This window comes from Rhinopithecus roxellana, unplaced genomic scaffold (assembly GCF_007565055.1).
Source record: "Rhinopithecus roxellana isolate Shanxi Qingling unplaced genomic scaffold, ASM756505v1 contig423, whole genome shotgun sequence".
NCBI lineage: Eukaryota > Metazoa > Chordata > Mammalia > Primates > Cercopithecidae > Rhinopithecus > Rhinopithecus roxellana.
The window spans coordinates 2,624-71,767 of NW_022143100.1; the positions used below are offsets into that span (position 1 = coordinate 2,624).

The following is a 69,144-nucleotide window of genomic DNA, read 5'->3' on the forward strand; positions in this document are numbered from 1 at the left end:
GGGACTACAGCACCCACCACCATGTCCGGCAAATTTTTGTATTTTTAGTAGAGGCGGGGTTTCACCATGTTGGCCAGGCTGGTCTCAAACTCCTGACCTCAGGCAATCTACCCGCCTTAGCCTCCTAAAGAGCTGGGATTACAGGAGTGAGCCAATGCGCCCAGCCTCCTACTTTGTGAAATTCTGCCACCATGCCCAGTGAGAGATTGATTAGATGTAAAAAATCTCCATTTTCTTAGGATGAGTCATTAGAGAATTACCTCCCTCTTGTAATCCTCCCAAGATGATCTGATATAGGATGTTATTCTTTCCTAAGACAATCTGTTCCTTAAGAAATCTGTGTGTGAATGAGAGTCTACAAAATTCTTTGGTCAAACACTGTTCATCAGGTCATCACAGGAGATTCCATAGAAAGACCACAGGTCGCTCTTTTCCTCTGAGAACGCCGAGCCAACATCGTCATGAAAATAAATAAGGAGCAATAGAGCCATGAATGAGCACTAGGCCAGTCATGGAATTATCATCTTCACAGGGACCCTGTTGATTCCGGAAGGCGTTTCGAGTGGTCCCCGTGAGGACTGCTCACCGTGCCCTGCACTCGGCATTCATCACTGCAGACGTGCTCTCCCCGCCTGGGGGAGGCTCCCCGGGACCCGAGCCGTGAGAGCTTGCAGCCTCCTTGGCCACGCTCACCACCACGCATGGTTGGCACTTCCCGCCCTGCAGGGCCTGGCACACAGGTGCTTAGCAGAAGTTTATTGTTTGATTAACAAAATGCTCTTTTCCAGTCCAGTGTGGAGCACCTGATGGAGAAAATGAAGACCACCATCCAGAGGGGCCTTGTGCTCAGGTGAGTCAGAGATCAGGGCTGATCTTACGGTCACCATCACACTGCGGTTCTTAGATTCTGGTCTGTGCCTTTGGGCTGGATGAGTGGTAATTTCTTTGCCGCTGGAGTCACTACACGCTGAGCAGATGCAGAAGAGAGTCATGGTGCATTGCTCTAAAGACTTGCCCGCATTTAGGCAACTAAAATTTTTGCTTTATAGTCTTACTCTTTTAGATATCTCACAGTAATTTCTCTAATTAGCATCTGATGTTTATGAAGGAAGAAGGAAATACAGTCATTCCTCTTAGCCCCAGGGAATGTGTCCGAAGACTCCAGTGGGTGCCTGAAACTGGGTATAGTAACCGCCCCCTGGGAGACTTTTTTTTTTTTTTGAGACAGAGTCTTGCTGTGTTGCCGAGGCTGGAGTGCAGTGGTGCAATCTTGGCTCACTGCAACCCCCACCTCTTCCAGGTTCAAGAGATTCTCCTGCCTCAGTCTTCTGAGTAGATGGGAGTACAGGCACCCACCACCATGCCCAACTAATTTTTGTATTTTCAATAGAGATGGAGTTTCACTGCGTTGGCCAGGCTGGACTCAAACTCCTGACCTCAGGTGATTTGCCCACCTTAGCCTCCCAAAGTGGTGGGATTACAGGCATGATCCCCACCGTGCCCAGCCAAAACATCTAAACTTTTAAGTCATGTCAGACATCACCAGCTTTAGGATTCTTTTGTTGGTGAGGTTTAAGTAATGGGGATTTTTAGGGAACTGTCAGCTTTCATGAAAACACTGACAACCCCATTACTTGGAAATGCTTATTCAAATTAAACACTTCATCAAGTTAAAAACTGGAGCTTCCTAAGATTTAAAATGGATTATCAGACATGTAATATAGTTGACACTCACCCCCAAATCAGAATGACCCAGAATGAGCTGCATGCAGGCATATGCGTGTTGTGAGCTGAGCTTGGGACACAGCGTTCCAGCATTCCTAACTCACACACACTGCTTCCTCACCACCTCCTATTCTTTATACTTTTAAACCAGAGCCCATGAATTTATTGCAGACAGCTGATGAATCCCCTGAAATGATGATGAAATAGTAGGCATATGTGTGATTTTGTTAAAGAATAATCCACAACAGTTATCAGATTCTTAAAGCTGCAACCCATCCCCACCCCAGATGAGTTTATGAAATCCTGATTGAAGATTTTAAAATATTGGAGACTGTCAGTTGACTCGTTCCATTTGTTAAAATCCTCCTCTTACTGGGGAGGGGGAACACTTGACACTTTTGCCTAACAGGCTGAGTTCAGGCTACAGGAATCATAGATTTTTTGTTCTGTTCCAGCTATCCATAAAGACCTGGAAATAAAAATATGAATTCTGTGAAATAGAAATCATCATTTCTATTGAACAGCAAAGTGTTACTGTATAACTGATATTTCATATGACTCTAACCACCAACAGGGTGGGGCACCCTCTCCATTTGATAGAAACTTTGGAACCAAAATCTCTGCCAGAGCCATGGAGTGGATTACTGCAAAACTCAAGGAGGCCCAGTGTAGAGATAAGGGGTCCGGGGAGGGAGGCCATCTGCCTTGGTGAAAATACTGTCCTATCGGGGAGAAGTAGGGTGATGGTTCCTTCAGTTCAGTAGTGAGCTGCGTGTGATGTTCTGACTCCTGCTGGTCTCTGAGCATTGCTATTTAACCAAACTTGAATTCCTGCGATAAGGTCAACTTGGGCGTGGGTGACATGCTCTCTTTTATCACTGCTATATTCAACCTGCAGTTCTTTTGTGCAGGCTTTTTGCTCTGGAGATCCTGAGCGTCAGCCCGCAGTTTCCCTCACAGTTTAAGTGGGGCCTTCTATTTTTTGGATGTTTGTTACGACAAACTCCTTGTGACTCCACCTATCAGAACTTCCAGTTTTGAGGAAGATTTGGCTGCTGAATGAATTGTCCATGTTTGTAGAACTATGCCTGTTTTACCTTAAATCAGTTTGGTAAGTTACATATTCTAACAAATCTTTAGATAAACTGAAAAGTTTTAAAAAACATGACATTTTGTATAATACTCTTGTTAATGGTTCCAACGTGGCTGGTCCTCATTCCTGAGTGGCTATTTGTGCCAGCATCTTTCTTGCCCCCATCCCCCCCAGCTTTCTTCGGTCATACCAGTTGTGTGCTTTTATTAGGGCAAACCATTATCACTGCCAATGTCCGACTTAGAAGAATGACGGTCTGCAAAAAACAGTGATGTGAATAGTTTCAATCGGTTTGTCTTTTTGAAGAACTGACTGATTCTCTCTACATCGATTTTCTTTTGCTAATTTAGCTATGGATGTTTCTCACCCCTCAGTGTGTGTATTCGTTGAGCATCAATTTCTTAAGGTAATTTCCCTATTCCACTATTTAGTGAAAAATTCTCTCCACTGAGAGGAAAAACAAAAGCTGCTTTCCAGGAAGCCATCAGGGCAATCCTACAAGAGCAGAGCTGCACAAGCCCAGGCTGGGCGCTGGCCACACTGCGTGGTTGTTCTCGGCTGTTCTCGGCCTCCCCCGGGCTTCCAGGCCAGGTTCAGCATGGTTCCCAGGAATCTCACTTCTCATCTTGCCCCATGATTCTGCTCTCCCACCTGCCCATGTGACAGGGTGTTAATATTTTTTAAATCTTTTATAGGAAAAAAATTGACCACTGATGATTCCATTTGTGTGTTGGGAATAAGCAAAAGAAACTTTATTTTTCAACCTGTGGCAGAGCTGAAGAAGCAAACGGATTTTGAGTAAATTGCAGTCTTATTGACTTAGCAAACCCAGCCAATGTGAGTACAGGACAGGGGAATGGCCATTGCTGTTGCTTTTGGCAACTCATTCAGGGGTTTGAGGAACTAGCTTTTCTGAAGCTCAGTTAAAAAATACTAGGTCTTGGCCAGGCACGGTGGCTCACACCTATAATCCCAGCACTTTGGGAGGCCTAGGTGGGTGGATCACAAGGTCAAAAGATCAAAACCAGCCTGGCCCACATGGTGAAACCCAGTCTCTACTAAAAATACAAAAATTAACCGGGTGTGGTGGCGCACACCTGTAGTCCCAGCTACTCAGGAGGCTGAGGCAGGAGAAATTGCTTGAACCCAGAAGGCAGAGGTTGCAGTGAGCTGAGATTGCACCAGTGCTCTCCAGCCTGGGGACACAGCGAGACTCTGTCTCAAAAGAACAACAATAAGAAACCACCACTAGGTGTTTGGGAAGAATTTTTAAAAATATAAAACAATGGTTTCATTTGACCCTGAAATTGGCTTTATCATCTAGTTGATTCAGCCGACCCTACAATCCCCGTGTTTCTGGCAAGACCACTCACTGTGCTGGCCATGGCATCTCCCAGCCTCACTGCTGCCCCCCATTCCCTCCGCAGGCACAGGATTCCCAAAGAACAGTGGTGGCTCAAGCTTGCGGCCCCTCATGAAGATCTTGACCAAGTACAAGGCCAGCTATGACGTGTCAGACTCAGGCCAGCTAGAGCACGTGCAACCATGGAGCGTCTGACCCAGTCCTGCCTGCATGTGCCTGCAACCTGGACTCACCGTGGACCATCTGTTTTTGTAACACTTAAGTTATTTATCAGCACTTTATGAAAGTATTATTGACATTAATACCTAACCAGCAAGCACCTGTCACCGCCCGTGTGCCCCACCAGCTCCAGTGCGTGCTGTCTGTGGACTGTGTCTCATGCTTTCAGATGTGCGTATTAAACGTTTGCCTACAACTCCAACAGTCCTCTGTTTTAGTTTCTTAAGTAGGAGATTAAAACCTAAATCTGTCGGTGGCTACTAATGGTTTTCTCAGCACTTTTGTGGGCAAAGATTATAAAAATATTTTTATAGGGATCACTGAACTATGCACAAGTCATAAAAGGAGAAAAAAGCCAGTTCTTTACATAGGCCAAAGGGAACGCCATGTTTATTGCCATGTGTCAGTTTCCATCCACAGCAGCAGGCCAGGACCCTGTGCCTCGACCACAGGCTCCTGCTCTCCTTAGAAAGTAAAAGAGAATACATGAATCTTATCTACTAGGCCTCTTGATTGCAATCCTAGCTGCATGTTAAAACCACCAAGGTAGGGGTTTGAAAAATCTGATAGCCAGTTGCTTGTCCAGTCCAAGCCACGGTCCTCGCTGGGACCTAATTTGGAATTCTCTGATGACTCTTGCCAGAATAGACATGGGTGCTGGGGTGACAGCCCTGCCGCCCTCGTGGGCCCCTCTCTTGTAGGGACAGCATTTCTGCCTCTTAGCTCTAGTCTGCAAGAGACCACAGTTGTGCCTGAGAAGCAGGGGGTGGAGAGCTGTATTGCGGGAGAGGAGACGCCAAAAACAAGCTGTTTGGGAAATCAGAGTCCAATGGCCAAGAAGAGCTGGCATGGAGGCTTTCCTTTCTGGCTCTGTAAAGACAAAGCGAGCGCTTACTCACCCCAGCCCACCTGCTTCTCAGGACTGCTTCCATCCGGCCACCCCGTTGGACTTCCGTCTGTTAGGAGGATGCTCCCACAGGGCCTCGTGTGTGATCGAGTTTCATGATCAGCACAGGCAGACATGGGACACCTTTGTGTACCTTTTCATTTTACTTCTTTTAGTAAAGGCCCTAAATGCTACTTAAAATAATGACTCAAGCAGAGGTTAAGTCAGAGTTGCCCTTTATTTTTAGATTCTTAATAAATATTCTAGACTAATGAGGTAAAACAAGCCTTTCTGTCAGTAGAAAGTGAAAATTCTATGTGGTGCATCTTTGCATTTCGTGCATGACTGTTTCAATGAACTTCCTGGTCACTAAGATTGACTTGCCAGTCAGTGGCAACACCTTAAGAATGACACAATATTCTTGGAAAAAGCAGTAGCATTTCTGACTTTTCATATTCAGCTCTAGAGGCCGATTTTCTCAGGGGCTCCTGCACAGTCGGGGGCACCAGGGCCACTCATCTGATGATCCAGGATGGGTCCTTGGCGATTTTGGGGTTCTCGGGTCTGAGGATGGCCAGGCCATGCATGCTCTTCCCAGTGCCCAGGTACCTGAGAGGAAGGCAGGCAAGGTCAGCCAGGACTGGCTTCTGCGTCAGTGCCGTTAAGGCCTCCAATCCCAGACGCTGTCTCCCCCGCTCCCCACTCACCTATCGCTCATGGCCAGGAGCTTGTCGTGGCTGACGGAGAAGAGCTGCTCCCTGTGGGCCTGCTTCATCTCATCTGAGAGGCCATACAAGAAGTGGTCCATTCCTAGAAGACAAACCACAGGCACGGTGGGGCTGCCCCTAGGAGCTCGCAGTGGGCTGTGCACTTGTGTCTCGGAGGGGACAGGTGCAGCTCACTGTTATTTCACATACGTGTTTCAACCATAGGGTCGTGTCTAACAGCCCAGAGATCACACCCTGACCTCCAGCTCCCATGAGCCATGCTGACTCCTACCCAAGGCCTGCTTCTGCAGCGTGGACTCAGTCAGGGCCGCATGAAGCTGATAATGCTGTGAGCAAAAGTGGCTCTACAGAGTAACGTGGCCAGGCCAGGTCCATGCCCATGTCGTCCTTCCATCCTAATGAGACCAGACACTGCCGTGGGTTGGTCCCACTGGGCCTCAGGTCAGTAAAACTGAAATGACAGGATGCACTCTTCTCGCCCGGATGTCGGGAAGCGTGTTTCCAAGGCCAGTGTTTAGGGTGTCAGATGTGGAAATTGTATCACAGGCAAGGATGGAGGCGCCAGAAGCTGGTGTTCCTGCCTGTGTATGAGGGGAACTGGGAAAACAGCAATGTCATCTGAGGCTATGGACTGAGATTCTCACTGTTATACTCACAATACCTTTGTCTGAAGGAGCGACAGGAGCATCTACGGTTGAGAAGACAGAAAGTTTGCGTTTGTTGATGTCTTGCTGCGTGAATTTTCCAGACTTTGCCCAGTCAACAGCCTTCCCACAAGATTGGAGCGTCTCTGTTGTATTTGGGTCCCTAGGAAACCCAGAGAAATAAACAGGCAAGCATTTTACCAATGGAAAAGTTTATGACAAACCTGTGACTTAACAGTTCAACATCTTCTATGGGTAAACAGCTCTATTTTACACCTGATCTAGTCCAAACAGCCCACTGACAAATTGCTCAATTACTCTCAGTGGAAATTTAAGTCCCATCACATAAGACTTTCAACACGTTCTCCCTCTTAAACAAGGTCTGTCTGCATAATGTCCTCCCCAGATTATTTAAATACACCTCTCTGTGACCTCATCAGGAGGGGAAATATGTGGAGGGTGGGGGCAGGTCAAGTGACAAGGAAATTACAGAAGACTCACATGGAAAAATTAAGCAAACAAAGGTTTTCCTTTAATCTCCCTTAAGGACACATGCAGGGTAGTGCAAGAATCAGCCTGAGGGGCTGATCCAGACTTCCCTTTGTGTAAATGGAAAGAGCGCAGTCCTCCCTTCACCCTGACTAAGAGCTGCAAAGGGGCTGTGAGCTGCTTCCCCATCCTTGTCTAGAAGAGTGGCTTCCAGCACAGCAACGGGGGAGAACTCGGCAGGGTGGCAATGGCTACCGACTTCTCTACCTACATGCCTGCCTGCATACCTACCTACCTACCTACCTAATCTATCTCTGCATCCATGAGACAGGGTCTCACTCTGTCACCCAGGTTGGCCTGCGGTGGGCGCAATCTGCTCACTGCAGCTTCAACCTCCCTAGGCTCAAGGGATCCTCCCGCCTTAGCCTCCTATAGCTAGGACCACAGGCACTTGCCACCACGCCTGGCCAGCTCCTTCTTAAAAAGTGTCAGAATACAGGTTCTCTTGGTCAGCAAAGCCATAGACAATCAAGAATTCATTGTTTTAGAGTAACGGTGTTATGTTTATGAAAGCTAACAGAACTGCATGCACATCAGGCACCTCCGACTGAAATGAGCTAAGAATGCTCTCAGGCTGTATCTCAGCCCCTCACCTGGGGCCTGTGTTCCAGGTCCCCCAGAGCAGGGTTGCAACCTCAGACAGCCACTATGGATATTGTTTTTTTCCTATGCCTATGAAAAAGTATAGATTAGGTGCAGCAAGATATTAACAAAATACAACAATTACACTAATAAAAGTTATGCTAAGTAAAACAAGCATTCTGTGAACAGAAGCTCTTGGATACCCACAGTGTATCTGATGACCTAGATGGCTACTGAGTGACCAACAAGCAGGTACCGTAGACAGCATCAGCTTTCATCCCACTGCTTAGAAGAATGGTATAAACACTTCCAAAGTTTTAAATTGTATGTCTGGAATTCTCCATTTAATATTTTCAGACCGAGGGTGACTGTGGGTAGTAAACCGTGGAAAGCAAAACCATGGATGAAGGCACTACCGTGTTCTGCCAAAATATGCTGGCTTAAGCCAGGGTTTACTGAAGGCAGAATGCTTCCCATTTAGGCTGCTGGCCCCAATCCTTGCACCAGAAAGGACATTGCTGGCTGTGGCTAAGTGCTCGAGAAGTGAAAAGCAGCACACAGAACAACTTTTGTCTAAAGTTCACTGCAGTAGAAGAAAATGACACTGATAATCATGAGTAGGAGACTAACGCACTGTGTGCATCCCAATGTGTGAACTAGAGCAAAGCTCACCTGTAAGAGTAAAGGGTGAAAACCCCACTGTGGCTGAGTTTTGCGCCTCCACCATAAGTGCCACCTTTTCTCGAATTTCTGTATGCAGGAATTTAGCAGTCATCAAACGTGCAAGGATTTTAAGACTGAAATGAATGATTTAAAAATGCAGGTTAAAAACACCATGGCTGATAAAAAAGCATAGACAATGAAGTAATTATTGGATTACATGAAAATGAAAATCAAGTTGTACAATAATGCCACATAAATTATGGTCCCATTTTTTTGGTCTTGTTTAAGAGATGGGGTCCTGCTCTGTCACCAGGCTGGAGTGCATAAGTGCAATCATAGCTCACTCAGACTTGAACTCCTGGGCTCAAGGGATCCTCCCACCACAGTCTCCCAAGTAGCTGGGCCTACAGATGCGTGCCACCACGCCTGACTATTTTTAGAGTTTTTGCAGAGGCAGGGTATAGTTTTGTTGCCCAGGCTGGTCTTAAACACCTGGCTTCAAGCGATCCTCCTGCCTTCAAAGTGCTGGGCTTACAGGCATGAGATTTTCTTTTTAATTAACAAAAACTAAAAAGCACAAGGAAACACAATTTTCAAGCAGTTGGCTTGGATTACAGGGTTGATGCAGTGATGGTGGGGAGGGACTTACAGCACCACACTGCTTAACTTGTTCCAATGCATATGTGGCATTTTTAAAGTCTGGTGAAGTAGAGGTAATTTCTATTGTAAAGGCAAGTGTGCAAATGAACATTTATTTAAATGTCTCACATCAGAATATGGAAAAAAAGAAACTGAAGTCAAACTCTTTGAGTTTTATAGGAATCCCTTAAGAAAACACACACTCTCCGATAAAGCACATTTCCAGGAACGGGGCTGATCTCCTATGCCTTCCACTGCGAACGGTGGCATCACATTCTAGATGATTCTAGAACACATCCACCTCCGACAGAAGGCAGGGCAGACAATGATGGTAGCGTCTGCAGCAAAGACACAGGCTCCTTAAAGACGCCCATGGCGAGATCAGCCCCAGGTCACCACTTCCACAGATGTGCCATTTCCTAAAGCAGACGAAGAGAGTCAAATAGGCCAGGTGGAAAATCAAGGAAGGAGTGGGCGTGTTCCCAGGGACTGTGCTGGGAGAAGTCACGACCATCTCGTGTGGACCCTCCAGGAGAAACCCAGCGCCACTCGGGTGGCTGGGGCGCCGTCAGTTGGGACCAGCGAGGTTGGAGCCAGACCCTGGGGGATGGAGCCTCCACAAGCACCAGCAGGGATGGCGTTCCATCCATCCATGCATTCTCCTCCTTGAGAAATTTCTATTACTTGTATATTAAAAACACATGCTCACTTTTGAAAGATTATAAAATACAAAAAACAAGGAATAAAAGATCTAGAATCCCTCTGGCCCAGGGGGAACTTCCACATTTTTAGTGTTTTCTGTCTGCATTTTCCTATTGGATGGTGGAAACAGACACCACTCTTCTGCTGGCACAGCAGACAGATCTGTTTATCTTCTACAAATATGGAAATAAATGAACAAAAGAGCTGACCACATATCTCTTTTCTACAGAGGAGCTCTTTCTGGGCCCCCACTGCAGCCCCACATTTCCTCCCGCCTGGCTACACACCTCCCCATCTGTGGCCCTACTGTGACACACGTGCACCCTGGAGGCCCGGCACGTTCTGCTATCAGGATAGACTGCCCAGGCCTAAGCCTGCCTTCCCCTCTCTACCAATCGGGTGGCTGGGGTGCCATCAGTTGGGACCAGCGGAGGTTGGAGCCAGACCCTGGGGGTCTCCTCCTTGGTTTAGTCCCTCATGGGGGTAGCTGCCTGGGACAAGGATACAAGAAGTGAATTTCCGGGATATAACATGTTTGCAGAGATCTGTGTCATCCACACCCAACTGATGGGTCCCCAAAAGTGCATGTCTGTGAGTTTGTCCTCCTGGTCTGGCCAGTTTCCACAGATGGGATGAACACAGCCGAGGGGCAGCCACACTTCAGAAGAAGGAGCTGGAGAGCTGGTCCATAGGTTGCAAACTCCCTCACCCCAAGCCACTTTGGGAACAGGCCTGACCCTCATTCTCGGCTGTGGCTTCAGCCGCTCAACCCAGGGCCTCCTTCCCTGAGCTTCTGACTTGTGTGAGGAGACAGGGGAGGCAAACTCCTCAGAGGGACTGTGAGGCGGCCCCCAGCCCTGCCATCTGCAGGGCTCTGCAGGACCACCTGGTTTCTCCCCACTGCCCTGTCCCTCTGTGGCTCCGGGTCAGGCAACCCCCACCCACAGTCTGGCTCATGAGGTTCTCCTGCAGTCCCCATGGCTTCCTGGGTCACCTCCCACTCTCCCTTGTGGCTTCGTGTCTTGATCTGCCTTTGCTATCATTCCATGCGTCTGACCTCACGAAGGCTTAATCTACCATGTTTATCAGAGGTCTCAGCCAAAATTCATTCAATGTTCATCTAGAGATGAGATGAGTACATGGGGCATTTTGAAAGGAGTCTGTGGTTAGGGCCGTTGTTCATAAAGACTGCTGTTTAAAGAGGGCCGCTCGTAGACTCATGCAGCCCCAGGTCCAACACTTGGAGTCAGTACAGACTTTTCCTGTGCTAAAACATGCCCTGTGAACTCGAACAGGCTTGACAAGCTGCTTCGGTAAGGCTCAGGCCTGAGAGGTCCCGATCTCCACCCTCCTACCTGGCATGATCTGGGTCCATGTAGGGGACAGTTCGGATGCATTCGCCCACATAATTCACCGTGAAGGGCACCAGGAAGTGAGTCTTCATCTGCCAGGGCTTGAAGGTGGGTTCCTGAGGGATAAGGTGCGGTCAAAGGTGGCTGTCCTATTTTTATTTTGGCCTTTTCTTAGTGTGTGTTTTCTGTAACTACTGCTGTGTAGAACTTCTATTTGAGTTTTAGGTAGTGAATCTTGCCCACCCAGAGGTCCCCCACCCCAGAGAGCCTCCACTTCGGCCCCCCCGGGCTGGTCCTGCCTGTGCTCTGCTTGGTGTGAATGTTGAGTGTGATGGATCCACACAGCTGCTTGACCCTGCGTCTCCTTCCTTCTTGTTTCTGAGGCCAGTTCTGTTCTCTCTTTCTCCACCTGAACTGCACTTGAAGCCAAGATGAAGGATGAGAAGTGGTTGCTAAGAGGACCTCCTGCAGCGAATTCTCTGTGAGGAGGCTGCGCTGGCCCAGCCTGTCATTTCCTTCTCTAAGCTCATTCCAGAGGTCGGCAAGGGGCAGCCTGTCCCTGCCTGCTCTTATAGCCTGTGAATCAAGAATGGATTTTACATTTCCAAATGGTTGAACAAATAAAAAACTAACACTTCATGACACTGAGAAGTTTCCATGTCCATAAGTAAAGTTTTTTGGGGGTGCAGTCATGCCCATCTCTTCACAGGCCACCTGCAGAAGGCTGCTGTCATGCAGCCATGGCAGAGTTGCATCCTTGAGGCAAAGATCAGTTGGCAAAGCTGAAAATACTGATTCCTGGCTCTTTAGGGAAACAGTTTCCAGTCTCTGGTTTAAGGACTGTGTGGCAGGATCCCAGGATCTTGATCAGATTGCTCCACACTCAGGGCCTGCTGTGGCCCTGAGTCATTCTCTCTTCTAGGTTTTACGATTCATATCACAGGCAGGATGTACACTCTTTGTTATGTCAGATGGAATCTCATCCTCTTTCAACTTGTATCTTTAGAACAATATCCCATGGGGGCTGTCCATCCCTTCCATATTGGTACTAATGCCATCTTCTCCTTTCCTGGATATAAGAAACAATATCACAGGAGGGGTGTACACCCCTTGCAATATTGATGGTAATATCACCTCTCCCCCATGGTTATTAAGGACAAATATTAAGGTCTGCAAAGTCTGCGTGCTATGGTGCCTCTCATGGGGGCGTTGAGCTCTGTCATGCTAGATTTCAGGGTGTCTGCTCATGGTCATCTGACTCACCAACAGAGACCCTGTGGCCAGATTCAAACTACCAGGAACAGTTGGTCTTTGGCAACAGGGATACCTTAGAGCTGAGCTGCCACTCACCCTGAGATGGTCCCATGACACCCACTGTCTGGGTCAAGGTTGGGGCAGGGCTGGTGTCCTGAACTGCCGTGCGATGTGGATCATAATAGCCAGGGGGGCAGAGGGGGGTTGCTATTACACCGCATATCGTGGGGGTGCCTCAACCCCCTGCGATGTGTATCGTAAGAGCCAATTACTCCCCCCTGCAATGTATGTCCATTATTAGAAGTCTCTTTTGTTCAGGATATTAGGAACAATTTCACAGGTTGTGTGTACACAGCCTGTGATAGGAGAACGAATACCATCCTCTGCACCTCCGTATATTAGGAACCATATCACACAATAGGTGTACAGTTTTTGGGAGATTTGGGGTAATGTCCTGTGTTTCCCTGAATATTCAGAGACATATCACAGGGTGGCTGTACACCCACTACTCTCCTGGCAGGTACATCATACTTTACCTACTGGAAATTAGGAGCAATATCACAGACTGGGTGTCAAGCCACTGTTATATTGGAAGTAATATCATGCTCTCCCCAACAAGTATGAGGAACAATTTCACAGTGTGGGGTGTGTAGCTTCTCCGGTAGTGGGAGTAGTATCATCATCTCTTCCTTTAGATGACAGAAGCAATATCACAGGGTAAGTGTACACCCCATGTTGTCATTCTCTCTTCTTCTAGGTTTTATGATTCATATCACAGGTGGGGTGTACACCCCTTGTCATATTGGATGGAATCTCATCCTCTTTCAACCTGTATCTTTAGACAATATCCCATGGGGGCTGTCCATCCCTTCAATATTGGTACTAATACCATCTTCTCCTTTCCTGGATATCAGAAACAATGTCACAGGAGGGGTGTACACCCCTTGCAATACTGGTAGTAATATCACCTCTCCCTTGTGGTTATTAAGGACAAAATCCCAGAGTGGCTGTATGGTTCCTACATTATTGCGAGTAATATCATCCACTCACCCCCTGGATAAGAGGAACCATATCACCGAAGAGGTGTCCACCCCCTTTGATATTGTCAGCCATGTCATCTTCTTACCGCCTGGATATTAGGAACAATACCACAGGGTTGGGGGCGGTGTCCACCCACTGCGCTATCAAAAGTAAAATCAGCCTCTTTCCCGCTGGATATTTGGAACTATATTACAGGTGTGTGCACCTTCTGGAATATTGGGAGTACTGTCAGCCTCCACCCCGCTGCATATTAGGAACAATATACGGGGGGCATGGTGGTTACACCCCCTGTGATATTGAAAGCAATATTCTTCTCTTTTCCCTGTACAGTAGGAATTACATCACAGGGGTCTGCACACGTTCTGCGACATTGGGATTAATGTTATCCTCTCCCACTGAATGTCAAAAACAATGTCACAGAAGGGTGTACACCCCCTGTGATATGGCCAGTAATATCGTGTCTACCTTTGGATACTAGGAACAACATCACAGAGGGTGTGTACACTCCCTTGCAATATTGGGATTAATGTTTTCCTCTCTTCCCCTGGATATTAGGAACGATATCCCTGGTGGTTGGAGGTGGAGTACATTAAGAACAATATCACTGGGTGGGTGTACACCCCCTGTGATATTGGGTGTAGTATCATCCTCTCTTCCCTAGGATATTAAGAACAATATCACAGAAGGGGTGTACAGCCACAACCCCTGCATTATTGGGAGCAATAACATCCTCTCCCCCTCGCAGTTTAAAGAACAACATCCCAGGGTGTGTGTACATCTCCTGTGATATTGGGTGTAATGTCACCATCTCCAAACGTGGATATTGGGCATAGTGTCACAGGGGGGTGTACGCCTTCTTTGATATTGGAAACAATATCATCCTCTCCCCTCAGGATTGTAGGCAAAATATCGAAGGGTTTTACAACTCGTGTGATATGGGCAGTAATATCATCCTCTCCCCACCTAGATATTAGGAACTATATCATAGACAGCTGTACACTTCCTGCGATATTGGGAGTCATATCATCCTCTCCCATCATGGATATTAAGAACAATATTACAAAGGAGGTGTACACCCCCCGCAATATTGAGAGAAATATTATTCTCTCCCTTTCAGGATATTAGGAACAATATCACAGGAGGTGTGTACAACCCCTGCGATATTGGGAGTAATACCTCTCCCCCTGAATACAAGAAACAATTTAACAGGAGGATGTACCCCCCCTGTGATATTAGGAGTCATATCATTTTCTCTCCTTCTGGATATTTGGAACAATATCACAGTGGGTATGTACACCCCCTGCGATATTGCCCCGGGCCCAGGGCGTGGCAGCAGCTGGGGTTCGGATCGCGGGGGCTGGCTCACCCCCCCCCCGGCGATGGGGCCTCTAGCCGCCGGGAGGCCAGGCGGGGCAGCTGCTGGGGGCCGTATGGCTGGGGGTGGCTCCCTCCCAGGCGATGGGGCTCCCAATAGCCGGTGGGGAGAGAGATGGGCTATTACTCCCCTCATTGTGGGGAGTGTCTCACAGATATCACAGTTTGTTTTCACCTTCTCCCATATGGGGATTAATACCATCTCCTCCCCTTCCGGATATCAAGAAGAGTATCACACGTTGTTGTACATTGTCTGCCATCCTGGGAGTAATATCCAACTCTCGGCCTTGGAATATTAAGACGAGTGTCACAGGGTGGGTGTACACCCTCTGCCATAGTGAGAGTAACATCACCCTCTCCCCTCCATAGATATTAGGAACAATGTCCCAGGCTGGGTGTATGCCTCCTGCTGTATCGAATGTAATATCACCCTCTCCCTTTCAGGATATTCATAACAATATCACAGGGCGGGTGAACACAGCCTGCGAATTATTATCATCCTCTCCTCCTCCGGATACTAGGAACAATATCACAGAAGAGATGTACCCTCCCTGCGATATTGGGAGTAACAGCGTAGGCTTTTCTGGGAATATTAGGTGCAATATTACCAGGTGGCTGTCCATTCGTTGCTATGTTGACAGTCATGTCATACTCTACCCCGCTGGATATTAGGATCAGCGTCACGGGGTGAGTGTACACCTACTGCGATATTAAAACTAAAATCATGCTCTCCGTCCCTGGATATTAGGAACTACATCACAGGCAGGTGTACACTCCCTGTGGTATTAGGAGTAATAATATGACCATTAAACATCCATGATCGATTTTATGATTATCAATTTTACTAATAATTAATAGGATCCCATTATTAATTATGGATAATGATTTTAAATACATGATTATGCACTTAAAATTAATTATTAGTATTAATGTCATTTAATATTGTTAGTCCCTAATACTGTTATTTTATTGCCAGCATCACATTGTATTGATTTAAGTAACATTAATTGCTGATATCATTATTTTATTATTAATAGTGATATTACTATTAATTATTAGTACAAATCGTCAACCTCTTAAACCACTATGAATTTTTACTATCTCTCTTGTGGTCACTAATATTGATTATTACTATTAATTTTATTATATTTATTAATATTATTAATTAATAGGCTTCTTCCTGATATCTACCACGGAGAGGATGATACTAATTTAAACACCACAAAAGGTGTGCACGCTCCCAGTGATATTGTTTCGCTTTCCTTGTGGGAGAGCAGGATATGACACCCAATATCGCAGGGAGTAGAAACACTCCTGGGAAACTGTTCTTAACATTCACGGAGGAAGAGGACGAGATGACTCCCAATACACACGGGTGTACACCCTCTGAGGGTGTACACACTGGGGACTTACACCCATCTGTGAAAGAGTTCATAATTACCAAAGGGGGAGATGATATCACTCACAATATCAGAAACAGGCTGTGAGTCCACCGTGGCCCCCAGCCACCGGGGGGCGTGGCGTGGCGGCTGCTGGGGGCCGGATCGGGGGGGGTGGCGTGCCTCAATCCCCGGTGACAGGGCTCCCAATAGCCGTGGGGAGAGGTATTGACTATTAGTCCCCACATCACAGGGAGTGCCCCACAGATATCACCGAGTTGGTGTTCACCTGCTGCCATTTGAGGAGTAATACCATGGTCTCCTCTTCCGGATATCAGGAAGCGTATATCCTGGGGTTGTACAGTGTCTGCGATACTGGGAGTATTATCAATCTCCTGGCCTTGTAATATTAAGAAGAACGTCACAGTGTGGATGTACAACCTCTGCCATATTGGGAGTAATATTAGCCTCTGCCGTCCATGGATATTAGGAACAATATCCCAGGCTGGGTGTTCGCCTCCTGCTGTACGCAGTGTTATATCACCTTCTCCCTTCTAGTATATTAATAACACTATTACGGGGCGGGTGAACACAACCTGCGAATTATCATCCTCTTCCCCTCCTGATACTGGGAACAATATCACAGAAGAGCTGTATCCTCCCGGCGATATTGGGAGCAATAGCATAGGCTTCTTCCGGGAATATTAGGAGCAATGTTACCGGGTGGCTGTCCATTCATTGCTATTTTGGGAGTCGTGTCATACACTACCTCCCTGGTTATTAGGATCAGTGTCACAGGGTCAGTGTACACCTACTGCGATATTAAAACTAAATTCATGCTCTCCGTCCCAGGATATTAGGAACATCACAGGTAGGTGTACACTGCCTGTGGTACTAGGAATAATAACATGGTTATTACACATCAATGATCGATTTTAATAATTATCAGTGGTACTAAAAATAGAATACCATTGTTAATTTTGGAGAATTATTTTAAGTACCTGATTATGCACGCTGAGTATTAATTATTAATATTAATGTCATTGAACAATATTAGTCCCTAATACTAATCATTTTCTTACCAGCATCACTTTGTATTGATTTAAGTAACATTTATTGCAGATATCATTATTTATCAATGGTGATATTAATATAAATTACCATTTCAAATCATTAACACTTTAATCCACTATCAATTTTTACGAAGTTTATTGTGATCATTAATATCGATTATTAGTATTAATATTTATTATAGTTATTAATATTAATTAATAGACTTGTTCCTGATATCCACTGGGGAGAGGATGATGTTACTTTAAATGTGACAAAAGGTGTACACACACCCAGTTATACTGCTTCAAATTTTGGCGCGAGAGTGGAGGATGTGACACGCAATATCGCTGGGAGTAGACACACTCCTGGGATACTGTAATTAATATTCAGGGGGAAGAGTATGATATGACTCCCAATACAGGTGTGGCGAGGCAGCGGCTGGCGGGCCCCGGATCGCCGGGGGACCCACCCCCCGGCGATCGGGGGCCCGCCAGCCGACAGGTGTCAAAATAGGGAAGAGCAGTGCAATACAGAAAACAGAGCCTGCTGGGCATCAAAAGGCTGGGGAATTCCAGTCCTAGCCCTGCTACCAATTGGTCTGGTTACTTCTCTCTGGTCCTGGTGTGGCCAACAGTTACGCGAGAGGGTGAGGTATAAAAACACAGATGTCAGGCAAGCTCCGACATTCAAAATACATAGAAATTAAAAAGCATTAACGTGATATCAAGGAATGTATGCCATCAACCAGAAAAGTCACCGAAGTATTCCTTTTTCCATTATTAAGAAATCAAAAATGGAAGCAGAAAATGGAGCAATCAGACTACCAAGTTGACTGGGGCAACAGAATACACTCACGGATTCTGCTCACAACAGTGGGGGTGACAGACCAACAGGAGAACTGCAGAGCTTCTCTCTCTCCTCTGTCCACCCATGCCACCAGCATGTGAGTGCGTCCACATGCAGCGCCCAGTCTCCTGTTCCACTGATGCCAGCGTCCACTCACCACAAGCCTACTAAGTGCCACATGTGCTATGATGCTCCCTCATCTCATCACCATAGACATCCCTGCTGGAGGTGAGTATGTGATAGACAAAACTCACAGAGGTCTAGGGAGGTTGAGACCCGCATTCCCACTGTGGTGAGGGTGTGCTTGAGAGGGACCCCACGACTGGGCCCTCCATGCCGCTCTCCTCAGTAATTTACTCCCAGACCAGAGCAGCGAGGGGGAATTTTCTTCCTCTCACTATTTTCAGCCCCTTGGCTGCCCCAGCATTCCCCAGAAAGCTATGAGGTCCTGGCAGCTCTGAGGCCACAAAGCCATAAACGCACAGGACACACAGCCCATCTGTCTCTAATGGGTCTTTTAACTTGTCATACTGGTCATTTCTAAGAGCAGACGGCTTAAGAAAGACATGGCAAGTTACCACAAAATGACCCCTCCACTCCTCCCTGGGGGAAGGCTGACTAGCGAGCAGTCAGGCCGGCTTTCTTCCCCCACTCCCTGTATTCTTGTCCCCAAGGAGCCACAGACAATCCCACCAAATATAGGCAGGAGACAGCCGCTTCCTTCCTACAGCTGGAGGGGGGAAGGGTCCTCTCGGGCCTTTCTAACTGCATGAAAACCAAACCGTGAGCTGTACTGACCCAGGCCTCACCCATGTTGCAGGCATGTACAACACAGGTGCCCAGCGCGGTATCATCAGGCAGAACTACGAATGTGCTTTCCATCGTTTTCATACAATGATTCCAGAACCGCTATCCACACAGCTCCACTTCTCACACATACGACGTGCTTCAGGGATTACACAGCATTTTCACCATGCCCCTCATCCGCTCCTCCCAGCAGCCTTGTGTGATCCCTTGAGTATACTTCCTCATACTGAGGTTTGAAACCAAAACTTTCCCAAGAACATCCAGCTAGTGTTAGAACCAGGATATGAGGGCTTCTGATTCTAGAACCAGTATTTGTACCACTATTCCACATGGGCCCCTCCAGGGATTTCTGCCTGATCTTAAAATGCAGACAGCAAATTCATCTCTCTACAGTCCTGGGGTTCCCTATAGACAAGAAGTAAAACTTCTAACAGAAAGCTTAGACTTATTTGGAAGGCTACCTGGGATATTTCTTTTAAGTTAGTTTGTTCATGTTTGGAAAGATTGTTCCAATGGCAATGGGGCATGAAGTGTGGAAAGGATTCCATGATGAGGCAGAAAACAATTCGGTGGCTCTTACAACAGTTCAAATGAGGCATGAGGCACAACCAGAAAGGACAGAGGGAAAATGCATTGGAAAGAAATGCAAAATGAAGTCCACTCAGACCCAGGATGGAGAAAAGGGGATTAAGGATGATGGTGGTTTCTAGTTTGAAAGACGGATGAACAAGGATGTCATAACTACTGCAGAGTGGTATCTGGGGCCTGAGTGCACCAGTTTGTTTAACCATTCACCTGCTGAGCAGTCTCGGGCTGTTTCCAGTTTCTGGCCTTTATAAATAATGCGCTATGAACAGATACATAAAGGCTTTTGTGTGAACATAAGTCTTCATTTCTCTGGGATAACTGCCCATGAATGTGAGTGCTGCATCCTATGGCATTGCACGTTTAGTTTTTAAGAAACTGTCAAGCTGTTTTCCAGAATGGCTGTACCATCTTCCATTCCCACCAGCCAAGTGTGAGTGATCCCGTTTCCCCGCATCCTCACCAGCACTGGTCTTGTTACTACTTTTTATTTTAGGCATTCTGATAGGTGTATAGTGACGTGGCTTTAGTGTGCATTTTTCTGACGGCTCATGATGTTGAACATCTTTTCATGTGCTTGTATGTTATCTGAAATGTCTCTTCAGGTCTTTTATTCATTTTCAAAGTAGATGATTTGGTTTCACTGCTGAATTTGGATAGTTCTTTATAGATTATAGATATGAGTCCTTTATCAGACATGTGATTTGCAAATAGTTTCTCCCAGTCTCCAGCTCCTCTCTTCATCTTTATTTTCCATTTTCCATTTTAGTCCATGATCCATTTTGAGTAAATTTTTGTATGAGGTATGAGGTTTAGATCAGAGTTCAGGTTTTTTTCCTATGAATCAGGTAGCCAGTAACTTTTTTAAGAGACAAGGTCTCACTCTGTCACCCAGGCTGGAACGTAATGACAAGATCAGAGCTCACTGCAGCCTCAACTCCTGGGCTCAAGTTATCCTCCTGCCTCAGCCTCCTGGAGTAGCTGGGACCACAGGCAGGTGTCACCATGACCAGTTAATGGTTTTAGATTTGTAGAGTCAGGGTCTTGTGCTATGTTACCCAGGCTGGTGTGGAACTTTTAGGCTAAAGTCATCATCTCACTTATATGGGGCCAGGCAGTGGCACATGCCTGCAATCACAGCACTTTGGGAGGATAAAGCAGGAGAATCACTTGAACCCAGGAATTCCAGACCAGCCTGAGCAACAGAGGGAGGTCCTGTCTCTGCAAAAAAAAATTTAAACGTTAGCTGGGCATGGTGTTGTATACCTGTGGTCCCAGCTACTTGGGAGGCTGAAGTGGGAGGATCTCTCGAGCCTAAGAGGCTGAGGCTGCAGTGAGCCATGATCGCACCACTCACTCCAGCCTGGGAGAAAGTGAGACCCTGTCTCCAAAAAAAAAAAAAAAAAAAAAGAAAAAGAAAAATGTTAGAGCATCATCCATATTAAAGACAGGTATTGTCTTTTTGAAAATTTAATTACAGTTATATAATGGACATGTAAAATGTCCAGTTTGAAAGTTTGAAAAATATATAACTCTACGTATTCTTACCTTAAAATTCTGATTCCTACCTAAGATATCGCATACTATTTACATAAGTATCACAATGCCTGGACAACAACTAAAACTGTGTACGAGGGAGAAAAATGAGCATGTATGCCTATTAATTAAGGTATATTTCCCCTTATTACATAAAAAAGTCATCACGGCAAACCCCTGTGACTGTATCTAAAGCAAGCCTACAGTTTTACCTCTGTGTATTATAAAATGCAAGGCTAAAATTCAAATACTAAATAATTCCTGAAGCCAAGGGTAGTTTACTTAAAATAAATGCCTAGGGTCTCTATCGAAAATATGAAAAAGTTAGCTACTTCATAGCCATTCCAATCTAAGTTCAGCTTTTTCTTTTTTAATTGACACATAATTGTGTACTGTACATATGTATGGAGTATACATAGTGATGTTATAATACATGTAATGTATGTGATCAGCGTAATTAGCATATCCGCCATCTCAAACATTTATCATTTCTTTGCATTGGTAACGTTCAATACCCTTCCTCCAATTATCTGGAACTATATATATATATATATATATATATATATATTTTTTTTTTTTTTTTTTTTTTGAGACAAAGGCTTGCTCTGTTGCCCAGGCTGGAGTGCAGTGGTGTGATCTCAGCTCACTGCAACATCTGCTTCCCAGGTTCAAGCTATTCTCCTGCCTCGGCCTCCCTGGTAGCTGGGGTTATAGGCACCCACCACTATGCCCAGCTAATTTTTGTATTTTTAGTAGAGACAGGGTTTCACCACGTTGGCCAGGCTGGTCTCAAACTCCTGACCTCAGGGGATCCACCCAACTCAGCCTCCCAAAGTGCTAAGATTACAGGCATGAGCCACCGGGCCCAGCCTGAAACTATATATTCTTGTTAACTATGGTCATCCTATGTTATAGAACACTAGAACTTATTCCTATCCAGCTATAATTTTGTATCCTTTAACAAATTTCTCCCTATCTCTCTCTTCCCCCACCCTTCTCACCCTCTAGGAGCCTCTGTCTACTTTCAACTTCCATGAGATCCACTCTTTTTTGCCTTCCACATAAGAGAACATGTGCTGTGTAACTTTCTGTCCCTGGCTTATTTCATAATATCTTCCAGTTCCATCCACGTTGCTGAGAATAACAGGACTTCATCCTGTGTTATGGCTGAATAGTACTCCACTGTGTATCAAGACCACATTTTCTCTATCCATCATCTGCTGTTGGACATCAAGGCTGGTTCCATATCTTGGCTATGGTGAACAGTGCTGCAGGAAACACAGAGGTGCAGATGCCCCTCCGACACTGATTTCCTTTTCTTTGGGTATCTACACTGTAGTAGGACTGCTGGATCACACTGTAATTTCATTTGCAGTTTTCTGAGGAATCTCCATACTGTTTGCCATAGTGGGTGCCCTAGCTTACTCTTACTCTTTTTCTTTTTTCTCTTTGAGACAGAGTCTCACTGTTGCCCAGGCTGGAGTACAGTGGTGCAATCTCGGCTTGCTTACTGTAGCATCCACCTCCCGGGTTCCAGTGGTTCTCATGCCTTGGCCTCCCGAGTAGCTGGGATTACGGGCGCCCGCCTCTGCACCGGGCAAATTTTTGTATTTTTTTAGTAGAGATGGGGTTTCACCACGTTGGCCAGGCTGGTCTTGAACTCCTAGCCTCAAGTGACCCACCCATCTCAGCCGCCCAACAGTGCTGGGATTACAGGTGTGATCCACCACTCCCAGCTAATTTTTGTGTTTTTAGTAGAGACGGGGTTTCACCATGTTGGCCAGGCTGGTTTCAAACTCCTGACATCAGGTGATCTGCCCGCCTCGGTCTCCCAAAGTGCTGGGATGTCAGTGTGCACCACGCGCCCAGTCAGCTGCTCTAGTCTACACCCCACTACAGTGTGTAAGAGCTCCCTTTTCTCCATATCCTCGCTAGCACTTGTTATTTTTTGTCTTTTTGATAATACTCATCCTAACAGGTGAGATGATACCTCACTGTGGTTTTGATTTGCATTTCTCTAATTATAAGTGATAATGAGCATTTTTTTCACATATTTTTTGGCCATTTGTATGTCTTCTTTCAAGAAATGTCTGTTCTATTGGGTTTGGTGACACAAACCTGTAAGCCCAGCACTCAGAACGCTAAGGCAGGAGGACAGCTTGAGCCTAGACCAGCCTACGCAGCATAGCGAAACCCTAACTCAAAAAAAAAAAAAAAAAAAAAAAAAAAGAAAGGTCTGTGTCTGTTCAGCCTTTTGACCTCCAAAAATTAAGAGCCCATTTTGGAATCAGACAACCTGCCTGATTCAGAGACAATCTGTGTTTGGTTCTATTCTGCTACTTCCTATGCGACTTTGGGAAGTTCCCTTAGCTACTTTGAGCTCAACTTCCTCAACATTAGCCAGGACTAAATACTATCTGCCTCTGCTGGGTAACCCTGAGGACTGAAAGGAGAACCTCCACAACACCACTTCAGAATGCCACCTGGCGGAAGCCCCTCAATGCGGGGCTGGTAGGATCATCTGAAGCCAAGTACAACTTTCCTTTCCACTGTCCCAGGCTCACTCTGCATATGATTAGCAAGGAATAGCGAATAAAGGAAACCAAAATAATTGTTTAACGTTTAAAAAGTGGGGTGGTGGGAAAATAGGAGGGAGAGGAGGGGAAGGAAAAGCACCCGGTCACAAGTTGTAGTCCAGGGCTCATCCCGGCCTCCTCACTCAGGCAATCACCAGTCCCCACCTCCTGGGGAGGGGTACTTTGTCGGCTGGCTTCACCCATATGGAAGGCACTGCCACAGGTGTTCAGAAACCAGGAGCACCTTGAAATCGGCAATGTGCTTTGGGTAGGAGACCTACAATTTCCTCAAAGAAACCACGGCACAAAAGTGACCCACATAGAAGGCACCAACGGCTGTCAATACTTGGTGGCAAAAAGTGATGTCATACCTTCTGTACAGGAGACATACACCCAAATAAAACTTGCCAAAATCGCAGAGAAAACAATACAGCAGACATCCAGTGCCATTCTGTTACAGAAATATTTATATCCCAAAGCCAGGGACCTCTCTGGAACACTGTGTTTATTTCCACGTTTCATGGAAGATGTTTGAGTGCACTCACGTGTGTCTCAACAAACTTCCAGTCCCTGCTCTAAACCCTGTGGCTCCTCAGCAAAACCCAAAAACAAGTATCAGTTTTCCTTCCAAATGGGAAATTTTCTGACCTAGTGAAACCAGCATCAAATCCACTTATTATGAGATAGCTGATTACAGGCGAAGCCCTCTAGTCCCAGGGTGACTTCCCTCCTGCAGAAGCGGGAAGGATGTGCATAGCACTGGCCTGCCAGACCACATCTCCAGGCAGTTTCAAACCATGGCTGCTCAGGTGAGCCATGATACAAATCAAAACCAAGTATCTGAAAAGTGTACATGTCAAGAACCAGACCTCGGACCAGACTCAGCAGAAATGGATGTTGCAAGGTTTGTTCAGAGACTTCCTCTCCATGCCCCCTCTCTCAGGGACCTCCCTCCTTGCACTAGGGGCCCAGGGCCAATGGACCACTCCCTTACCTCTAGCCCAGTGTATTTTCAGGAACAGCTCCCAGACTGTACCAGACCCTGAAATGTATTCACTGAATGCACTATTTCTTCAAATGATCGTAAATCACCTGACTATAACAACAATTGTTTTAAAAGTGTTCTCTCTCTCTCTCGGGAATCGTGCCATGAGTTTCAGCAAGCAGCTTTGCTTCTCTCTACTGCAATTCTATCATGTGCAAAATGTTAACAATTACTGTGTTCACCCATAGCATTGTTGTAAAAAGCCTTAAGACCCACTTCATGTAGCCTGCCTGGAGCACAGACCCTGTCACATGGTAAATGCCCACTGAAGGTGAGTTCTCTGTAGCTATTATTACCTAGCCCTCCAGCGAACAAAAGGAGTCGATCAGGTCTCATCGTATCACCATGAAAGGATGTCCATGTAGACCGCGCAGTGGGAGTAGGGGGACTCAATGTTTATCAGGTACTATTTTGTTTTTTACAAAGTGTACATATACATTTGTAGGTACACTGGAAAAGATCTGGAAGGAAATATATCCAGTGTTAACAGTGACTACCCCAAAGACACATTCATCCAAACACACAACAGAGAAACACTCACTATCTTTCTGTCTTCCATATCATTTGAACTATTTTCAATAAGCATCCATGGCTTTTGTAAAGTTTTTGAAAGGAATTTATCGCATTTTTTTCTGGAGAAACAAGCAGGAGCATGAAAAAGGTGGAAACACAAGGTAAAATGGAATGGGACTCAATGGAATTGAGTCCAAGCCAGGCTCAGCAGGCACACGAACCACTACAACTCTCACTACAACTCAACACCAGCTCTCTCTTCTCTTGGTCCAATGGCCCAAGACTTAGAGATAAAATGTTTATTGTGATCACATCAATCACACCAAGGAGCTTGGAACCACCGTTTCAAACTCCTCTGGTTCTGTGCACCTGCCCGGGGCTGTTAGCTTTCCTCCTGTGTCTTTGGCTGGCCCATAATCCCCTAGTGGTGGAAATGCACCCTGACACTTAGCCATCATCCCCACAACACTCAGCACCGCATAGAGGCCACGGCAGTGATACCCACTCGGACTGTGATTCTACTTATAAAGCAAAGGACCACGGGCCAGATGTGACTTGTCTTTGGTAACTCACCAGCTGTTGCTTGAACCAGAACAAAGCCAGGTCTCCTGATGCCCAGAAAGGAGCTAGTGCCTGTCCCACTAGAAACGTGGTGAAAATGTTTTGCTTGCTGTGGAAAGATGCACTACTGGAGAAGATGGGTGCAACTTCTCATGGAGGCACTCAGCCCAGATCACCAGGAAACAGGGCTGCTGGATGAGACACTCGGCCCAGCTCACCAGGAAACAGGGCTGCTGGATGAGACACTCGGCCCAGATCACCAGGAAACAGGGCTGCTGGATGAGACACTCGGCCCAGGTCACTAGGAAACTGGTCTGCCGGATGAGACACTAAGCCCGTCTACCGGAAAGGAAATCTGGCTGGGCAGTGGAGGGAAATTCACACAGCCCAACGGCAGCAACAGCATGAACAAAACAAAAAACACCTGACCGGAAAGCCATAGCCTGGCTAGCAAATTCGAAACAGAGCCACAATCCTAGCAGCACACATCACTGCAACACAGAGCTTCAGTCAGTGTGCGCACACTTTAAGTAGAAATGTAGAATGTCCACGTTTTTGGAACAATAGGGCTATTTGTGTGTGTGTGATGTCAAAGAAAACAGCTGAGAAGAAACTGTTGGCAAGGAAATAGAAATAGGCGCCCTTACACATTGACAGTGAGATAACGGTATGGCCCTAACGGAAGGGAATCGAGCAACACCCATCAACATTTAAAATGTGCACAACTGGATCCCACAATTCCATTTCTAGCAATGCATCCTATGAACATATTCATGCAAATATGCAAGAATTACGTACAACTCAGCATTGATGAATCCAAACGGTTGGGAACAACCTAAATATTTACCAGTGGGGAACTGGTGGAAAACAGTGTTTATCTTATGCCAACATCTGTGTTTTTAAAAAGAAGATACATAGGCTGGGCACAGTCGCTCACACGTGTAATCCCAGCACTTTGAGAGGCTGAGGCAGGTGGATCACGAGGCCAAGATATCCAGACCATCCTGGCCAACATGGTGAAACCCTGTCTCTACTAAAAATACAAAAATGATCTGGGCGTGGTGGCACACGCCTGTAGTCTCAGCTACTCAGGAGGTTGAGGCAGGAGAATCGCTTGAACCCGGGAGGCGGAGGTTGCAGTGAGCTGAGATCACACCCGCCTGGTGACAGAGAAAGACTCCATCTTGGAAAAACAAACAAATAAACAAACAAACAAAACTGGCAACAGTGGTCACAGAGCAGTGACTGGAGTAGGACGGCCTTTCACTCTCCAGGACCTTTTGAATGTCGCTCATATTACATATTCAAAATATATGACTACAGCAAATATTTTCAAAGTAACTACGAAAAACTGGAGATATAATATTATCATAACACACAGGACTGTTGCATAATTAAAGGATGAAAAACATTAAGCACTATCAGAGTTCAAAGGAAAAAGATTAACTCTAGCTTGGATGTCAGAGCGGGGATCGTGTAAAGGAAGTGAGTATTTCAAGTCTTGAAGGATAGAGAAGATTTAAAGAGACAGAAGTGTGGAGATGATGTCCCAGATGGAGATAAGAACATAGGCGAAGACGATGAAGAGATGAGAAGGTATAAATTCTAAGTGCAGCTCTCAGGCTGGGCTTCAGAACAGGGCTTAGGCAACAAGCTGGAGTGCAAGGCTGATGGCGGGAATGGAAACACTGAAACCCAAACTTGCATATCACGCCCGGATCATGAGCCTTGAATGCCAAGCCAGGGAACCCGTCCTTGATCTTAACAACGAAAAATCACTGGGCTGGGTGTGGTGGCTCAGGCCTGTAATCCAGTGCTTTGAGAGGCTGAGGCGAGAGGACTGCTTGAGGCCAGGAGTTTGAAACCACCCTGGACAACACAGCAAGACTCTGTCCTTACAAAATTTTAAAAATTAGCTAGGCAGGATAGCACACCTGTAGTCCCAGCTACTCAGGAGGCTGAGGTGGGAGGATCACTTGAGCCCAGGAATTTAGGGTTACAGTGAGCTGTGATGGCACGCCTGCATTCCAGCCTGAGCAACAGAGCAAGGGCGTGTCTCAAAAATCAAATAAAATGAAATAAAATCACTGAAAGTTTGTATAGATATAAAGTATAAAATCATACCATATGATTTAATCCAGATATATAATATAAATAAGAGGGGGAAAAGAGAAATTAGGAAGCTATTGTAAGAAGACAAGTCAACTAAGACGTGAGCAAAGGCCCTGGGTTCACAGCGCTATCTTTATATAAAGGAATGAACTACCACATTTATTTTCATAACATCACCAACTTAAACACAGGCTACAGTATTCTGAAACCATCTCTGTATCAGTCAAATCAGATGGCCATAATACCATAGGCAAATGCCATAATAAACACCATAGGCTGTGTGGTTTAAACGTTAGCTTATTTCTCACAGCTCTGGAGGCTGGAAGTCCAAGATCAAGGTGTCGGCCAACTCAGTTCTGGGACAGGGACCTCTTCCTGGCTTGCAGACAGCCACCTTTCTCTTGTTTCCTCACACCAGGGCAGTAACTGCAACCTCCGACTCCCTGGTTCAAGCAACTCTCCTGCTCAGCCTCCCGAGTAGCTGGGATTACAGGCACGTGCCACCACACGCAACTAATTTTTGTATTTTTAGTAGAAACAGGGTTTCAGGATGGTCTCAATCTCCTGACCTCGTGATCTGCCCACTTGGCCTCCCAAAGTGCTGGGATTACAGGTGTGAACCACCACACCCAGCCTGGTTTCTCTTCTTCTAAGGGCACTAATCCTGTCAGACCAGGGCCCATGCTCATGGCCTCATCTAACCCTAATCACCTCCCAAAGGTTCTATCCCTCACTACCATCACACTGGCAGTTAGGGCTCCAGTACAAGAATCTGGGGGAGACACAAACATTCAGTTTATAACAATGTCTTTTCAATCCTGTTGAAAAAGCAACCAAATGAGTAGGCAACAAAGTACCTTCTATGTAAACAAGTCAGGACTTTTCATATTTCTGCTAACACATTAAAGTCAATTAAAATGTCTGATGAGCTAAAACACATTCCCTAACGATGGACAGAGAGGCAATGGCGCTGAGGTAGTATTGTTGAAGATTTCCTATTTTAAATCTTCAAGATAAATGGCCCAATTGTTTATATTCATTGTGATTAAATGTGAACGTGAAAGCTTCCTCCAGGGGACACAGACATCTAAAAAGTTCCCAATGTGTCCAATTTGTCATTTGATATTTTTACTGACAAGAAAAATGAGGGACTGAATATACACACAGACCATGCCTGATCATATGTATAAAGACAGAACTCAGACCACAACCTGTAGCTGCCCACCCAGGAAACCAAACCCCTATCTACAGGAAACAGCCAGGAGGCCAGCCAGGCTAGTACATCAGACAGGAAGCCAGACTGCTCTCTCTCCACAACCCAGAAACTAAACCACAACTCTGTCCCACGTGGCCAGGACTTGACTCAAAACTGACAGCCACCCTAATTTTGGCCCCTATTTTCAGTTGGGATCATTCAGAGAAAGCCAAATGTGCCCCTAATCAATCACATAGGACACCCCACTTCTGCACAGCCGCCTGCAGCCCCCACAACAGCCTCCACTGGGAGCCGTTCTTTTCCATCCTGAAGCTTCCCCACTCCTCATCCGCCACTCACTTGCATGTCAGTCTCTGCCACACGCAAGTGACGGTGCCGACTCTCTTGCCACAGCAGCTCTGAGAAAGTCGCCTCTGCCTGTCTCATGTGGGCGGCCTTCCTTTATTTCCCCCAAAGAATAGATCTTAAATGACGGGCTTCTCTCTATATGGCCAAGCTATACAATTCAGAAGCCCAGCATGGCAGATTCCAAGCCTGGAAAGACCATACACCCCTCAGGTCTTCGTTCCACAAAACACAGCTTCCTTGAATTCTTCAGTCACTCCGAACAACCTGGGAAGGAACCAGTGTCATGGAAAGATCAAGGGCCTTGAAGTCAAACTTCTGAGTTCATCAAGTACTTTTTCTTTCCACTTAAGAAATCACATGGCCTTGGCCAGGTGTGGTGGCTCACACCACTAATCCCAGCACTTGGGGAGGCCGAGTTGGGCGGATCACCCAAGGTTGGGAGTTCAAGACCAGCATAACCAACATGGAAAAACCCCGTCCCTACTAAAAATACAAAATCAGCCTGGCGTGGTGGCGCATGCCTGTCATCCCAGCTACTCGGGAGGCTGAGGCAGGAGAATCACTTGAACCTGAGAAGCGGAGGTTGTGGTGAGCCGAGATCGCGCCATTGCACTGCAGCCTGGGCAAGAAGAGCAAAACTATGTCTCAAAAAAAAAAAAAAAAAAAAAAAAAAACTGCAACAGCAACAACAACAAATGACGTGACCTTGAACAATTTTCTTAACTTCTCTAAGCCTCTATCTTCATCTTCAATAAAATAATTTTACCTCCAAGATTGCATTAAATGAAATCCCACATGTAAAACAGCTGACAAATATTAGAGGCCCAACAGCTGTGCGCTCCTACTGCCGCCCCACTTTATCCCAAAGGAGAAGCGAAGACATCCAGAAAAAGCCTGTTGATCCCTACACCTCAGCATCCTGTGTTCACACAAGGTGCAGTGGGATCCAGACTTACCGGGGTCACCCAAATACAAGTCACGTTTTGATTTCTCAACTTAGGTACACATGGCTTCTAATGTTCACCATATATTATCCATAATTTAGAAGAGATTTTCCTACACTACCCCATGGTTCTATTTTAGCAGACTTAGATGTGCTATAATAGCTCACTCTCTTAAGCCCTCTTCAGTATCAAAAACAAAACTTTAATCTGTAACACGGTTATCAGCAGTGAAAGTGGAAAAGGGACCTATGAGTCAAAATGACCCTCTGCCCCGCCTCACCCCACCCTACAAAAAGCTGTTCAGGAGTATTTGGGCTGCTTATGAGAATGCTGTCTGTATTCTCAGGGACAGACAAATGCCTACCCTGGTTAGAAGCTGCGCTGCTCAGCCTTCAGGGTAGAAAGCTCCCCACACCCTCTACCCAAGGAGAAGAGAAGCAAATGGGGTGGCCAGGCTCCAGGACGTGGACTGTTTAGTGTGGTTTCTGCAGTCCAGGTCACTGCCATGGGTGAATCTTTTCCTTCCTTCTTTTCCACCCAAGTGCCCAAGGTCCTATGGCTGCTATAGGGCCTCTTCCCTAGGATGAGTCAGCCCAGCTATTCCCCTTCTTTCTTTCTTTCTTTCTTTTTTTTTTTTGAGACGGAGTCTCACTCTGTCACCTAAGTGGGAGTTCAGTGGTGCAATCTTAGCTCACTGCCACCTCTGCCTCCGGGTTCAAACAATTCTCCTGCCTCAGCCTCCCAAGTACCTGAGATTACAGGCACCCACCACCACGCCCAGCTAATTTTTATATTTTTAGTAGAGACAGAGTTTCAACTTGTTGGCCAGGCTGCTCTCGAACTCCCGACCTCAGGTGATCCACCTGCCTTGGCCTTCCAAAGTGCTGGGATTACAGGCATGAGCCACCGCATCTGGCCGAGTCAGCCCAGCAATCCTGACTTTTTGTTCTGGCAAAATTACTGTCTTCCACGTCTACCTTCCAAGTAGCTAAATCAGAGATCTGGCCTTGGGGCAGGCTTGAAGGATCCCTGTTTTTGGTCCTCAAGAGGTCCCACCAGGGTCTGGGACAATTCCAAGACTTGTGTCCTTAAAAAGCAAAGAAACCTCACATACATGGCTCTCACAGAGCTCAGGCAGAGCTCAGGCAAGGCTTGGGAGGTGGCCCTAAGGTTTGGGTGTGTCATCTATGATAACAGCTAAGAGATCTGAAGCCAGCTGTCTGGGTTCAAACCTCAGTTCCAACAGCACTGGCTGTGTGATGTTAGACAACGTCCCCAGCCTCTCTGTGGTTCAGTTTCCTCACTGTAAAATGGCCACAATAATAGAGCTGCTCTAAAAATTAAGTGAATTAGTGCGTAAAAGGTCTTTAGAACAATGCTTGGCACATGGGGGAGTTCAACAGACACGTATTGAACAGAGAAACTTAGCAATTACTAAATATACTCATGCAGGCCAGGCGCAGTGGCTCACACCTGTAATTCCAAAACTTTGGGAGGGTGAGGCGAGAGGGTCACTTGAGCCCAGGAGTTTGAGACTAGCATGGGTAACACAGCACTGTTCCATCGCTAAAAATAAAATGTAAATGTATATATACACTCATATATTCACAGTGTATTTATAATATACAAAATAGCTGGAATACAGACTTAACTATTCACAATGGTTACTTCTAGAGAAGGGGGAATGCAAATTTCAGATTTTTACCCCACACATATATTCTTGTATTATCTGAAATATTTAAGCAAATTGTATGTATAAATTTGCCCCAAAACACATAGCAGAACAATGTAGTTTTGACTCAAAAATCTTCAAATCATGATGGAATTGTCCTGTGAAAGTAAAGTTAGAGAGATGAAAAGTCTCCCTCCAGCCTAAATGCTCTTTCATATGACCTATATGACACCAACCAATGCAGACACCCCAATCCTTTCCCCACTGTCATAAGAAGTTTTCAGTAAACTGCATTCCCCTTTACAAACTAGATGATAGTTACACTTACCAGGCAAGAACGTGGATCTAGTTCTGCTTTTTCAAAGGCCAATGTTCCTCACATAATAGCAATGCATTCTTCAACCGCTCAACTGCCCACAACACCTGAGGTGACAGACGCAAAGTGCTTGGCACTTACTTACTCTTACCGGTTTATTACAAAGAAGAGAACACAGGAACAGCCAAATGCAAGAGACGCACAGAGCACACCATGGGGCAGAGAGGTCGGGGCTCCCATGCCATCCCTGGAAGTGCCACCTCCCCAGCACCAAATGAGTTCACCAAACCAGAAGCTCTCCAAACCCAATATTTAGAGGGATTTATGGAGTTTTCATAACAGTCATGATTAAGTCATTGGCCACCCGTGACTAGCTCAATCTCCGGCCTGTCTCGTCTCCCCTCCCAGAGGTAGGGGTGAGGCTGATACATCCAACTCTTTAATCATGACTCATCTTTCTGGCAACCAGCCCTGATCCTGCACCTGTCCAGGAGCCCAAAGCCACCTGTCATCTCATTATCATACAAAAGACACTCCTATCACCCCAGAGATTCCAAAAGTCTTGGAAGCTCTTGGGTCAGGTATTGAAACCTAAGACCAAATATTACAACCAATGATGTTCCTATCGCTCAGGAAGCTACAATGGTTTTAGAACCTCCGGGCCAAAAAAAAGGAAGAATACTAAATAGATACACTATTGTACTATGTATCCCACTATCATGATCATTTTTTTTTTTGAGACAGAGTCTACCTCTATTGCCCAGTTTGGAGTGCAGTGTTGCGGTCTCAGCTCATGGTGCGATCTCAGCTCACTGCAACCTCCACCTTCCAGGTTCAAGCAATTCCTGTGCCTCACCCTCCTGAGTAGCTGGGAGTACAGGTGTGTGACACTACAACTGACTAATTTTGGCATTTTTTAGTAGAGACAGGGTTTCACTGTGTTGGCCAGGCTGGCCTTCAACCCCTGGCTTCAAGTGATCTGCCCGCCTCAGCCTCCCAAAAATCTGAGATAAGTCACGAGCCACCATGCCTGGCCTCACTATCACAATAATTATACTGAGAGGATGGGGGAGAAAAACGTGGGCAACAGGAGGAGCGGGAAGGGTAAGCAACCTGAATCCTTGTCTTCCACAGTAGGACTTCTCCCTGTCTTTCATACAATCTAGAAGAACGAGCTAAAACATAAACACAGTCACCTCCAAGGAGCAGGGATCAGAGTAGAGAAGGGTAAGGTAGGGGATTGCTGGGTTTTGTCCTAAGACTTGTTAATTTCTGACTCTTAGAGCTGTATGCCTGCTGTATGCCTGTACCACTTTGCTAAAAATGAGTATTTACCTGTAATCCCAGCACTTTGGGAAGCCAAGGTGGGCAGATCACGAGGTCAGGAGATCAAGACCATCCTGGCTAACACGATGAAACCCCATCTCTACTAAAAGCACAAAATATTAGCTAGGCGTGGTGGCGGACACCTGTACTCCCAGCTACTTAGGAGGCTGAGGCAGGAGAATGGTGTGAACCCAGGAGGCAGAGCTTGCAGTGAGCTGAGACCATGCCACCACACTCCAGCCTGGGTTACAGAGCGAGACTCCGTCTCAAAAAAAAAAAAAAAAAAAAAAGGGTATTTAATTTTTAATCAAAATCTGATACTTGACCAACAACAATAGTATACTAAGTGATATGGTTTTTTGTTTTTGTTTGAGAGAAGGTCTTCCTCTGTTGCCCAGGCTGGAGTGCCATGGTGCAATTCTAACTTACTACATCCTCAAATTATTGGGATCAGCTGATCAACCTCCCGAGCAGCTAGAATCACAGGTGTGCACCGCCACATCCAGCATTTTTTTTTTTTTTGGTACACTTGGAGGTCTCGCTATGTTGCTGGTCTTAAACTCCTGACCTCAGTGGATCCTACTGCCTCAGCCTCCCTAAGTGCTGGGATTACAGGTGTGAGCCACCACACCAGGCCTAAGTGGCGTATTCTAAAATTTTTTGGAATCCAACCACTTTGAAAATGTATGGAGAGCTATAAATCGTCTCCCCATAAACACATGGATGCATATACACAAAATTGTTGCACAGGATTTTGGGGACGTCATAAATTTCTGAGAGCTGGGTTAAGAACCTTAGGATTACAGATTCTGATTTCTTTCATTTTTCTTTTCTTTTTTTTTTTTTTGAGACAGAGTCTCGCTTTGTCATCCAGGCTGGAGTGCACTGCGTGATCTCGGCTCACTGCAAGCTCTGCCTCCCGGGTTCACGCCCTTCTCCTGCCTCAGCCTCCCGAGTAGCTGGGACTACAGGCGCCTGCCACCATGCCCGGATGATTTTTTGTATTTTTAGTAGAGGCAGGGTTTCACTATAGCCAGGTTGGTCTCAATCTCCTGACCTCATGATCTGCCCTCCTCGGCCTCCCAAAGTCTGGGATTACAGGTGTGAGCGACCGCGCCCGGCCCTAGATTCTGGTTTATTAAAGGAAATGTATTTCAAGTCAGAGCTTGTCATTTATTGCACAGGAAAATAAAAACTTCATTTAAAAAATCAAAAACACCCACGTGATAAAATGAGGTCCTGCTTGGTTTTAAACTACTTGGTGACCACCATCAGTTATTTTCTTGACCACAGGATGCACCTAATTCCTAACTATGAAAAAAGGTACAAACATTGTCTATTGGGCTTTTGGCTTCAGCCTTGAAACAATCGGATTCTCTCAAACTCAGGAATGTGAATCGCTGTTGGGTTGATGCAGCTGTTTCCATTCTAGAAATGGACCTGGAATCATGTCCTTTTCACCCATGGAGAGTCCTTTGTGTAAAACTTGAAAAGGCAAGGTCCCAACTTCCCCATATGGGTGTTTCTTCCAGTAGAGGAATTACTCTAATGACTTCTTAGCAAAACTTACATAATCAGGGCAGGCCATCAAAATACTCCAAAACACAAAGTTTAGCTCCATTTCTGACGGACCTGTCTCCACTGCTATCAATCTCACCAACAGCCTCACATCAAGTCAGAGGAAAGGTTTTTTCCTTTAACAAGGATCTTCATGGCTGGGTGCGGTGGCTCATGCCTGTAATCCTATCACTTTGGGAGGCCAAGGTGGGTGGATCACGAGGTCAGGAGTTTGTGACCAGTCTGGTCAACATACTGAAACCCCGTCTGTACTAAAAATACAAAAATTAGCTGGGCGTGGTGGCACGTGCCTGTAGTACCAGCTACTCAGGAGGCTGAGGCAGGAGAACTGCTTGAACCCGGGAAGTGGAAGTTGTGGTGAGCCAAGATCGCACCACTGCACTCCAGCCCGGGCAACAGAATGAGACTCCATCTCAAAAAAAAAAAAAAAAAAAAAAAAAAAAAAAGGCTCATGTTCCTGCCAATTTGCAAAAAAAAAAAACAAAAAAACAAAAAAGGTATCTGTTAACCAGGGGCAATGAAAAGCACCTCCCACTCTGCTGTAGTAAGTGGATCGGTAACTGTGGTGGGAGATTCCAACCCCCTAGACCTGTGACTATGTCACGCAGCAAAAGGGCTTTGCCACAGGACTTAGGAGAAGTATCCTGGGCTATCCAGGGAGGTCCAATCTAATCCCATGAGCCTCTAAAAGCATAGAACTGTCCAGGCGAGGTGGCTCACGCCTGTAATCTCCGCACTTTGAGAGGCTAAGGCAGGCGGATCACGAGATCAAGAGATGGAGACTACCCTGGTTAAAATGGTGAAACCCCATCTCTACTAAAAATACAAAAATTAGTGGGCCATCGTGGCGGGCACCTGTAGTCTCAGCTACTCAGGAGGCTGAAGCAGGAGAATCACTTGAACCCGGGAGGTAGAGGTTGCAGCGAGCTGAGATCACGCCACTGCACTCTAGCCTGGCCAGCAGTGCGAGACTCCATCTCAAAAAAATATTTTAAAATAGGGCATAGAACTTTCTCCGAGTGGAAGAAGAGAAATGCACACAGGGGAACTGGAGAGCCTGACCAGGTCCCTGGCCCAGCTAGTCCTGAGCTGATGGGACCACGTGCAAAGACCAGATAGAGACCTCAGGAGCTGAAGGCGGTCCCCAACAGATGGTCAGCAAGGGAACAGACACCTCAGTCCTGCAACCACAAGGAACTAGATTTGGCCAAAAGCGCTTGGAAACAATTCTCCAATGAGGAATGCAGCCCAGACCACATGGTGATTTTTGCCCAGTGACACCCACGTCAGACTTCTGCCCTACAGAACTGTGAGATGATACAATTTCAATTGTTTTAAGCCACGAAATATGTGGAAATGTGGTAAAGCAGCAACAGAAATGAATACAGTGATTCACGTGGAAACCCCTAGAAGAGTGTCTGGCACGGTGTTGTCACCTGACAAGCGTTTCCCAATTTCCTTACATCGCAAGGCAGGGCTGGCCACACTCCATCCAAAAGAGATGATAGACTTGCTCTGACAAAACAGATTCAGTGAATTACAAATGGCCCAGAACACCTACAAATTTCAGGTTTCAGGTAAGTGATTGCTTTTCCTTTCACTTAGAAACCTCCCAATGCTCATCTGACTGATAAACTCTAAGGACCAGGCAGGAGACTAAACACCAGACAAACCCAGCCCCAGATGCCCCGAGGGAGCCCATCCCAGCACTCACTCCGCTGCACTGAAATGATGTCCAGGTCAGTTTATCCCACTAGACCAAGAACTCCAGCTCTCCATGTGTGAGTCACCAGTGCTGCCTCTGCATCTCTGCTTCTCTGCTTCTACGACGGTGCTTCTGCACTTCACAGGAAATCTGTATCAATGTTTGTCAACACCATATATGACAGTATAACTTAATATCTGCACAGAAAATATAAGTTCTCTGAGGACCAGGGCCGGGTTTATTAGCCTTTGTACTCCCACTGCCACTGTCTGGGACATCAGAGGCACTCGGTAGAAGTTGGTGAAGAGAAAGAAAAGGCAGAGGAGAGACAGAAAAGCAGGACCAACACTGCAGACACAGATTCTGAGGTGGCTGGAGGAGAGGCAGGGCAGAGAAACTTCCTGGATGCTGGAATGGGGTTCACTGGGATACCTGCTGCTGGATTTCAAATGTCAAAGGTGATGCTTTGCTGACCTTGACCTCTGACTGCCCTTTAACTGTCCTTTAGCTTTCCCAATCTCAAGACAGGGCATTTAGAAACTGCAATGTCAAGAAATTATGCTTCACTAAGCATGGGAATGTTATTTACATGGACCTTCATTACTTCATTTTTTACATGGGAATGTAAATAATTGAAGAGATTGTTAAAGACTAAATCATGCACATTCAATAACTTTGTAAAATATTAATGATAACTGAAACACAAATGTTGATGGTCCCCAAAAATGCTAAAATATAAAACAATACTGGCCAATTAAAGATAGAAAACAATCCTAATGAAGCTCCCCAACAGACACATTAAAACTTCTCTGTACATTAAACATTTGGGATTTCAAAGGAAAACCCAGATTCATTCCATTCTTAATACGGCGTTTAAAAAAAAAAATCTTAGGTAATACAATATTTCATTTAAAATTTACAAAATTCCATTACATTCATGATTTCATTTCATCCTCAAAACAATCTCCTGAGTTAGGCAGAACAGGTATTATTAACAACGAACTCCATTTTACAGGTGAGGGAACTGAAGTTCACAAAGTACTTGGACTTCACAAAAGCTTTATTAGGGCCACATATCGAAACCAAATCCTCTGCTCAAAAGAACTAGAGCAAGTTATCTTTTACATATTATTCATACTTATATCCTGTCTACATGCAAAAATGTGTTGAGGTAGCCTGCAATAATAGACACCTATCTAATAAAAACATTAAAATGAAAAACAGGTGGGAAAAAAAAAACAGCAGGTGACATGGGAGACAGACAAAGGTAGATAGCAAAGACTGAGACTTAGAATCTAAGAAAACTTCCTGTCTGACCTTCCAGTTCCAGGGAGATGATACTAAAGGAAACAAGATGGTTTATAGACTCATCAACTGACAAAAGAGAGGCTGCAGCAGTTCTGAACTATGAAACACTCCTGGCAGCCACAGCAAATCTCTAGGACAACATACCAATGGCATCAAAGCAAGAGTATACTTCAGTGATAGAGTGAATTAAGTTCCCTGTTTGGGACCCAGGCCAGGGCTAGAGAAAAGAACTCTGAAATGTAGAGCTCAAAAATATATCCTCTGTCGGCCAGGCACAGTGGCTCACACCTGTAATCCCCAGCACTCTGGAAGGCCGAGGCGGGCAGATCACGAAGTCAGGAGATGGAGACCATCCCGGCTAGCACAGTGAAATCCTGTTTCTACTAAAAATACAAAAAATTAGCCAGGCGTGGTGGCAGGCGCCTATAGTCCCAGCTGCTTGGAAGGCTGAGGTAGGAGAATGGAGTGAACCCAGGAGGCGGAGCTTGCAGTGAGGGGAGATCCTGCCACTGCGCTCCAGCCTGGGCAACAGAGCAAAACTCCGACTCCAAAAAAAAATTAAAAATACATATATATATATATACACCCTGTGTCTTCTCCATACCCAAGTGTCCCCTTCTGTGAGAGACTTCCTTACACCATTGTGGGGAAGAGAATTTTTCTCTGCTATATTTGCTTGAAAGAATTAAAGGTGTAGGGCAACAATTCTTGGAAATTATGTCATTTACGATCCTCAAAAGTGAGAAAAATGAAGCCCAGAAGAGAAGACCTTCCAGGAAAATTCCAGAGCCGGAGGTAGACCCAGTACATTGTTTCTGTTTTTGTTTTGAGAGGAAGTCTCACTCTATGGCCCAGGCTGGAGTGCAGTGGAGCCATTTCACTCACTGCAACCTCCGCCTCCTGGGTTCAAGCTATTCTCCTGCCTCAGTCTCCTGAGTTGCTGCGATTACAGGAGCCCACCACCACGCCCAACTAATTTTTCTACTTTTAGTAGAGACAGGGTTTCACCATGTTGGCCAGGTTGGTCTCGAACTCCTGACCTCAAGTGATTCCCCTGCCTAGACCTCCCAAAGTCCTCGGATTACAGGCGTGAGCCACCGCGGCCGGCCGACCTGGTAAGTTTTAATCAAGTACTCTGAACTATGCAACAAACACTAGGAAGTAATAGAAAAAAAATTAATCTAAAAACCTTCTGGAGAGTCAAAGAATTGCAGATTTTAAATAGCATGAATACTTGAATTCATGGTATTGAAAAAGGACCTCGCACTTACCCGCATGTACAAACTGCCTGCACACCTGTATCAGAGTATTTTTCTTTTCTTTTTTTTTTTTTTGAGACAGAGTCTCGCTCTGCCGCCCAGGCTGGAGTGCAGTGGCCGGATCTCAGCTCAGTGCAAGCTCCGCCTTTCAGGTTCACGCCATTCTCCTGCCTCAGCCTTCCGAGTAGCTGGGACTACAGGCGCCCGCCACGTCGCCCGGCTAGCTTTTTGTATTTTTAGTAGAGACGGGGTTTCACCATGTTAGCCAGGATGGTCTCGATCTCCTGACCTCGTTATCCGCCCGTCTCGGCCTCCCAAAGTGCTGGGATTACAGGCTTGAGCCACCGCGCCCGGCCACAGAGTATTTTTCAAGCTGTGCTACAGTTAACTATGTACTGCCCAAAGCCAATCTGTCCCTGCAGATCATAAGCTCTTAAAGACCAGGACTTCAGGAGAACAAGCAAAACTTCAGAGAGAAGGGAGCCACCAAAACAGAGTTCATAGCAATGAGTCGGCAGGAGCTGATGTCTGGAGGTGCGCTGTAGCCTTGGGGTCTGGGACAGTGGAGGGCAGAGAACGCAAAAGGGCCTGCATGACATGCTACAGGGCTAGGAGCCACAGCTGCAGTGATTAGTTCAGTTTTGTCTCGTATGCCTGTTACTTATACACCATCTGTTGTTCAGAAAGAACTTCAGGTTGAGTATTTGGACTCCTTGAGCCTTCTGCTGTTTGTCTCCAGGACGTTTAACACTCTTAAAAGGGGAAAATTGTCCAGTTCGATTATGCTTCCTGGGACATCACAGGTTTTTCAAAAGTTTGATGAAAGCATTCACTAAGGAGTGATTCCACTTTCTCTGGTGGCTGAGAAATACGCATCTGAGGGGCAGCATCAGGTCTTCCCATCAAGCTGAGTTCGGAGTCTCCCCACCTATGGACCTCACCCTGGCTCCCCCCTCATTAATCTGACCTCTAACTGTAACTGCCTTGGCCTCATTCCGTGGGTGTGGATGCTCCTGCATGAAACGCATTTTCAGCCCGCCAAATTCTTGGGAGAGTTTCTTTCACTCTCCAGGCGCTGAGAGCTACAAAGTTCAATCTGGCTTTCCAGATTTTTTTTTTCTTCCCATTACTAACGGAAGAAATCAAGAAGCGCCAGGCAGAAGGGCCCTGCTTGCACCAATCAGAACCCAGCCGAAGGCCACAGCAGGAAGTGCGGCGGTGCGATGCGCGGTGACAACCCCTCGCCCCCCGGGACCCGCCGGCCTGGGCAGAGGTCGGTGAGGCCGCTGCGCGACAGCTCCGGGCCCGCGCCTTTCGCTTTCTCCCGCCCAGCAAGTGAGAGGATAAATCACGGGGCGGGGGCAGTGCGTCCCCAGCAACCGCGCACAGACCCCCACTACACGCGCGTCCCAAGCGGGGTCGACCCAGACGATCACGGGGCGGCGCACAGCCCCACTAGCAGGGCAGCCAGGACCCAAGCGCGCGGGTCCACGCAGCCACCTAGATAAGTGACAAAACACTCAGGAAGCCATCATGCGGGGCCAGGAAAGAGCCCCCACCCAGAGTCACGGACTCCCTTGTCTGAGGGTCCGCGCAGTCCCCTCGGTGAGTCTGGCGAAGCAGTCTCACTGCGAGGGAGGGCGGGGAGGGCGTTGGAGTCTCCACACGCGGTGACCCGGACCCCGTTCCATGAGTGGGTCCATGCAGGGCAGACTCTGCCGCACGCGGGGACGAGCCAGGCCGCGGAGGACCAGGCAGAAGCCAACGCCCGGGTCCATGCAGTCCCCTCCTCGGCAGACGCGGGGAGCCGGGAAACAGTGGGGACCGGCCCGCAGCCGCAGGGCGCCCGAGAACCCCGCGCTGGCCCAGACGGTATCGCAGCAGACGCGAAGCCCCCGGTGCCACCCGAGGCGGAGACAAAGCCCAGGCGCACGGACCCGGGGTCCCGACCCCGGACTCTGCGGAGCCCAGCTCAGAGCTGCCACGTCCGGCGCAGAGACCGCCGCCCGGTCCGGAGACCCCGTCGCCCGTCGGTCAGTCTCACCTCGGGCCGCCGCCTCCCAGCGCTAACTCCTCGCCGCGGCGCCTGGGCCGACTAGAGTGCAGCTGAGCAGCCGACAGAGACGCCGCAGCCTCAACAAGGGAGCCCTGGGGTGGGGCCGCCGCCGCCGCCGCCGCTTCCGCCAGTGTTCCCCGCTCAGGATCCGGCTCCGTTCAAGGAGCTGCAGCTGGCGCTGGGCTGAGGCCGGGATACATACCATGCAGGTGTACATGGCCCCGCCCGCCGCCCGCCGCCCCGCCCCCAGCGGAGCCGGGCGCCCAGGGCCCGCCCCCCGGCCAATGGGGAGCGAGCCTTTCAGAGAGGGCGGGGCCTTAGATAACACAGGGAGGTTGGGCCTTAGGCCTTAGGTAACATAGCATATGGTTGTAATCCCAGCTACTCAGGAGGCTGAGGCAGGAGAATCACTTGAACCCAGGAGGCGGAGGTTGCAGTGAGCCGAGATTGTGCCACTGCACTCCAGCCTGGCGACCGAGTGGGACTCCATCTCAAAAATAAATAAATAAATAAATAAATAAATAAATAAAGCCCCTTGAATGTAAGAAATGTGGTAAAATATTTACTCTTTCCCATTCCCTCATAAACATGAAAGAGCTCACACTGCAGAGAAATCTTAAGAATGTAGGAACTGTGGTGAAGCCTTCAGATTTTCCTGTTTGTGAAAATTTGGGAGGCCTCAGACTGGAGAAAAGCCTTTTGAATTTAAATGTGTGGTAAGGCCTTCAGTTGTGTTAGTTCCTTTGGATAGCATCAGCTCATTCCTGAGAAAAACCCTATGAATGTCCAGAATGTGGGAATGTTTCATTTCTCTCATACCCACTCAAGGACATATGAAAATGCACATTGTAGCTGGCTGGACCTTGTAAATACAAGAAAGTGCACAGCATTAAAACTCTAATAGTTTAGAAACTGCAAGAATATTTTCAGTTTTCACATTCACTTGAAAAGTCATGTGAAATCTCCCACTGGAAAGAAATTCAATAGATGAAGCTTTTCTAATTTGGAAAGCCTGATGCAAATTAATGATAGTGCAGTGCTTGAAAAAAATGTATGAAATGTTACACAAGTTACACTTAGCCAGTGTATGGGATTTTCTTCTCACTGCTGCTTATCAGCATGCCAAAAGTCGAATCTTCGGACTCAAGTTTTGCCGGCCTTAAACATAATGGCCTTAATGCGTGTGGAGCTAACCCCAGGAAGATGGAGTGGCATTCTCTGGAGGATTAGGTGGTCTCCATCAATGTGGGTTGATGGGCTCCTGAACTCTTTCCTGTAACCATGCAGAGAGTCTACACTGCCAGTGATCATGTGCCTCAACTCTTTCGATGTAGAAACTCAAAATATTCAAAATATTCTGAAACAGTTTCCATTGAAAGGAAAGAGAAAAGAGGTCAGGTGCCACGCTGCGGTCAAGAGAACTAGTAGATGGCTCACAAGAACATTCTGTCGCTACTGTCTGTGCCTCTGTCACAACAAATATCCTGATCCTTTAGTTTTAAGGGTACAGGGCCATTTTCCTCCCTTTCTTACTGGTAGTTCTCAAGATAACTGTATGATATGCTGGGAATGCAATATCCTGATAATCAGGTGACGTTGGTCAGAACAGTCAGAACAGCCCAGGCTCTGTTAGAGTCCCTGCTCGAAAGAGAATGTCCTTTAACGCTTGTGTCCAGCAAACCACATCGTGTGAGAAAACCCAAGGTGGGTGGGTTCCTTTCTGGGGTCCCTCAGTTGTAGTGCAAGTGAAGCATTTACAGTCCAAACTCCATCCATCTGCTCTGGGTAGCTTTCCTGATCTTGCGGTAGCAGGTTCATATTGAATCCCAGACTTCTGTTGTCTTCTGTTTGCTGTTTGTAAGTAATACATTCACTTCATGGAATGTATGTATGAATGTGTTTGGTCTCATTGTACTCAGAAATGTTGGTAGCCATTGCCCAGTGAACCCGCCTCATAATTGGTGAAAACACTTACGGCCCCCTTATGCCACAGCAAGGAGGTTAATTCAATCAAACATAAACTTCGTGTTCATAAAACCCTGTAGCACAATTATTACCATGCGGGAGGCCTTTAACAATGGTGATGCTGATTTGAAGAACTCTGAAGGCAGAAATTGACACAAATGGGTTGGGTACATGGGAGTCCCTGATAACTTAAAGCAACCCTTACTCCCCTCGGCCTAAACAATGTGGAGAGGCTGGGCGCGGTGGCTCAGGCCTGTAATCTGAGCACTTTGGGAGGCCGAGGTAGGCAGATCACAAGGTCAGGGGTTCAAGACCAGCCTGACCAACATGGGAAGCCACATTTCTACTAAAAATACAAAAATTAGCTGGGCGTGGTGGCGGGCACTTGTAATCCCAGCTACTTGGGAGGCTGAGGCAGGAGAATTGCTTGAACCTGGGAGGCAGAGGTTGCAGTGAGTCAAGACCATGCCACTGCACTCCAGCCTGGGTGACAGGGCAAGACTCCGTCTCAGGAAAAAAAAAAAAAAGTGGATAAGAACTGAAACAGGTTTAAAATTTCACCTAATTGGAAATGCAAAGTTTACAAAAATAATATTTAAAATAAAAGGTTAAGTGAGTGCTCATTGAAATTTATGCCTCCACAAAATAGGTTGTGATTAACTTCCACATTTGTTGAAAGCCACCAAAGTTGGGAAGCCTCCGTGTCTGAAATTCACATGTGGGTCAAATAAGAATCATCCCTGGGGATACCCCAAAGTTTAAATATGGTATCCCCTGTGATATTATGAGGAATGACTGTACATAAAACAGGTTGTCTTCCTTTAACTCTGAAAATCATATTATCTTGCCTAAATTCTCTATAACGCATTGCTCTGCAGTATCCTATAGTGGACATAGGTTTCCTGACCAATGAGCACTAAAATTAAATGTGTGCAATTCCCCTATGTTCTTACCAAAATGGAAATCCTCGAATTCCACCAGTTAGACTAACATGACAGAATGTCAGATTTTGGGAATACGTAAGTTTTTTGTAAGGTTATTATGTATTGATTCCATTTTATTAATAGATATAAGTATATTTAGATGACCTATTTCTCCTGTGTTTTAGTCTTAATAGATTGTGTCTTTTAATTCATCCAGTTGGTCTAAGTTACCAAGTTTGTGGATTATGGAAATTGTAATATTCTTTATGATTTCATCATCCATGGGCTCTCTAATATAAAGATCTCTTTTAATTCTTATGTTATTAGGTTGGTGCCAAAGTAATTGTGGTTTTGGACCATGAATTTTAAATTTTTGTAACTAGGCTGCCACACACATTTATTAATCCAAATAGAACCCATTACAACGGGTGGGGCGCAGAGGCTCACGCCGGTAATCCCAGCACTTTGGGAGGCTGAAGCAGGCGCATCAGGAGGTCAGGAGTTTGAGACCAGCCTGACCAACATGGTGAAATCCCGTTTCTACTAAAAAGACAAAAAGTAGCCGGGAGTGGTGGCATGTGCCTGTAATCCCAGCTACTCCAGAGGCTGAGGCAGGAGAATCTCTTGAACCCAGGAGTCAGAGGTTGCATAAAAATGAAGGTCCTCTCTTGTCTGCCACTAATTGCCTCTGTGATTTTTGGCAAATATTTAGTCCTCGGGCCCAATTCTGCTTCCTTAGAAGGCTCCTTCCAGCTCTGAAATTTTGTAACTCTGGTTTCTACTCAAAGCTTCACTTTCCAACTCCCCACACTTGGCTGTTCTAAAACGTTTGTTTTGCCTCCTGATTTTACTTTCCATGCCTTTTTTGTTCTCCTCCACTTCTCATTACTATCCCATAGCCTTTTGGATTTAAGTCCTTCTAGAAAAGTCCCTCCTTTCTCAGCAATTATTTTTCAGCTTCCGTTGTCTCTGAAAAAAATTTTACAAATGGTCAATTTTATCTTGGAAAGAAGATCCAGAATGTGTTGGCTTCCTGTTTTGTTGGTGTAATTTCTAGAGCTGGGAGATTGGACTTGGGTCAGGATTCCCCACTAAACCTTCCATGAGACAGCTTCAGAGCTGCTGGGCGGGCCACTATTTCTCTCTCTCTGCTCTGCTTTATTAAACTCAATTAATTTCAAATATGCAGGATAGGCCAGATGTGGTGGCTCCAGCCTGTAATCCCAGCACTTCGGGAGGCTACGGCGGGTGGATCACGAGCTCAGGAGACTGAGAATAGCCTGACCAACGAGGTAAAACTCCGTCTCTACTAAAAATACAAAATTTAGCGGGATGTGGTGGTGCGCAACTATAGTCCCAGCCACTCAGGAGGCAGAGGCAGGAGAATCGCTGGAACCTGGAGGCAGAGGTTGCAGTGAGTTGAGATCCCGCAAGTGCTCTCCAGCCTGGGTGACAGAGCTTGACTGTGTCTCTCTCTCGCTTTCTCTCTTTTCCTCTCTGTCTCCCTCTCTATATAAAAGAAAATATAAAAATATATATTCAGGATGAGGGCATATCTAATTCATCTGCTTTTATGGCCCAGTATGAACGTTTACATGGAAGCCGGAAATGAAGCTTCCCGTTTTTCATCAGCTTGTAGTCCCAAGCTGATGGCGACCCCAGCAGCCACCACACCACGCCACCCAGGGGACGGGGGACCCCGATCCCTGGGGGGTGAGGCATCACTCCCGATCCGGGCCCAGAGCAGATGCCACGCCACGCCCCCCGGCGGCTGGGGGACGCCACGCCACACCCCAGCCGCCGCCACGCCATGCCCATTAGGCCGGGGGGCGTGGCACGGCGGCTAGTGGGGGACGGGATCGGGGGGCGTGGGTCCCCCACCTACCGGTGATCGGGGGCCCGCAACCGCCGGGGGGCGTGGCGTGGCGGCTACTGGGGGCCCTGGATCGCCGGGGGTGGGTCCCCCAATCCCCGGCGATCTGGGGCACCCAGCCACCGGGGGACGTGGCACAGCGGCTGCTGGGGGCCAGGATCGCCGGGGGCTGGGTCCCACCCCAGGCGCCGCCGGGGGTGTAGCGCGGCGGCTGCTGAAGGCCCGGGACGGGGGGCGAGGGTCGCCCTCCCCCCGGCTACCGGGGGCCGCCTGTCGCCGGGGTGCGGGGCGGGGCGGCGGCTGGGGGTCTCCTAGCCCCCGGATATCCGGGGCTGCCAGCCGCCGGGGGCGGGGCGTGGCGGCGGCTGGCTGCTCCGGGTACGTGTACACTGCCTGTGGTATTAGGAGTAATAATATGGTTATGATACATCAATGATCCATTTTAATAATTATCAATGGTACTAATAATAGGATACTATTGTTAATTTTGGAGAATTATTTAAAGTGCCTGATTATGCCCGCTGAATATTAATCATTAATATTAATGTTATTGAACAATATTCTTAGTCCCTAATATATATATATATATATTTTCTTTTTTTTTTTTTTGAGGCGGAGTCTCGCTCTGTCGCCCGGACTGGAGTGCAGTGGCCAGATCTCAGCTCACTGCAAGCTCCGCCTCCCGGGTTTACGCCATTCTCCTGCCTCAGCCTCCTGAGTAGCTGGGACTACAGGCGCCCGCCACGTTGCCCGCTAGTTTTTTTTGTATTTTTGGTAGAGATGGGGTTTCACCATGTTAGCCAGGATGGTCTCGATCTCCTGACCTCGTGATCCGCCAGTCTCGGCCTCCCAAAGTGCTGGGATTACAGGCTTGAGCCACCGCGCCCGGCCTAGTCCCTAATATTAATCATTATTTTCTTAGCAGCCTCAGTTTGTATTGATTTACATAGCATTCATTGCGGATATCATTATTAGATTATTATTGGTGATATTAATATTAATTACCATTCCAAATCGCTAAAATTTTAATCCACTATCAATTTTTAGGAATTTTGTTGTGATCATTAATATCGACTATTAGTATTAATATTTATTAGATTTATTAATATTAATAATTAATAGACTTGTTCCTGCTATCCACCGGGGAGAGGATGATATTACTTTACACATCACAAAAGGTGTACACGCACGGAGTGAGATTGTTTCCAATTTCTGCCCAAGAGGGGAGGATGAGACCGGCAATATGGCTGGGAGTAGACACACAGCTGGGATAATGTCATTAATATTCAGGGGGAAGAGTATGATATGACTCCCAAAACAGGCGGGGTGTGGGGGCGTCTGGCGGGCCCCGGATCGCGGAGGGCTGGGTACCTCGGCCCCCGGCGATCGGGGGCCGCCAGTGGCCGGGGGACGAGGCGTGGCGGCGGCTGGGGGCCCACAGGTACGTGCACACAGCCTGCGGTATTAGGAGTATTGATATGGTTATAACACATCAATGATCGATTTTAATAATTATCCATGGTACTAATAATAGGATACCATTGTTAATTTTGGAGAATTATTTTAACTACCGGATTATGCACGCTTAGTATGAATTATTGATGTCATTGAGCAATATTATTAGTCCCTATCACTAATCATTATTTTCTTACCAGCATCACTTTGTATTGATCTAAGTAACATTCATGGCGGATATCATTATTTGATTATTAATGGTGATATTAATATAACTTACCATTCCAAATCGTGAACATTGTAATCCAGTATCAATTTTTACGAAGTTTATTGTGATCATTAATATCGATAACTAGTATTAATATTTATTATATTTATTAATATTAACAATTAATTGATTGTAGCTAATATCCACCAGGGGGAGGATGTTACTACATAAAACATCACAAAAGATGATCACTCACCCTATGGTATTGCTTCCAAATTCGGACCAAGAAGGGAATATAGACAGGGAATATGGCTGGGAGTAGACACACAACTGGGATAATGTAATTAATCTTCAGGAGGAAGATTGCGATATGATTCCCCATATAGACGTGGCGTGGCGGCGGCTGGCGGCCCCGGATCGAGGGGGGGCGGATCCCCCGCCCCCCGGCGATGGGGGTCCGCCGGCCGCCGGGGGGGCGTACGTGGCGGCGGCTGGCGGCCCCGGATCGCGGGGGGCGGGTCCCCCGCCCCCCGGCGATGGGGGTCCGCCGGCCGCCGGGGGGGAGTACGTGGCGGCGGCTGGCGGCCCCGGATCCCGGGGGGCGAGTACCCCGCCCCCTGGCGATGGGGGTCCGCCAGCCGCCGGGGGGGCGTGGCGTGGCCTCCCCCCCGCGATCCGGGGCCGCCAGCCGCCGGGGGGGCGTGGCGTGGCGGCGGCTAGCGACCCGGATCGCGAGGGGGCAGGTACCCCGCCCCCCCCCGGCGATGGAGGCCCCCAGTCGTGGGGGCCGTGATGTGGCGGCGTCTTGGGGCCCACAAGTAGGTGGACACTGCCTGTGGTATTCCGAGTAATCATATAGTTATTACACATCAATGATCGATTTTAATAATTCTCAATGGTACTATTAATAGGATACCATTGTTACTTTTCAGTATTTTCAGTACCTGATTATGCAATCTTAGTATTAATTATTAATATTAATGTTAATGAACAACATTATTAGTCCCTAATACTAATCATAATTTTCTTGCCCGCATCTCTTGGTATTGATTTAAGTAACATTCATGACGGATATCATTATTTGAATATTCATGGTGATATTAATATTAATTCCCATTCCAAATCGTTAACATTTTCATCCACCATAAATTTTTACGAAGTTTACTGTGATCATTAATATCGATCATTAGTATTAATATTTAATATATTTATTAATATTAATAATTAATTGATTGTTGCTAATATCCACCAGGGGGAGGATGTTACTACATAAAACATCACAAAAGATGATCACTCACCCTATGGTATTGCTTCCAAATTCGGGCCAAGAAGGGAATATAGACAAGCAATATGGCTGGGAGTAGACACACAACTGGGATAATGTAATTAATCTTCAGGAGGAAGATTGCCATACGATTCCCAATATAGACGTGGCGTGGCGGCGGCTGGCGGCCCCGGATCGCGGGGGGGCGGGTCCCCCGCCCCCCGGCGATGGGGGTCCGCCAGCCGCCGACGGGCGGGTCCCCCGCCCCCCGGCCATGGGGGTCCGCCAGCCGCCGGGGGGGCGTGGCGTGGCGGCGGCTGGCGTCCCACAAGTAGGTGGACACTGCCTGTGGTATTCCGAGTAATAATATAGTTATTACATATCAATGATCGATTTTAATAATTCTCAATGGTACTATTAATAGGATACCATTGTTACTTTTCAGTATTTTCAGTACCTGATTATGCAATCTTAGTATTAATTATTAATATTAATGTTAATGAACAACATTATTAGTCCCTAATACTAGTCATAATTTTCTTGCCCGCATCACTTTGTATTGTTTTAAGTAACATTCATGGCGGATATCATTATTTGAATATTCATGGTGATATTAATGTTAATTACCATTCCAAATCGTTAACATTTTCATCCACCATAAATTTTTACGAAGTTTACTGTGATCATTAATATCGATTATTAGTATTAATATTTAATATATTTATTAATATTAATAATTAATTGATTGTTGCTAATATCCACCAGGGGGAGGATGTTACTACATAAAACATCACAAAAGATGATCACTCACCCTTTGGTATTGCTTCCAAATTCGGGCCAAGAAGGGAATATAGACAGGCAATATGGCTGGGAGTAGACACACAACTGGGATAATGTAATTAATCTTCAGGAGGAAGATTGCGATATGATTCCCAATATAGACCTGGCGTGGCGGCGGCGGGCGGCCCCGGATCGCGGGGGGCGGTCCCCCCCCCCCGGCGATGGGGGTCCGCCAGCCGCCGGGGGGCGTGGCGTGGCGGCGGCGGCGGCCCGGATCGCGGGGGGGCGGGTCCCCCGCCCCCCGGCGATGGGGTCCGCCAGCCGCCGGGGGGCGTGGCGTGGCGGCGGCGGCGGCCCCGGATCGCGGGGGGCGGGTCCCCCGCCCCCCGGCGATGGGGGTCCGCCAGCCGCCGGGGGGCGTGGCGTGGCGGCGGCTGGCGGCCCCGGATCGCGGGGGGCGGGTCCCCCGCCCCCCGGCGATGGGGGTCCGCCAGCCGCCGGGGGGGTGGCGTGGCGGCGGCTGCGACCTGGATCGCGGGGGGCAGGCACCCCGCCCCCCTCCCCGCGATGGAGGCCCCCAGTCGTGGGGGCCGTGTGGGCGGCGTCTTGGGGCCCACAAGTAGGTGGACACTGCCTGTGGTATTCCGAGTAATAATATAGTTATTACACATCAATGATCGATTTTAATAATTCTCAATGGTAGTATAATAGGATACCATTGTTACTTTTCATATTTTCAGTACCTGATTATGCAATCTTAGTATTAATTATTAATATTAATGTTAATGAACAACATTATTAGTCCCTAAACTAATCATAATTTTCTTGCCCGCATCACTTTGTATTGATTTAAGTAACATTCATGGCGGATATCATATTTGAATATTCATGGTGATATTAATGTTAATTACCATTCCAAATCGTTAATATTTTCATCCACCATAAATTTTTACGAAGTTTACTGTGATCATTAATATCGATTATTAGTATTAATATTTAATATATTTATTAATATTAATAATTAATTGATTGTTGCTAATATCCACCAGGGGAGGATGTTACTACATAAAACATCACAAAAGATGATCACTCACCCTTTGGTATTGCTTCCAAATTCGTCCAAGAAGGGAATATAGACAGGCAATATGGCTGGGAGTAGACACACACCTGGGATAATGTAATTAATCTTCAGAGGAAGATTGCGATATGATTCCCAATATAGACCTGGCGTGGCGGCGGCTGGCGGCCCCGGATCGCGGGGGGGCGGGTCCCCGCCCCCCGGCTATTGGGGTCCGCCAGCCGCCGGGGGCGTGGCGTGGCGGCGGCTGGCGGCCCCGGATCGCGGGGGGGCGGGTCCCCGCCCCCCGGCGATGGGGTCCGCCAGCCGCCGGGGGGGCGTGGCGTGGCGGCGGCTGGCGGCCCCGAGCGCGGGGGGGCGGGGTCCCCGCCCCCCGGCGATGGGGTCCGCCAGCCGCCGTGGGGCGTGGCGTGGCGGCGGCTGGCGCCCGGATCGCGGGGGGCGGGTCCCCCGCCCCCCGGCGATGGGGGTCCGCCAGCCGCCGGGGGGGCGTGGCGTGGCGGCGGCTGGCGGCCCCGGGATCGCGGGGGGCGGGTCCCCCGCCCCCGGCGATGGGGGTCCGCCAGCCGCCGGGGGGCGTGGCGTGGCGGCGGCTGGCGGCCCCGGATCGCGGGGGGGCGGGTCCCCCGCCCCCCGGCGATGGGGGTCCGCCAGCCGCCGGGGGGGCGTGGCGTGGCGGCGGCTGGCGGCCCCGGATCGCGGGGGGGCGGGTCCCCCGCCCCCCGGCGATGGGGGTCCGCCAGCCGCCGGGGGGGCGTGGCGTGGCGGCGGCTGGCGGCCCCGGATCGCGGGGGGGCGGGTCCCCCGCCCCCCGGCGATGGGGGTCCGCCAGCCGCCGGGGGGGCGTGGCGTGGCGGCGGCTGGCGGCCCCGGATCGCGGGGGGGCGGGTCCCCCGCCCCCCGGCGATGGGGGTCCGCCAGCCGCCGGGGGGGCGTGGCGTGGCGGCGGCTGGCGGCCCCGGATCGCGGGGGGGCGGGTCCCCCGCCCCCCGGCGATGGGGGTCCGCCAGCCGCCGGGGGGGCGTGGCGTGGCGGCGGCTGGCGGCCCCGGATCGCGGGGGGGCGGGTCCCCCGCCCCCCGGCGATGGGGGTCCGCCAGCCGCCGGGGGGGCGTGGCGTGGCGGCGGCTGGCGGCCCCGGATCGCGGGGGGGCGGGTCCCCCGCCCCCCGGCGATGGGGGTCCGCCAGCCGCCGGGGGGGCGTGGCGTGGCGGGCGGCTGGCGGCCCCGGATCGCGGGGGGGCGGGTCCCCCGCCCCCGGCGATGGGGGTCCGCCAGCCGCCGGGGGGGCGTGGCGTGGCGGCGGCTGGCGGCCCCGGATCGCGGGGGGCGGGTCCCCGCCCCCCGGCGATGGGGGTCCGCCAGCCGCCGGGGGGGCGTGGCGTGGCGGCGGCTGGCGGCCCCGGATCGCGGGGGGGCGGGTCCCCCGCCCCCCGGCGATGGGGGTCCGCCAGCCGCCGGGGGGGCGTGGCGTGGCGGCGGCTGCGGCCCCGGATCGCGGGGGGGCGGGTCCCCCGCCCCCCGGCGATGGGGGTCCGCCAGCCGCCGGGGGGGCGTGGCGTGGCGGCGGCTGGCGGCCCCGGATCGCGGGGGGGCGGGTCCCCCGCCCCCCGGCGATGGGGGTCCGCCAGCCGCCGGGGGGGTGGCGTGGCGGCGGCTACGACCGATCGCGAGGGGGCGCACCCCGCCCCCCGGCGATGGAGGCCCCCAGTCGTGGGGGCCGTGATGTGGCGGCGTCTTGGGGCCCACAAGTAGGTGGACACTGCCTGTGGTATTCCGAGTAATAATAGTTATTACACATCAATGATCGATTTTAATAATTCTCAATGGTAGTATTAATAGGATACCATTGTTACTTTTCAGTATTTCCAGTACCTGATTATGCAATCTTAGTATTAATTATTAATATTAATGTTAATGAACAACATTATTAGTCCCTAAAACTAATCATAATTTTCTTGCCCGCATCACTTTGTATTGATTTAAGTAACATTCATGGCGGATATCAATATGAATATTCATGGTGATATTAATGTTAATTACCATTCCAAATCGTTAACATTTTCATCCACCATAAATTTTTACGAAGTTTACTGTGATCATTAATATCGATTATTAGTATTAATATTTAACGGCGGCGGCTGGCGGCCCCGGATCGCGGGGGGGCGGGTCCCCCGCCCCCCGGCGATGGGGGTCCGCCAGCCGCCGGGGGGGCGTGGCGTGGCGGCGGCTGGCGGCCCCGGATCGCGGGGGGGCGGGTCCCCCGCCCCCCGGCGATGGGGGTCCGCCAGCCGCCGGGGGGGCGTGGCGTGGCGGCGGCTGGCGGCCCCGGATCGCGGGGGGGCGGGTCCCCCGCCCCCCGGCGATGGGGGTCCGCCAGCCGCCGGGGGGGCGTGGCGTGGCGGCGGCTGGCGGCCCCGGATCGCGGGGGGGCGGGTCCCCCGCCCCCCGGCGATGGGGGTCCGCCAGCCGCCGGGGGGGGCGTGGCGTGGCGGCGGCTGGCGGCCCCGGATCGCGGGGGGGCGGGTCCCCCGCCCCCCGGCGATGGGGGTCCGCCAGCCGCCGGGGGGGCGTGGCGTGGCGGCGGCTGGCGGCCCCGGATCGCGGGGGGGCGGGTCCCCCGCCCCCCGGCGATGGGGGTCCGCCAGCCGCCGGGGGGGCGTGGCGTGGCGGCGGCTGGCGGCCCCGGATCGCGGGGGGGCGGGTCCCCCGCCCCCCGGCGATGGGGGTCCGCCAGCCGCCGGGGGGGCGTGGCGTGGCGGCGGCTGGCGGCCCCGGATCGCGGGGGGGCGGGTCCCCCGCCCCCCGGCGATGGGGGTCCGCCAGCCGCCGGGGGGGCGTGGCGTGGCGGCGGCTGGCGGCCCCGGATCGCGGGGGGGCGGGTCCCCCGCCCCCCGGCGATGGGGGTCCGCCAGCCGCCGGGGGGGCGTGGCGTGGCGGCGGCTGGCGGCCCCGGATCGCGGGGGGCGGGTCCCCCGCCCCCCGGCGATGGGGGTCCGCCAGCCGCCGGGGGGGCGTGGCGTGGCGGCGTGGCGGCCCCGGATCGCGGGGGGGCGGGTCCCCCGCCGCCGGGGGGGCGTGGCGTGGGGGCGGCGGCGGCGGCCCCGGATCGCGGGGGGGCGGGTCCCCCGCCCCCCGGCGATGGGGGTCCGCCAGCCGCCGGGGGGGCGTGGCGTGGCGGCGGCTGGCGGCCCCGGATCGCGGGGGGGCGGGTCCCCCGCCCCCCGGCGATGGGGGTCCGCCAGCCGCCGGGGGGCGTGGCGTGGCGGCGGCTGGCGGCCCCGGATCGCGGGGGGGCGGGTCCCCCATGCCGCCGGGGGGGCGTGGCGTGGCGGCGGCTGGCGGCCCCGGATCGCGGGGGGGCGGGTCCCCCGCCCCCGGCGATGGGGGTCCGCCAGCCGCCGGGGGGCGTGGCGTGGCGGCGGCTGGCGGCCCGGATCGCGGGGGGGCGGGTCCCCGCCCCCCGGCGATGGGGGTCCGCCAGCCGCCGGGGGGGGCGTGGCGTGGCGGCGGCTGGCGGCCCCGGATCGCGGGGGGGCGGGGTCCCCCGCCCCCGGCGATGGGGGTCCGCCAGCCGCCGGGGGGCGTGGCGTGGCGGCGGCTGGCGGCCCCGATCGCGGGGGGGCGGGTCCCCCCCCCCCCGTCGAATGGGGGTCCGCCAGCCGCCCGGGGGGGCGTGGCGTGGCGGCGGCTGGTGCGGCCCACGGATCGGCCGAGGGGGGCGGTCCCCCGCCCCCGGCGATGGGGTTCCGCCACCGCCGGGGGGGCGTGCGTGCGGCTGCTGGTCGTCCCGATCGCCGGGGGGGCGGGTCCCCCCCGCCCCCGGCGATGGGGTCCGCCAGCCGCCCGGGGGCGTGGCGTGGCGGCGGCTTGGCGGCCCCGGATCGCGGGGGGCCGGGTCCCCCGCCCCCCGGCGATGGGGTCCGCGCCCGCCGGGGGGCGTGCGTGGCGGCGGCTGGCGGCCCGGATCGCCGGGGGTCGGGTCCCCAGCACCCGGCGATGGGGTACGCCATCGCCGGGGGGGCGTGGCGTGGCGGCGGCTGCTGCCAGGATCGCCGGGGGGCGGGTCCCCCTCCCGCCAGGCGATGGGGGTCCGCCAGCCGCCGGCGGGGGGTGGCGTGGCGGCGGCTAGCGACCTGGATCGCGAGGGGGCTGGCACCCCGCCCCCCCCCCGGCGATGGAGGCCCCCAGTCGTGGGGGCCATGATGTGGCGGCGTCTTGGGGCCCACAAGTAGGTGGACACTGCCTGTGGTATTCCGAGTAATAATATAGTTATTACACATCAATGATCGATTTTAATAATTCTCAATGGTAGTATTAATAGGATACCATTGTTACTTTTCATATTTCCAGTACCTGATTATGCAATCTTAGTATTAATTATTAATATTAATGTTAATGAACAACATTATTAGTCCCTAAAACTAATCATAATTTTCTTGCCCGCATCACTTTGTATTGATTTAAGTAACATTCATGGCGGATATCAATATTTGAATATTCATGGTGATATTAATGTTAATTACCATTCCAAATCGTTAACATTTTCATCCACCATAAATTTTTACGAAGTTTACTGTGATCATTAATATCGATTATTAGTATTAATATTAATATATTTATTATTAATAATTAATTGATTGTTGCTAATATCCACCAGGGGGAGGATGTTACTACATAAAACATCACAAAAGATGATCACTCACCCTTGGTATTGCTTCAAATTCGGGCCAAGAAGGGAATATAGACAGGCAATATGGCTGGGAGTAGACACACAACTGGGATAATGTAATTAATCTTCAGGAGGAAGATTGCGATATGATTCCCAATAGACGGCGTGGCGGCGGCTGGCGGCCCCGGATCGCGGGGGGCGGGTCCCCGCCCCCCGGCGATGGGGGTCCGCCAGCCGCCGGGGGGGCGTGGCGTGGCGGCGGCTGGCGGCCCCGGATCGCGGGGGGCGGGTCCCCCGCCCCCCGGCGATGGGGGTCCGCCAGCCGCCGGGGGGGCGTGGCGTGGCGGCGGCGGCGGCCCCGGATCGCGGGGGGGCGGGTCCCCGCCCCCCGGCGATGGGGGTCCGCCAGCCGCCGGGGGGGCGTGGCGTGGCGGCGGCTGGCGGCCCCGGATCGCGGGGGGGCGGGTCCCCCGCCCCCCGGCGATGGGGGTCCGCCAGCCGCCGGGGGGGCGTGGCGTGGCGGCGGCTGGCGGCCCCGGATCGCGGGGGGGCGGGTCCCCGCCCCCCGGCGATGGGGGTCCGCCAGCCGCCGGGGGGGCGTGGCGTGGCGGCGGCTGGCGGCCCCGGATCGCGGGGGGGCGGGTCCCCCGCCCCCGGCGATGGGGGTCCGCCAGCCGCCGGGGGGGCGTGGCGTGGCGGCGGCTGGCGGCCCCGGATCGCGGGGGGGCGGGTCCCCCGCCCCCGGCGATGGGGGTCCGCCAGCCGCCGGGGGGGCGTGGCGTGGCGGCGGCTGGCGGCCCCGGATCGCGGGGGGGCGGGTCCCCCGCCCCCCGGCGATGGGGGTCCGCCAGCCGCCGGGGGGGCGTGGCGTGGCGGCGGCTGGCGGCCCCGGATCGCGGGGGGGCGGGTCCCCCGCCCCCCGGCGATGGGGGTCCGCCAGCCGCCGGGGGGCGTGGCGTGGCGGCGGCTGGCGGCCCCGGATCGCGGGGGGGCGGGTCCCCCGCCCCCCGGCGATGGGGTCCGCCAGCCGCCGGGGGGGCGTGGCGTGGCGGCGGCTGGCGGCCCCGGATCGCGGGGGGCGGGTCCCCAGCCCGGGGGGGTGGCGTGGCGGCGGCGGCGGCCCCGGATCGCGGGGGGGCGGGTCCCCCGCCCCCCGGCGATGGGGGTCCGCCAGCCGCCGGGGGGGCGTGGCGTGGCGGCGGCTGGCGGCCCCGGATCGCGGGGGGGCGGGTCCCCCGCCCCCCGGCGATGGGGGTCCGCCAGCCGCCGGGGGGCGTGGCGTGGCGGCGGCTGGCGGCCCCGGATCGCGGGGGGGCGGGTCCCCAGCCGCCGGGGGGCGTGGCGTGGCGGCGGCTGGCGGCCCCGGATCGCGGGGGGGCGGGTCCCCCGCCCCCGGCGATGGGGGTCCGCCAGCCGCCGGGGGGCGTGGCGGGCGGCTGGCGGCCCCGGATCGCGGGGGGGCGGCCCCGCCCCCCCCCGGCGATGGGGGTCCGCCAGCCGCCGGGGGGGCGTGGCGTGGCGGCGGCTGGCGGCCCCGGATCGCGGGGGGGCGGGTCCCCCCCCCCCGATGGGGGTCCGCCAGCCGCCGGGGGGGCGTGGCGTGGCGGCGGCTGGCGGCCCCGGATCGCGGGGGGGCGGGTCCCCCGCCCCCGGCGATGGGGGTCCGCCAGCCGCCGGGGGGCGTGGCGTGGCGGCGGCTGGCGGCCCCGGATCGCGGGGGGCGGTCCCCCGCCCCCCGGCGATGGGGGTCCGCCAGCCGCCGGGGGGGGTGGCGTGGCGGCGGCTGGCGGCCCCGGATCGCGGGGGGGCGGTCCCCCGCCCCCGGCGATGGGGGTCCGCCAGCCGCCGGGGGGGCGTGGCGTGGCGGCGGCTGGCGGCCCCGGATCGCGGGGGGGGGTCCCCGCCCCCCGGCGATGGGGTCCGCCAGCCGCCGGCGGGGTGGCGTGCGGCGGCTACGACCCCGGATCGCGAGGGGGCGGCACCCCGCCCCCCCGGCGATGGAGGCCCCAGTCGTGGGGGCCATGATGTGGCGGCGTCTTGGGGCCCACAAGTAGGTGGACACTGCCTGTGGTATTCCGAGTAATAATATAGTTATTACACATCAATGATCGATTTTAATAATTCTCAATGGTAGTATAATAGGATACCATTGTTACTTTTCATATTTTAGTACCTGATTATGCAATCTTAGTATTAATTATTAATATTAATGTTAATGAACAATTATTAGTCCCTAAACTAATCATAATTTTCTTGCCCGCATCACTTTGTATTGATTTAAGTAACATTCATGGCGGATATCATATTGAATTCATGGTGATATTAATGTTAATTACCATTCCAAATCGTTAACATTTTCATCCACCATAAATTTTTACGAAGTTTACTGTGATCATTAATATCGATTATTAGTATAATATTTAATATATTTATTAATATTAATATTAATTGATTGTTGCTATATCCACCAGGGGAGGATGTTACTACTAAAACATCACAAAAGATGTTCACTCACCCTTTGTATTGCTTCAAATTTCGGCCAAGAAGGGATATAGACAGGCAATATGCTGGGAGTAGACACACAACTGGGATAATGTAATCAATCTCAGGAGGAAGATTGCGATATGATTCCCAATATAGACGTGGCGTGGCGGCGGCTGGCGGCCCGGATCGCGGGGGGGCGGGTCCCCCAGCCGCCGGGGGGGTGGCGTGGCGGCGGCTGGCGGCCCCGGATCGCGGGGGGGCGGGTCCCCCGCCCCCGGCGATGGGGGTCCGCCAGCCGCCGGGGGGCGTGGCGTGGCGGCGGCTGGCGGCCCCGGATCGCGGGGGGGCGGGTCCCCCGCCCCCCGGCGATGGGGGTCCGCCAGCCGCCGGGGGGGCGTGGCGTGGCGGCGGCTGGCGGCCCCGGATCGCGGGGGGCGGGTCCCCCGCCCCCCGGCGATGGGGGTCCGCCAGCCGCCGGGGGGGCGTGGCGTGGCGGCGGCTGGCGGCCCCCGGATCGCGGGGGGGCGGGTCCCGCCCGCCCCCCCGGCGATGGGGGTCCGCCAGCCGCCGGGGGCGTGGCGTGGCGGCGGCTGGCGGCCCCGGATCGCGGGGGGCGGGTCCCCGCCCCCCGGCGATGGGGTCCGCCAGCCGCCGGGGGGCGTGGCGTGGCGGCGGCTGGCGGCCCCGAGCGCGGGGGGCGGGTCCCCCGCCCCCCCGGCGATGGGGGTCCGCCAGCCGCCGGGGGGGCGTGGCGTGGCGGCGGCTGGCGGCCCCGGATCGCGGGGGGGCGGGTCCCCCGCCCCCCGGCGATGGGGGTCCGCCACGCCGGGGGGGCGTGGCGTGGCGGCGGCTGGCGGCCCCGGATCGCGGGGGGGCGGGTCCCCCGCCCCCCGGCGATGGGGGTCCGCCAGCCGCCGGGGGGCGTGGCGTGCGGCGGCTGGCGGCCCGGATCGCGGGGGGGCGGTCCCCCGCCCCCCGGCGATGGGGGTCCGCCAGCCGCCGGGGGGCGTGGCGGGCGGCGGCTGGCGGCCCCGGATCGCGGGGGGCGGGTCCCCCGCCCCCCGGCGATGGGGGTCCGCCAGCCGCCGGGGGGGGGGCGTGGCGGCGGCTGGCGGCCCGGATCGCGGGGGGCGGGTCCCCCGCCCCCCGGCGATGGGGGTCGCAGCCTACCGGGGGGGCGTGGCGTGGCGGCGCCTGGCGGCCCCGATCGCGGGGGGGCGGGTCCCCCGCCCCCCGGCGATGGGGGTCCGCACAGCCGCCGGGGGGCTGGCCGCGGCGGCGGGCGGGCCCCGGATCGATCGCGGGGGGGCGGGTCCCCCGCCCCCCCCCGGGGGCCCATGGAGGCCTGCAGTCGTGGGACCGTGATTTTGGGCAGCCTCTTGGGCCCCACAAGTAGGTGTAGCAGGTATTCCCGAGTAATAATATATATTACAACATCAATGATCGATTTTAATAGTCTCATGGTACTAATAATTGGATACCATTGTTAGTTTCATTATTTTTAAGTACCTGATTATGCACATCTTACTATTAATTATTAATATTAATGTTAATGAACAATATATATAGTCCCTATTCTCATGCATAAGTTTTCTACCCCATCACTTTGTAGTTGATTTAAGTAACATTCATGCGTATATCATTATTTGAAATTCATTGTGATATTAATATTAATTACCATTTCAAACGTTAACATTTTAATCCACCATAAATTTTTATGAAGTTTATTGTGATCATTAATCATCGATTATTAGTATTAATATTTAATATATTTATTAATATTAATTATTAATTGATTGTTGCTGATATCCACCAGGGGGAGGATGTTACTACGTAAAACTCACAAAAGATGTTCACTCACCCAATGATAGTGCTTCAAATTGTCGGTCCAAGGGAATTAGACAGCCAATATTGCTGGGAATAGACACACACCTGGATAATAATTTAATCTTCAGTAGAAGAAAGCGAATTAGTCCCCATATAGACGTGGCTGGTGCGGGCGGCTGGCGGCCCCGGACGCGGGGGGGCGGGTCCCCCGCCCCCCGGCGATGGGTCCGCCAGCCGGGGGGGCGTGGCGTGGCGGCGGCTGGCGGCCCCGGATCGCGGGGGGCGGGTCCCCCGCCCCCGGCGATGGGGGTCCGCCAGCCCCGGGGGGGCGTGGCGTGGCGGCGGCTGGCGGCCCGGATCGCGGGGGCGGGTCCCCGCCCCCCGCGATGGGGGTCCGCCACGCCGGGGGGCGTGGCGTGGCGCTGGCGGCGCCCCGGATCGCGGGGGGGCGGGTCCCCCGCCCCCCGGCGATGGGGGTCCGCCAGCCGCGGGGGGGCGTGGCGTGGCGGCGGCTGGCGGCCCCGATCGCGGGGGGGCGGTCCCCCGCCCCCGGCGATGGGGGTCCGCCAGCCGCCGGGGGGGCGTGGCGTGGCGGCGGCTGGCGGCCCCGGATCCGCGGGGGGCGGGTCCCCGCCCCCGCGATGGGGGTCCGCCAGCCGCCGGGGGGCGTGGCGTGGGCGGCGGCTGGCGGCCCCGGATCGCGGGGGGGCGGGTCCCCCGCCCCCCGGCGATGGGGGTCCGCCAGCCGCCGGGGGGCGTGGCTGTGGCGGCGGCTGGCGGCCCCGGATCGCGGGGGGCGGTCCCCCGCCCCCCGGCGATGGGGGTCCGCCAGCCGCCGGGGGGGCGTGGCGTGCGGCGGGCTGGCCCCGGATCGCGGGGGGGCGTCCCCCGCCCCGGCGAGGGGTCCGCCAGCCGCGCGGGGGGCGTGGCGTGCGGCGGCTGGCGGCCCCGGATCGCGGGGGGGGGGTCCCCCGCCCCCGGCGATGGGGGTCCGCCAGCCGCCGGGGGGGGGCGTGGCGGGCGGGCTGGCGGCCCCGGATCGCGGGGGGGGGGTCCCCCGCCCCCCGGGATGGGGTCCGCCAGCCGCGGGGGGGCGTGGCGTGGCGCGGCTGGCGGCCCGGATCGCGGGGGGGCGGGTCCCCCGCCCCCCGGCGATGGGGGTCCGCAGCCGCCGGCGGGGGGGTGGGTGGCGGCGGCTGGCGGCCCGGATCGCGGGGGGCGGGTCCCCCGCCCCCCGGCGATGGGGGTCCGCCAGCCGCCGGGGGGCGTGGCGTGGCGCGGCTGGCGCCCCGATCGCGGGGGGCGGGCCCCCGCCCCCGGCGATGGGGTCCGCCAGCCCGCCGGCGGGGGGTGGCCTGGCGGCGGCGGCGGCCCCGGATCGCGGGGGGCGGGTCCCCCGCCCCCCCGATGTGAGGCCTGCAGTCGTGGGGACCGTGATTTCGAGCCTCTTGGGGCCCCAAGTAGGTGTACAGGTATCCGAGTAATAATATAGTTATTACACATCAATGATCGATTTTAATATATTCTCAATGGTACTAATAATTGGATACCATTGTTAGTTTTTCATTATTTTAAGTACCTGATTATGCAATCTTACTATTAATTATTAATATTAATGTTAATGAACAATATTATTAGTCCCTATTTACTATCATAATTCTTACCCGCATCACTTTGTATTGATTTAAGTAAAATTCATGGCGTATATCATTATTTGAATATTCATTGTGAATTAATATTAATTACCATTTCAAAATCGTTAACATTTTAATCCACCATAAATTTTTATGAAGTTTATTGTGATCATTAATCGATTATTAATAATATTTAATATATTATTAATATTAATATTAATTGATTGTTGCTGATATCCCCAGGGGAGAGTGTTTACTACTTAAACATCACAAAAGATGTTCACGCACCCAATGATATTGCTTCAATTTCGTCCAAGAGGGAAGAGACAGCCAATATGCTGGGAATAGACACACACCTGGGATATATATTAATCTTCAGAGGAAGAATGGATATGATGCCCCATAGACGTGGCGTGGCGGCGGCTGGCGGCCCCGGATCGCGGGGGCGGTCCCCCCCCCCCGGCGATGGGGGTCCGCCAGCGCCGGGGGGCGTGGCGTGGCGGCGGCTGGCGGCCCCGATCGCGGGGGGGCGGGTCCCCGCCCCCCGCGAGGGGGTCCCAGCCGCCGGGGGGGCGTGGCGTGGCGGCGGCTGGCGGCCCCGATCGCGGGGGGGCGGTCCCCGCCCCCCGGCGATGGGGGTCCGCCAGCCGCCGGGGGGGCGTGGCGTGGCGGCGGCGGGGCGGCCCCGGATCGCGGGGGGCGGGTCCCCGCCCCCGGCGATGGGGTCCGCCAGCCGCCGTGGGGGCGTGGCGTGGCGGCGGCTGGCGGCCCCGGATCGCGGGGGGGCGGGTCCCCCGCCCCCCGGCGATGGGGGTCCGCCAGCCGGGGGGGGCGTGGCGTGGCGGCGGCTGCGGCCCCGGATCGCGGGGGGGCGGGTCCCCGCCCCCGGCGATGGGGGTCCGCCAGCCGCCGGGGGGGCGTGGCGGTGGCGGCGGCTGGCGGCCCGGGATCGGGGGGGGCGGGTCCCCCGCCCCCCGGCGATGGGGGTCCGCCAGCCGCCGGGCGTGGCGTGGCGGCGGCTGCGGCCCCGGATCGCGGGGGGCGGGTCCCCCGCCCCCGGCAGGGGGGTCCGCCAGCCGCCGGGGCGTGGCGTGCGGCGGGCCGGGCGGCCCCGGATCGCGGGGGGGGGGTCCCCGCCCCCGGCGATGGGGGTCCCAGCCGCCGCGGGGGTGGCGTGGGCGGGGCGGGCGGCCGCCGATCGCGGGGGGGGGTCCCGCCCCCCCCCGGGGTGGGGCGCTTCGTGGGGCGCGTGATTTGGCAGCCTCATTGGGCCACAAGTAGGTGTACACGGTATGTCCGAGTAATAATATAGTTATTACACTCAAGGATCGATTTTAATAATTCTCAATGGTACTAATAATTGATACCATTGTTAGTTTCAGTATTTTAAGTACCTATTAGCAATCTACTATATTATGTAATATTATGTTAATGAACAATATATTAGCCCTAATTACCATCAAATTTCTACCCATCACTTTGTATTGATTTAGTACATTCAGGGCGTATATCATTATGAATACGTGTGATATAATATTAATTACCATTTCCAAATCGTAACTTTTAATCCACCATAAATTTTTAGGAGTTTATTGTGATCATTAGATCCGATATTAGTTAGTATTTAAGTATTTTTAATGTAATTGATTGATGTTGCTGATATCCACCAGGGGGAGGAGTTACTACTTAAAACATCACAAAGATGTTCATCACCCAATGTATTGCTTCAAATTTCGGTCCGAGGGAATATAGACGGCCAATATGCTGGGATAGACACACACTGGGATAATATTTAATCTTCAGTAGAAGATGCGATATATTCCCAGAGACGTGGCGTGGCGGCGGCTGGCGGCCCCGGATCGCGGGGGGCGGGTCCCCCGCCCCCCCGGCGACCGGGGGCCGCCAGCCGCCGGGAGGCGTGGCGTGGCGGCGGCTGGGGGCCCCGGATCGCGGGTGGGGTGGGTCTCCCAGCCCCCGGCTATGGGGGGCCGCCAGCCGCCGGGGGCGTGGCGTGGCGGCGGCTGGCGCCCCGGATCGCGGGGGGGCGGGTCCCCGCCCCCGGCGATGGGGTCCGCCAGCCGCCGGGGGGTGCGGGGGGCGGCGGCGGCGCCCCGATCGCGGGGGGGGTCCCCCGCCCCCCGGCGATGGGGGTCCGCCAGCCGCCGGGGGGGCGTGGCGTGGGGCGGGCTGGCGGCCCGGATCGCGGGGGCGGTCCCCGCCCCCCCGGCGATGGGGTCCGCCAGCCGCCGGGGGGCGTGGCGTGGCGGCGGCTGGCGGCCCCGATCGCGGGGGGGCGGGTCCCGCCGCCCCGGCGATGGGGTCCGCCAGCCGCCGGGGGCGGCCGTGGCGGGCGGCTGGCGGCCCGGATCGCGGGGGGCGGGTCCCCCGCCCCCCGGCGATGGGGGTCCGCCAGCCGCCGGCTGGGGTGGGCTGGCGGCGGCTGGCGCCCGATCGGCGGGGGGCGGGTCCCCCGCCCCCCCCCCGGGATGGAGGCCTGCGCGGTGGACCGGATTTTGCAGCCTCTTGGGGCCCCACAAGTAGGTGTAACGTATTCCCGAGTAATAATTATGTTATTACACATCAATGATCGATTTAAAATTCTCAATGGTACTAATAATTGGATACCATTGTTAGTTTTCTTATTTTAAGTACCTGATTATGCAATCTTACTATATTATAATATAATGTTAATGAACAATATTATTAGTCCCTATACCATCAAATTTTCTTACCCGCATCACTTTGTATTGATTTAAGTAACATTCATGGCGTATACATTTTGAATATTCCATTGGTGATATAATATTAATTACCATTTCAATCGTAACATTTAATCCACCATAAATTTATGAAGTTTATTGTGATCATTAATCGATTATTAGTATTATATTATAAATTTTATGTAATATTAATTATTAATTGATTGTTGCTGATATCCACCAGGGGAGGATGTCTTACTTAAACATCACAAAAGTGTTCACTCACCCAATGATATGCTTCAAATTTCGTCCGAGGGAATATAGACAGCCATATGGCTGGGAATAGACACACACGGGAGTAATATATAATCTTCAGTAGGAAGAATGCGATATTATCCCCATATAGACGTGGCGTGGCGGCGGCTGGCGGCCCCGGATCGCGGGGGGCGGGTCCCCCGCCCCCGGCGATGGGGGTCCGCCAGCCGCCGGGGGGCGTGGCGTGGCGGCGGCTGGCGGCCCCGATCGCGGGGGGCGGTCCCCGCCCCCCGGCGATGGGGGTCCGCCAGCCGCCGGGGGGGCGGGGCGTGGCGGCGGCTGGCGGCCCCGGATCGCGGGGGGCGGGTCCCCCGCCCCCCGCGATGGGGGTCCGCCAGCCGCCGGGGGGCGTGGCGTGGCGGCGGCTGGCGGCCCCGGATCGCGGGGGGGCGGTCCCCCGCCCCCCGGCGATGGGGGTCCGCCAGCCGCCGGGGGGGCGTGGCGTGGCGGCGGCTGGCGGCCCGGATCGCGGGGGGGCGGGTCCCCCGCCCCCCGGCGATGGGGGTCCGCCAGCCGCCGGGGGGGCGTGGGCGTGGCGGCGGCTGGCGGCCCGGATCGCGGGGGGGCGGGTCCCCCGCCCCCGGCGATGGGGGCCGCCAGCCGCCGGGGGGGGCGTGGCGTGGCGGCGGCTGGCGGCCCCGGATCGCGGGGGGGCGGGTCCCCCCCCCCGGCGATGGGGGTCCGCCAGCGCCGGCGGGGGGGGCTGGCGGGCGGCTGGCGGCCCCGGATCGCGGGGGGGCGGGTCCCCCGCCCCCCCGGGGATGGAGGCCTGCGTGGGGCGTGATTGCGCCTCTTGGGCCCACAAGTAGGTGTACGCCGGTATTCCGAGTAATATATAGTTAACACACATGATCGATTTAATTCTCATGGTACTATAATGGAACCATGTTAGTTTTCATTATTTTAAGTACCTGATTATGCATCGTACTATTAATTATTAATATTAAGTTAATGACAATATTATTAGTCCCATTAACATCATATTTCTTACCACGCATCACTTTGTATTGATTAAGTAACATTCATGGCGTATATCATTATTTGAATATTTGTGATATTAATATAATTACCATTCAAATCGTGAACATGTTAATCCACGCATAATTTTTACGAAGTTTATTGGATCATTAATATCGATAATGTATTAATATTTAATATTTATTAATATTAAATATTAATTGATTGTTGCTGAATCCACCAGGGGGGAGGATGTTACTACGTAAACATCACAAAAGATGTTCACTCACCCAATGATATTGCTTCAAATTTCGGTCCGAGGGAATATAGACAGCAATATTGCTGGATAGACACACACCTGGGATATTTAATCTCAGAGGTGGAGCGATATTTCCCCATATAGCGTGGGTGGCGCGGCTGGCGGCCCCGGATCGCGGGGGGCGGGTCCCCGCCCCCGGCGATGGGGGTCCGCCAGCCGCCGGGGGGGCGTGGGCGTGGCGGCGGCTGGCGGCCCCGATGCGGGGGGGGCGGGTCCCCGCCCCCCGCGATGGGGGTCCGCCAGCCGCGGGGGGGGCGTGGCGTGGCGGCGGCTGGCGGCCCCGGATCGCGGGGGGGCGGGTCCCCCGCCCCCCGCGATGGGGGTCCGCCAGCCGCCGGGGGGCGTGGCGTGGCGGCGGCTGGCGGCCCGATCGCGGGGGGCGGGTCCCCCCCCCCCGGCGATGGGGGTCCGCCAGCCGCCGGGGGGCGTGGCGTGGCGGCGGCTGGCGCCCGGATCGCGGGGGGCGGGTCCCCCGCCCCCGGCGATGGGGGTCCGCCAGCCGCCGGGGGCGTGGCGTGGCGGGCGGCTGGCGGCCCCGGATCGCGGGGGGGCGGGTCCCCCGCCCCCGGCGATGGGGGTCCGCCAGCCGCCGGGGGGGCGTGGCGTGGCGGCGGCTGGCGGCCCCGGATCGCGGGGGGGCGGGTCCCCCGCCCCCGGCGATGGGGGTCCGCCAGCCGCCGGGGGGGCGTGGCGTGGCGGCGGCTGGCGGCCCCGGATCGCGGGGGGCGGGTCCCCCGCCCCCCGGCGATGGGGGTCCGCCAGCCGCCGGGGGGGGGCGTGGCGTGCGGCGCTGGCGGCCCGGATCGCGGGGGGCGGGTCCCCCGCCCCCGGCGATGGGGGTCCGCCGCCGCGGGGGGGCGTGGGCGTGGCGGCGGCTGGCGGCCCGGATCGCGGGGGGCGGGTCCCCGCCCCCCGGCGATGGGGGTCCGCCAGCCGCCGGGGGCGTGGCGTGGCGGCGGCTGGCGGCCCCGGATCGCGGGGGGGCGGGTCCCCCGCCCCCCGGCGATGGGGGTCCGCCAGCCGCCGGGGGGGGGCGTGGCGTGGCGGCGGCTGGCGGCCCCGGATCGCGGGGGGGCGGTCCCCGCCCCCGGCGATGGGGGTCCGCCAGCCGCCGGGGGGCGTGGCGTGGCGGCGGCTGCGGCCCCGGATCGCGGGGGGCGGGTCCCCGCCCCCGGCGATGGGGGTCCGCCAGCCGCCGGGGGGCGTGGCGTGGCGGCGGCTGGCGGCCCCGGATCGCGGGGGGGCGGGTCCCCCGCCCCCCGGCGATGGGGGTCCGCCAGCCGCCGGGGGGCTGGCGTGGCGGGCGGCTGGCGGCCCCGGATCGCGGGGGGCGGGTCCCCGCCCCCGGCGATGGGGGTCCGCCAGCCGCCGGGGGGGCGTGGCGTGGGCGGCGCTGGCGGCCCGATCGCGGGGGGCGGGTCCCCGCCCCCCGCGATGGGGGTCCGCCAGCCGCCGGGGGGGCGTGGCGTGGCGGCGGCTGGCGGCGCCCGGATCGCGGGGGGGCGGGTCCCCGCCCCCGGCGATGGGGGTCCGCCAGCCGCGGCGGGGGGTGGCGTGGCGGCGGCTGGCGGCCCCGGATCGCGGGGGGGGCGGGCCCCCGCCCCCCCCGGGATGGAGGCCGCGTCGTGGGGGCCGTGATGTGGGCGCCTCTTGGGGCCCACAAGTAGGTGTACACTGCCGTGGATTCCGAGTAATAATATAGTTATTACACATCAATGATCGATTTTAATAATTCTCAATGGTACTAATAATAGGATACCATTGTTAGTTTTCATTATTTTAAGTACCTGATTATGCAATCTTACTATTAATTATTATATTAATGTTAATGAACAATATTATTAGTCCCTAATATATCATAATTTTCTTACCCCATCACTTTGTATTGATTTAAGTAACATTCATGGCGTATATCATTATTTGAATATCATGGTGATATTAATATTAATTACCATTTCAAATCGATAACATTTTAATCCACCATAAATTTTTCGAAGTTTATTGTGATCATTATATCGATTTTATATTAATATTAATATATTTATTAATTATTATTAATTGATTGTTGCTGATATCCACCAGGGGGAGGATGTTACTACTTAAAACATCACAAAAGATGTTCCTCACCCAATGATATTGCTTCAAATTTCCGTCCAAGAAGGGAATATAGACAGGCAATATTGCTGGGAATACACACACCTGGGATAATAATTAATCTTCAGTAGGAAGATTGCGATATGATTCCCATATAGACGTGCGTGGCGGCGGCTGGCGGCCCGGATCGCGGGGGGCGGGTCCCCCGCCCCCGCGATGGGGTCCGCCAGCCGCCGGGGGGGGTGGCGTGGCGGCGGCTGGCGGCCCCGGATCGCGGGGGGGCGGGTCCCCCGCCCCCGGCGATGGGGGTCCGCCAGCCGCCGGGGGGCGTGGCGTGGCGGCGGCTGGCGGCCCCAGATCGCGGGGGGGCGGGTCCCCCGCCCCCGGCGATGGGGGTCCGCCAGCCGCCGGGGGGGGCGTGGCGTGGCGGCGGCTGGCGGCCCCGGATCGCGGGGGGCGGGTCCCCCGCCCCCGGCGATGGGGGTCCGCCAGCCGCGGGGGGGGCGTGCGTGGCGGCGGCTGCGGCCCGGATCGCGGGGGGGCGGGTCCCCCGCCCCCGGCGATGGGTCCGCCAGCCGCCGGGGGGGCGTGGCGTGGCGGCGGCTGCGGCCCCGGATCGCGGGGGGGGCGGGTCCCCCGCCCCCGGCGATGGGGGGTCCGCCAGCCGCCGGGGGGCGTGGCGTGGCGGCGGGCTGGCGGCCCCGGATCGCGGGGGGCGGGTCCCCCGCCCCCCGGCGATGGGGTCCGCCAGCCGCCGGGGGGGCTGGCGTGGCGGCGGCTGGCGGCCCCGGATCGCGGGGGGGCGGGTCCCCGCCCCCCGGCGATGGGGGTCCGCACCGCCGGCGGGGGTGGCGTGGCGGCGGCTGGCGGCCCCGGATCGCGGGGGGCGGGTCCCCCGCCCCCCGTGGATGAGGCCTGCAGTCGGGGGGACCCGTGATTGGGCAATTGGCAGCCTCTAGTTGGGGCCACAAGTAGGTGTACAGTTTCCGAGTAATAATTAGTTATTACCATCAATGAGCGATTTTATAATAATTCTCAATGTA

The 69,144-nt window shown here is 53.1% G+C and overlaps 2 long non-coding RNA genes and 2 pseudogenes across 2 annotated transcripts; 2 read left to right on the forward strand and 2 right to left on the reverse strand.

Moving 5' to 3' along the window:
• The window catches only part of LOC115895994, a 4,652-nt pseudogene extending 1,865 nt beyond the window's left edge, over positions 1-2,787 (forward strand).
• A 3,206-nt stretch (positions 2,788-5,993) lies between these two features.
• LOC115895996 lies at positions 5,994-7,871 on the reverse strand. The gene is made up of 3 exons (XR_004056031.1): positions 7,801-7,871; positions 6,676-6,821; positions 5,994-6,096 (listed from the first exon to the last, which is right to left on the reverse strand). It is a non-coding gene; the product is annotated as an uncharacterized LOC115895996 (long non-coding RNA).
• A 28,305-nt stretch (positions 7,872-36,176) lies between these two features.
• On the reverse strand, positions 36,177-39,556 carry LOC115895995. The gene is made up of 3 exons (XR_004056030.1): positions 39,512-39,556; positions 36,942-37,064; positions 36,177-36,742 (listed from the first exon to the last, which is right to left on the reverse strand). It is a non-coding gene; the product is annotated as an uncharacterized LOC115895995 (long non-coding RNA).
• Positions 39,557-40,759: 1,203 nt separating this feature from the next.
• On the forward strand, positions 40,760-41,954 carry LOC104670162 (annotated as a pseudogene).
• The last annotated feature ends 27,190 nt before the right edge of the window (positions 41,955-69,144 follow it).